Raw genomic sequence first — 60,163 nt, 5'->3', positions numbered from 1 at the left:
TGCAGCGCTTCAAGCACCAGCGCCAGAAAAACAACGGCTCTGGTTTCCACTATAGGTTTTCACAGGGCGAAACTGTTGTTCAAGAATCTCACCACGAGGAGGCGCACTAATACAACACATAGGGTGGGTACACATAGTACACACAGTAACCCACCCTTAGGCTACCACACTTTCACTCGACACCAGGTAAATAAAAACAATGTAATGTGGACGAATGTGCTTTGCGTTCCAAAACTGTAAATTATTTTTGACAGTAAAGTCAAACAAAATCATATGATGAAAAACAACTTTTCATGCTATACAGAATTAAACCGAGATTAATCAAATGTAGCTAATTAAATAGCCTATGCTGAATTGTATTTTCAATGTGAATAATAATATAATAATGCACAAAATGTATTGGATTTAAAAGAGAAGATTTTTCATAGACAACATATGGTGAATATTTTCAAAAACATTAGCTTATAGCCTCTATTATAATAGCCTTTGTAAAATGGCATACATATAAATTTGCATTTAATTATGATGGCATTTAAAAAATTGCACACAAATATATAAACATTTTGAATTCATTGAAATAAATAGATTTAAAAGATTTAATATAGTCTATTAGGCTATATGGACCTAATTTAATCTAAAAGTAGGTTTACAAAAGAGAGACCTCAAACGGGACCCCCGGGGAAGTTATCTGCCTATTTTATTGTGTTGAACAGTTTTCTGTGTGGTGTGTTTGTGTTGAATATCTTTCAAATGCATCTTCCGACCATTCCAACTATACATCCCGTAGCCATTCATATTAAAATTCCAACTCATCAATTTAAAGAGAGACGATTCTTAAATTCTGAATTTTTATGAACTGCCGAATGTTCAAAGAGACCTATCAGAAATAGGCCAGATGCTTTAGATGCCCAAAATGTTTGCTTTAAAATGAAAATGACTCTTTTCAGGCCAAATGAAGTTTCCCATCATAAGATAATGATTAATGGGCTGTGCTCTGCAGACTGTGGAGAGGCAGATCTTGGCTGTCATGAGCAAACTACCAACGCCAGAGCCCAGCTGGTGCTGAACAGCCTTTCGAAGGGGCCATGAAATGTGGCTTGTTCTTATTTAATCCCCGTGTGTATGAACCCTGCACACCCTGTCCTGCCGCCAGTGCACCACATGAACCAAGCAGGACCTAGACAGAGGGCAAGTCCTCCTAAACACACCCAGCTAGGGCAGCGGTCAGCCATTAGTATCCCTCAACCAGCCTAATCGCACCAGTGGGCATCCTGGCATCAGGCACTTCTCTGGCTATTGTTCCTGTTCAAACTAAAGGCTGAGCCAGGACTGCTGAGGAGGCTATTACCTCACAGGACTGCCCTCTACTGGTCGGATGGGGAATTCTCAGGCCGCTCAGGTGCTCTCTCTCTCTCTCTCTCTCTCTCTCTCTCTCTCTCTCTCTCTCTCTCTCTCTCTCTCTCTCTCTCTCTCTCTCTCTCTCTCTCTCTCTCTCTCTCTCTCTCTCTCTCAATTTTGGGTATGGTGATTTAGGCTAGTTGTTTTTATATATTATCATACAACACCAGTCAGTAAATTGGACACAACTGTTTCTCATAATTTAAACACCTGCTTAAATCTTAAAAGCTAAATGGTGAAGGAAAAGCAGCAAACAAGGGTTCTGCATATATTGCCTGAGAGAATGTCAAGAGAAGATAGATATATATACACACACAATAGTTTGTACAAAAATAAAAAACACACCAAAAGTGAAATGAATAAGCCTCAGGCTGGAAATGCAAACACATGCCTGTTACAGCAGAAAGCGCAAACACAAAACTTTTACAGAAGAAAGAGAAGAACGTTCAACTCTCAAGCTTGAGCAATAAAAACAAAATAAAAAATCTTTTATAAATCCATTTTTTGCTTTATGGTTAAATTGAATAATTGAAGGTCACCAGCAAAGATAGTGAAATTATAGGCATACATAAGTATATTTGTTTTATTTAACATTTAATTATTGCAGGTTTGCGTAATATTCTAAGTTTGCATTTCGCTGTTTTTATTCTTTTCGAGGAATAGTAGGCTACTGAATTGTTTTTATGCAAGTGAGATGAGTGAAAGCATGCTTACAATAATGGGCCATTTGCACTACACCCGTTTCCAACAAAAAACTCATAGGCTACAACTTATGCAATTTGGCCAATCATTTATATGGCAATGGTGTTTGGGGGCCTGAAAACGCAAACTATTGAAAATAATACCACCATTGTCTCTGTGTAAACTAAAAAAAAATTGTGAAAACGAATTTGTGACATCATGTGCACGAGTAGGCTATGTGTTCAGTCGGCACGTCATCTCCAAATGCAAAGGAAAACCTGTCCGTAAATGTTAGTATCCTTGTTGTGTGATGGGCCAGATTTACTAACGGCTTGCTCCAGCACAAACTGTTTTTTAACCTAAGGAGCCGGGACATCTGAGGGAGTTAATTGTGTCATATCTGCGTTACCCTCGGTTTCCGGTTTAATTCTGCAGAAGCGCTTTACTCTTAGCAGTGCAACAAGTGTAACAGCAGCCGTTGAGCGAATGCAGTGAATAACGCCATAACATCATTTTAAAAACACTGAAATGCATCTAATATGATAAACAGTGCTGATAAACAGCGGAAATGGCGCCGGCAACTGTGTCCCGTCATAATAAAAGTCCCGCTGCTTGCGAGCCGTGCGTTTGGCAACAATCACTCCAGCGGCCTTGCTCAGCTCCACAACACTCGGTCCGGCTCTGCTTCATACTACAGTAACGTTAATAACCACGTCCATGAACATTATTTCTGCTCGAGTCCTATCCTGATTCTTTTCCACCGGCTGTGAGGTGAAGACCACATGTCCCAAGATTCTGAGCTCAAACCAAGCCTGCAGTCTCCCTTTCATTTACTGAAGCTTTCACGCCTCGATCGCCCCCCGGTGACCGGTCCCAGTATAGCCGCCCCTCTGTGATTTCTAATGGACGCGAGGCAAACAAAATAATAAAATTACACTTCAAATATTTTTCCCCCAAAGTTAGTTTATGTCATTGAAGGCAGTTATCATCACGATGATTTCATTTCAGGTGTTCGTTTTTAAAATAAGTTTAGTTTTAGTTAGTTATCTGACGCTTTAAAAACAGGGGTGTGACGTCATGATTGACAGCTGAGATCGACGTCTTCTCTGAGTGAAGTTGTCACTGAGGCACTAACAGACTTTTTTCGGAATTTTTGGGAGCAGATTGGAGCTTTAGCTTTAATTTCTACATTTCCATAACTGTTTATTTCACACCAACATAATTAATTGTTCTGCATCTGCGAGAGTGTGGGGCGGCTTTTGATTTCGCAGCTGTCCTTCCTGCTCTACTTCCTGCGCTCTACTGCGCAACTCCGGTCCCGAAATCGCTACTGCGCAGACTCGGTCCCAAGATGTCAGCGCCGTGCACCCCCGCCTGAAAGCTTCAAATATGGCAAGCGGAAACGGATGATGTCGAGTCGTCCATATTTTTTTACGGTCTATGGCTCAAACCTGGCGTCCTCAAACTACGCCTTTGTTTTGAATAGGCACCCTCTAGCGGACGGAAAACTTACATAGTGCAGTTTTAAAGCAAATGCTTTAATAGATCTCATTGGTCATAATGGAAATTATTTGTTGCCTGTGTTCTGTCATTTGCGCGTCGTTAGTAGATCAAGCGCAGAACACTCTCATCAGCACTCTTGCCTCGTCTTGAACTAAAATAGCTTAACCATCTGCACCTTACTCTTGATCAGTGTTGGGTGTGACTATTACTAAGTAATTAGTTACTGTCATTTAATTACTTTGCCCTTGAAAAAGTAAAGTAAGGAATTACTCTTTTTAAAAAAAAAATTAATTACAGTTAGGCTGTGATTTTATTGAACTACATACTGTAGAACAATTATATACACTCACCTAAAGGATTATTAGGAACACCTGTTCAATTTCTCATTAATGCAATTATCTAATCAGCCAATCACATGGCAGTTGCTTCAATGCATTTAGGGGTGTGGTCCTGGTCAAGACAATCTCCTGAACTCTAAACTGAATGTCAGAATAGGAAAGAAAGGTGATTTAAGCAATTTTGAGCGTGGCATGGTTGTTGGTGCCAGACAGCCCGGTCTGAGTATTTCACAATCTGTTCAGTTACTGGGATTTCCACGCACAATCATTTCTAGGGTTTACAAAGAATAGTGTGTAAAGGGAAAAACATCCAGTATGCAGCAGTCCTGTTGGCAAAAATGACTTGTTGATGCTAGAGGTCAGAGGAGAATGGGCCGACTGATTCAAGCTGATAGAAGAGCAACTTTGACTGAAATAACCACTCGTTACAACCGAGGTATGCAGGAAAGCATTTGTGAAGCCACAACACACACAAACTTGAGGCGGATGGGCTACAACAGCAGAAGACCCCACCGGGTACCACTCATCTCCACTACAAATAGGAAAAAGAGGCTACAATTTGCACAAGCTCACAAAAATTGGACAGTTGAAGACTGGAAAAATGTTGCCTGGTCTGATGAGTCTCGATTTCTGTTGAGACATTCAGAGTCAGAATTTGGCGTAAACAGAATGAGATCATGGATCCATCATACCTTGTTATCACTGTCCAGGCTGGTGGTGGTGGTGTAATGGTGTGGGGGATGTTTTCTTGGCACATTTTAGGCCCCTTAGTGCCAATTGGGCAACGTTTAAAAGCCACGGTCTACCTGAGCATTGTTTCTGACCATGTCTATCCCTTTATAACCACCATGTACCCATCCTCTGATGGCTACTTCCAGCAGGATAATGCACCATGTCACAAAGCTTGAATCATTTCAAATTGGTTTCTTGAACATGACAATGAGTTTACTGTACTAAAATGTCTCTAATTGAAATGAAATGTCTCAAATGTCCACAGTCACCAGATCTCAACCCAATAGAGCATCTTTGGGATGTGGTTGAACGGGAGCTTCGTGCCCTGGATGTGCATCCCACAAATCTCCATCAACTGCAAGATGCTATCCTATCAATATGGGCCAACATATCTAAAGAATGCTTTTAGCACTTTGTTGAGTCAATGCCACGTAGAATTAAGGCATTTCTGAAGGTGAAATGGGGTCAAGCACAGTATTAGTATGGTGTTCCTAATAATACTTTAGGTGATACTACAATAGTGGAATTAACATGAAAATATAAAGTCTAACTTGAAAATGCATGCTTTTATGTGTCCTTCTAACATTTGTAATATTATGATAAGTTCATAAAAATAACTTATGTAGTTTTATTACAATATTTATTTGAACTAATTAATAGAACCATGTCATGCTTATTGTTGAGAATCAATTGACTAGTCTAATGATGTAGGATTTAGAAAGTAACAAGTAATGAAATATTTGTTAGAGAGTAATTTGTACAGTAATCTAATTGAAGATGTAATTAGTAACTAGTAATCAATTACTTTAGTAACTAGTAATCAATTACTTTTTGAGAGTAACTTACCCAACAATGCTCTTGATTTCTCACAGACAGGAGGTGTCAGCCACCACAGTTACTTGTGTTACAGGTGTCAGCCACCACAGTTACTTGTGTTACTTATTAGAAAAAGTAACTTTATTAAATATAAAAGTAATGTGTTACTAGTTACTTGAGCAAGAAATCTGATTACGTAACTTGCGTTAGTTGTGATGCGTAACCCCCAACGCTGATGAAGAGTAGAGTAGATGTGTCCCTACATTTAACTGGTAGGCCTAGTACTTCTTCATGTTTTTGAGAGCATTGTCAATGTAATAAAAAAATTATCAAGAAAGCACTGGATGTACTAAACTTTAAAAAGAGTTTTAAAAAAAGAGAGAAGCAATTCTCACACTACTATTATTAGCATAATCCCTGCTGATTACAGTCCCAATGGCCATTAACTACCTCTTAAATATTAGCTAAAGTAATATCAAAAGCTGGTCCAGTCATTCATCTTCTACACCCAATCCAAGTATATATATTAGCTATTGTTCTATGAAGCTGGTGTTACATAAGCCTGTTTATTCTGGCAGCAGAGGGGAGGAGGAGCCTGATGTGGGTGTCTGTGTGGCTGCGGGTGGGTGGAGCCGCGCACCTGTGGAGCTACACCTGTTTGCCAGAGAGAGCGAGAGGGACAGCCAAGCCGGAGACCAGGCAGATGAGAAGGGATAGACAGAAACAAATTAAAATCCAAAAGAAAAAGCTGGCTCCTATAGAGCTATGACTTCTTCAGCTGCTGGACTCAACTGGACCAAAAACTGAACCAGAGGATAGTGACCACTCTAAGGCAGATAACAGCCATCTCAACGGACACACATTCACCTGCACAGGTGAGAGAGGCTTATTACCAGAATTCACCGGAGGAGAAAAACCCGACCAGTCACAGTTAGTTTCATATTAATTCATTTACAGATAAGTTACTGTGTTACTTGCAAATGTAAAATCAAATGGAAATTACTACTGAGTTCTAGAGAAAATAACTAGCTGATCAAATGAGAATTAATATTAAGTTCTAGAGAAAAAAAGCGAATGATAGCTGTGAATTTTAATGACCTTTGGACAGACACACATTTGATTACACATTCATAGCAAACAGTGAACCTTTATCACTGACTAATCCAGCACAATGAGGAGCCTGAGATGAGTGTGTGGGGGGGGGGGGGGGGGGAGAATTATTGCAATCAAGTGAACACTTTGAAATGCAAAACATTTTCTTTCAGTTGTGTCAATAGTACAAGTTCAGTAGGCAAGATGAACGCCTCCGAACCGTTTTTGAATTTACTTCTTAATAAAAAAACCAAAAAAAAAACCATTGCATTGGCAAGGAATCCAGCCAAGAAAGTTCTGACCTGAAATCAAAACAATCCACAAATGATAAGACATCATAGACCTTATTCACAGCAGCACCATCTTTGATTTTTAACGGGAACGAAAGTGAGGCTGTGAGGGATAGACAAACATCTCTTCAGTGGACAGTAATGATATTTAATGTGCTTTTGGGTTGTTTCTGCTGACGAAACACTGCAAAAATATTTTTCCAAGAGATTTTAGTAGACAAAATAAAATAAAAAATCCTGACAATATAATCTATGGAAAATGATAAGTGATCTATGTGTTTCATACAGCTTTTTATAGCAATTTAAAACATTGTAAGTACACTGTAAAAAACGATTCTGTTCTAGTAACTGATCACATCTAAATTTTTCAGTTGGCCAAAATTAATTTCTGTGAATTAATGCAATTTATTTCACACAAATTCAATTCGGCCAACTGAAAAATCATATCAGTCACTAGAAAATGTTCAATTGGCGACCTGAATGTTTTTGACAGTGTATATCCTTTACAGCCTCGCTTTCAGACCTGAATAAGGTTTATTGCTCTCTCTGTAATTTGTGGCATAATTCAAGGATTTAATTCAAGTAAGGGGAGAAACAATTACAAGCAAATGGTATTTAGTGCCTCTTCTGCCTGCTTTATTTGTTTACCATGTAATATTTGTTCATACACAAACTCTCCCTTCTCGCCATTGGAAAGAAAAAAGAAGAACTTTCAGTTTTGTATGAAATCTTTTTCTACTGAGAAGAAGCCCCAGTGATCTCACATGTGTCTCCTCGACAGTTTTAGAAGAGACCTCAAGTTCACCTGTCTCAGTCTGTGCTCAGATTTGTCCAGCATGGAAGTCCAAATCTGCAGTCATTGTCTGAGATGTCAATATGAGCTCAGACATTCCTCATCCAATTTTATCGAAGCCAACTGATCTGCACTATATACATTTTGCTAGCTTACCTCTTACTTTAGGTCAACAAATGTTTGATTTGATTTTTTTTATTTATTTTCTTCAAACATCTGAATTGAGATTTATTCTTCTGAGCTCTGAAAGAGCTTCTAAAACATTTTTTTTTCCTCTGGGGAAACTTGGGACAATTTCCCTTTCCTCCTTATTAGCTTCTCTCTTACAAAAATTCCAAAAGGGTTTTTTTCTGAGTGATGCCATAGCGGAACTATTTGAGTTCCCCAAAGAAACTTTCAGTAAACATTTGCAAAAATAAAAAAAAATATTTCTTAGTGTATAAACATTTTAATAATATAAAGAACCTTTTTACGGCATACTGAACAATGTTAAGTTTCACTGGATGTTAAATGTTCTTAATGGAACCATCAATGCCAATAAAGAACCTTTGCGAGTGTATTTTACTCTCATGCCCTTTAAAAAAAAAAAGGTAATTATTTGTAAGGTGTGAGAGTAAAACAGCATAAAAATTAATCTGAATTACTCTATGAAATGGGTACCACTGCATATGTTGGGCCTGCAAGATTGGTCAAACACCAAACAACAAGTTCCCTGCAGTTCTTTTGTGCACCGCAGTTCCTGTCATTTGCACTATATTTTCACCAACTTAAAGTGTGACTGTTCCTGGAGCGAAGCTCTCCAAGGACCTCCAGTTAACACCTGATGTTTTTTTCCAACCACAGACAGGAATAATTAATTAATCAGGATGTCTACAGAGATTGCAATTTCTCGCGGGAGCTTCTGTTGAAACTAAATGTACTTTGTATCGTTATTATTGTGATCAAAATGCTTTTAGAGACATTAACAAGCTGTCCATAATTTGCCTAACAAGACCAATCTGAAGTTAGATTTTCCGCCATCAAAGCCATTATGATAGGTCAATCTTATCAAATCCTATAATTATCAGCACACAGAAAGTTCCTGCTGGCCATTGACATGTTACCGGAAAGCACTTGCTTTTCCTTCTGAACAATCATTTCCTTCACCCTTATCATTATTTCTAATCTTTATAAGAAAACCACATGCTAACAACATGTAACCTCGCGTGCGAGAATCTGTCCGTACCCAAATCCTGACTAAAACATAATATTTCCCACAACAAAACTGATGAGTGCATTGCACGTTTCAGAATCCATGTTTGTAATATAAATTGTGCATTAAATTTATTCAATATAATTTCAAGTGATAAATGTGCAATGAAATTCAATTCTTTATATAGTTTATGAAGTGCTGGCATCACTTTTTGAACAACCAAACCAAGGAATTTTATAATATGCATAGGTAGCTTTTCAAATAGGTAATGCAATATGGCTTTTTGTTCAAACCATCTGGATTAAATGCTTTTAAAGGTTAAAACGAAGCTGTAAGGTTGAAAGGGAGCTGGCCGGCACCACCTGATCTCTGTTTGCTCTCGTAAACATAAAAGCAGGAGCAAGAGTCAAAGCCCTGAGAGAGCGAACGGAAATTAGCATACTGTATGAAAATGACCACTTTGTTGCTAAGCAACAGAGCCAAGCCTTTCCCCTGAATGGATATTGCCACACGCTACAGCAGTTTTGTGTGAATTTGAGTGTGGGAGTTCATTTTTACATTTCACAGAAAGCTGCTTCCGTTCATAAAAACTAAAGCAATAACATTTTCCAGGATATGCAGCTCAACGCATTAGTTTATTGTTTTCTTTGTGCGAATAAGTTTGCGGTAAACCTCACAATATGATGCTGAAACTTCCATTTGGACCATGTTTCACCTTGTATGTCAAAGGTGTGCTTGCTTTTAGTAATGGTTTCCTTCAAAGAAGCCATTCAAATGAATGAATTATAAACTCTCTCTGGACTGTGAGCTCTTAACACGTGAATGGACCATGGAAGATTACGTAAAAGAATAAATTAATCACAATGAATCTATTTGCGGTGTGAGCAAAGAAACAACAGTCGGAATATTATGGAATATTAAATTGAAAACAGCTGCATGGAGAAGTGAAGTCTCATGAGGCCAGATGCTATAGTGTGTTTACTTATGGCTTGTATGGAGGCCTTTACATATTTCTGAAGAATTAGCATCTTGCATGGTTGTTTTTTTAAAAAATATTTTTACTAATGTGATCCAGCTGAAATTTCTAATCATCAAAACATCCTGAAAAAATGTATCAAGGTTTCCAAAAACATTAAGCAGCACAACTGTTTTCAACATTGATAGCAATAAAACATATTTCTTCACCACCAAATTAGCATATTACATACAAGTTGAAATCACATGGACGCTGGCACGTGGTTAATACGTGTGGGAAGTCCGGGATTTTCTTTAAGCCCTAATGTTTACGAGTAGGATGTGTGCCAGTGCGGAATACCACAATAGTTATAGGCATTTAGCAGCAGTGAAATTGTCAGGCTAGTTTATTTACAACAAAATAGGCTAACTGCCTGCACACAATATGATAGCAATATAATAGTATACTAATATGTAACAATAAAGTTCATAGTGGCTTCATCTATTAATAAAAAAACATAAAAAGGCAAAACCTGATGCACATTCCTTGTTCTTCATTTTAGAAGTAGAGTTGTAAAACCCTGCTATATTTTTGTATAGTCAGGTAACAGAAGGTACACTGCCCATGCTATTCAGTTGGTTTTACTTTTAGCTGGTTTCACAGCTTGACCAAATCCGTCTTAAATCAGCCTGGGAGACCAGCTAAGACCAGGCAACCTTTTTTAGCAGAGGCCATTTTGCTCTAACGAAAGTGACTCCATTAACCTGACATCGTAAACACGACTTCCGAACTCGTAAATACGAACTTCCCATGAGGACTTGAACACACCATAAGCACAAGCGCTCTATCATTTAGCATTAGCACGGTCTACATTAACCATTTCCATCCTCCTAGCATATAGATGCAGTGCAGAATGTGTGAAATTTGAGGCCTGTAACCAGAGCTCTACGGGTTAAAACCCTATCATACCTCTGCCATATGGTGCTTATTGAATTACACTAAAAAATTCATTAGCGGCTGTCCCTTCTAATGCAAGACACAGATCTTACATTAGCATTAGCTCATACCCTCAGGCCTCAGCTTACACATTATGACTATTCGTACTTGTTGTGGCCAAATGAAACAGCTAGTTTAATTGAACAAAAAAACAAGCTGTTTATAGTTCATTTTTCTATTCAGGCATACTGTTTAACTCTCTCACGTATATAAATCTCGCTTTCTGTCCTCCTTGCAGGGTCTGTTTTCATCTCGATGGCGACTGCAGAACCTGCACCGAGCTGGTGGAAGCTGACCTTCCTGCGTAAGAAGAAATCAGAGCCGAAAGTGTTGTATGAAATCCCTGGAGATCACGGTAGCAACGCCGGGGAGACACCCGGGACAGCGGACGCAGCTGTGGACAGCCAGTTTAACGCCCGCTTGGAGCGCATCGTGGACAAAACGGCGACAAAGGGTCGCCATGTGAAGGTCTCACATTCGGGCCGGTTTAAAGAGAAGAAGAGAATCCGCTCTACGCTAGCAGAAAACCCTGACCTGTTTCCTGAGGCAGAAACTGGCGAGAATAATACAACTGGAAAATAGAGTCACTGTGTAAACACACTAGCATGTGTGTGTGTAAAACAGCTCAAGAGGGCCCTGGTCTATGCAGCACTCTTCCATTGATGTCCCCTGCAGTTTACAATCACCTGAGACTGAGCCTGAAGAAAGAAAAGAATCGTTGAATGAATTGAGTTTTGACTGATCTATACTAATGTTTGGGAACAAAGACAGGCATAAACACAAAGATCAGGTTTCTTCACAGATGCACATGGCAGGAATGCATTGTGGTCATCTGGTCTGATAAAAGGCGGACATTTAGCAAATGTTTAGCAATGAGAAATACACTGAGATGGAATCAAATCAATCATATATCAGCACAAGATATCAGTAATGATAGAGTTTTGCTTATTCTATGGTGAAAACGACAATTGCAGCAACAGCACTTTTGATTCAAAAGGTTTAAGGAATATTATCAGGAATAATAAGCTACTACATTAAAAATCATATCAGCTAGAGACATTTATTTACAAATTTAAATTACAGTTAATTATATCAAATAGATTGTTGTTTTTATTATTATCATTACCCCCCTAAAAAAAAAAAAAAAAAAAAAAAAAAAGATAGAAGTACCTGAATGTAAATCTGTTATGGCCTCTGAACCACCAACTAGAGCAAAATATATTTTTTGAATATATGTGCCTGTTGCAACTATTTTATGTCTGTGTTGATGTGTCAAGGTTTTATGATCTTTGATCTTGGTTTATATTTATTGTACAGAGAGTTAACATTTAATTCGAACATGGTGGAGGGTTTAAATTTAGCCTAATTATTGTGCTTTTTATGTTGAAAGAAATTGTCATTTGTTTGCACAATGCCTAATTTAATTGTTTGCTTAGCTGGGATTTTGTAAAATAACATAAAAAAAACTAAAACAAACTAAGAGAAAATAAATGACGTGTTGTTTTTAATATACTTCTGACAATAAATTAATGCACAATCTGTCTTGTGTACCTTTGTTTTTCTGAAAAAAAGTTTCAAATATGACCACTAAACAAACTACACCTTTACCTTCCTGTTTACTACAACATATTTCGTCTCTTTATTTAGTTTTGCCATCAGCAAGAGCAACGGTCTTTTCTTTCCGTTGTCTTTTTTTCCATAACAATAATTCCCGTCAAAACAACCGAGGTCAAACTCGCCATGTTGTTTAGTTTTCGTCCTTCAGAGGGCGATAAATCCAAACTAGCCTACACGCAGGGAACGTAACCCTCCCTGAAATGTTTATTGTAACTTAGACTTTGTGCCTGCTTTGTGCTCACGAACCATTTGTTTGTCAGTCAATCGACTTCGACTCACAGAAATATAGGCTAATGCTGATAACCATTCGGATTCTAATTACTCTTTACAATGCGGTGTCTTAGCCTAATTCCATATTTCCCCCCATTTGACATAAACAAAATGACTAAGTGATCTCAAACTAATTCTAAACTAATAAACTGACCTATTATAGTTGTTTTCAGTACTATTTTCCTACTGATACAAATGGACCACTAAAAGTTATGGCCCTATATGTTGTCTGCGCCCAGTAACAAAAAGATCTGGCGGATGGCTATGTCTGAGCGGCACTGCGGCTCTATATAGACATGAACTCGACGTCATCACTCGCTTATTTCGTTCTTCTCTCACAGCTGATTTTTTTTGTTGATACCCGAGCGATTCTGCTCTCCGCCGAAATGGCCGTGTGAACCGCAGTCTGTAGACAGCGCGCAAACTCCTCAGTGCATCAACATAGTGCACTGGCTCCGTACATTTATATCAAAATGGCGTAAGTATACTTTTAATTGTTTTTGTCTTAACATGTCACCTCACCCACCCGGGTGTATACCATTAAATAGCTCAGCCTTATGACCATTCATGTTTTCATGTTATTTCTTTTGTGAATTAAATATATATTGTGTATTTATTCACTTAAATAGATGGGAATTGAGGCGAATAATGCCTTGACCAGCGTTTCGAGCTTAACGCGCCATATGTCTAACGTTACCGACGTCGGTCGATGAATTTGTAGTCATTTTTGTTTTAAAATGTACTATAATGTTTTTATTTTGTATAATGAATTCATATTCAACATGCCAGAATATGTAACTAAAAATAAACACGAGTGAGACCTTTTAATTTACGTTTCTTTGTCTCCGCGTGCTCTTTATAAAATGGCGTATGTTACATTCCTGAAAAGGGAGCGGCAAGTCCCTGAAATGGCGGAGTCTTTATCCACCTTGATAAAACAATAGATCATCGGCGTACATTTTACGTCAGACAACAGTTTAGACACATTTTTAGAATTAAAAACAAAATCAATGAAATGTTGCCTCTAGTAAATTGGTTAGAGATTTTAAAAATGGAATCCAGTCTGGTGACTGTAAGATAAAGAACGTCACGTGGTGGATGTCCATATATGGCTAGGGTGTAGGCAGATGATGTCATCGTGAATAACTAATGAGGCTCTTTTTCTTGCCAAGTAGCTTTTGTGTTTGTTTACATTTTATGAAATTGTTATACAAGTGATTAACTACTTTTAATATCTGTTTACAGGTCCTTTGTGGCAAGTCTGATCTTTGCTGTAACTGACAGCACGAAATTATTCGAATTCTCAGTAGAAGACTCGTTGATTCCACTTGAAATAGACAGCCATGTCTTTGATGAGCTCACGGTTTGGCCAGGACGATATGGAGGTCCTTCTTTGGGACCCATCATCACCGATGGCTGACCCTCTGGGGTCCTTCCTAGATAAAGATGAGGAGGTTCTTCCTCTCGGAGGCGCTGAATCGCCCCTCTCATCTTTCTCTTCTTCTCCACTTCCCTCTCTCTCCCCACCCTGCACTCCTCCCTCTACTCAGAGGGGGGAGAAGGCTGGGCTCGATCAGCTGTCCCTGTCCTGGTTCCCCTCAGATGAACTATGCCTAAATACTCATGGCAAAGGTAAGGTGTAGCAATTTATTTCAGACACACCTACTAATACACTAGTTTCAGCATGCTAATATTTTAAGCATGCAATCATCATATTTAACTTGTATTTTCCACCTCATTTCAGATCATTCGTTCAGTGAAATGGATTGGATGACAGAGCGAATTGATCTGAGCGAGTTTGATCTGGAGTCTTTGATTTGCTCCTGTGATTCTGAGGATCCACCCAGTTCTCCGGAGGAGCTCATCGCTTCTCTAGAGTCACAGATCGACCTGGCGTCCCAGCCTGTAGCTTCTGACAAAACACCTTCACCCCCTCCAGCAGCGTCTGTCCCTGAAATCAATCAACTCTCCAGCCTTTCATTCTCTTTGAATACTCCAGTTGCTACACCGTTCATTCCCTCATCCCCCTGTGAAATACCAGATTCTGCCTCTGTGGTCCCTGAGCCCCAGGCTGAGTTTGAGATAAAGTCTGAACCGGCCTCCCCGGTCCCATCACCTTCCATCCTTCCACCAGACTCCCCTACTGATACTCTTGAGCTTGGTTGCGAGGTAGACATAGCTGAAGTTCTGAGTCCATCCCCCATTGAGATGAGGGTGCCCAAAATAGTCCTGTCCCTCACCCCAACCCGCATCGTTCTTGTACTTTCTCCCAAAGAGGAGGTTAATGCGATGGTTGCCCATCCAGATGAGGTGTTTGTGGAAAATTCCCCAAGTCCAGCTTCCCCTGACCCACAAACCCCAACCTCTCCCCTTTCTCCCTCTTCTAGGGTGAAGCCCTACTCCACACCCGATTCTAAGCCCTCCCAAAATCAGCAGTCAGAGTCACCTTCCCTCGTAGGAAGAGTAAAATCAGCCAGTGGGTCAAAAGTTGTGGTTGAAAAGAAAAAGCTAAAGAAAATGGAACAGAACAAAACTGCAGCGACCCGCTACCGACAGAAAAAGCGTGCGGAGCAAGATGCCCTCCAGTCAGAGTGTACAATCCTAGAGGAGAGGAATCAAGAGCTGGTGGAAAAAGCAGAGTCCATTGCTAAAGAGATCCAGTACCTGAAAGAGCTAATGGAAGAAGTCAAGAGGGCAAGAGAGGGCAGAAGTGTAAAGTCATAGAAAGAAATGGACACAGAGGCTTGAAGCTGATGGAATTGGACAGTTTCAGTATAGCCTGAAGTGCAGACCACTAGGGATGTTAGTCCTAATAGAAAGTATTATGAAGGGTTAAATAAATGACGGTTTTGATTCTTCCCCAGTGTCTAAGTAGAAAAGCTTAATTTTAGCACGTCAAAAAATCCTGATATTCTTTTATTAGTGTATTTTTTTAAAATCCTGTTTATTGTATGCACAGTATTTTATATATATGCATACATGTGTTGTCTATTGATGGTCTTTGTCTTGAATTTTCCCAATTGAAGTTCTATACAAATGCTTAATATTTAAAATTTCCTAATGTCTTTATGGTATGGTGTGCATTTATTAAATTGTGTATGTAACATTATTTTGTGCTTGTATGGGCCTTTCACTGCATATCAGTTAGCTTCAATGTTATTTATTTAATAAACATTTAAAACAATTTTTTTTGTTCCGTTCAATTGTTTCATCTTGGAACTGAGGTAAAAATGAGGCTTAGTATTTTATAAAAATAGTTTTATGACAACAATTCACTACCTCTATAGGTAAGGAGATATAGATGGAATTATTTTAAGGATATTGAATTAGCTTAAAATGAGTACAATATATTGACTTATTTAATGATCAAGGACAACATTTATGGCTGACAGAAAAATAAGGGGTTCTTTTCCTGTAAGATTTCATAAATCAAGAAAATTCAAACTTGAAGCTGAATTTGACAACAAAAACTATGAAAAATGATTCTTTATTAATATGAAAATATGAAGTGAAAAGCGTACAAAAGCTAAACTTAAGTCATCTCAGTGTCTTCAGTCAAACCAGCTGAAAAGTCACATATTGCCCATGCACTTTGGATTCCGTAGCATATTCTCATATTGCGGCAAATATTTCTGGACAAGATAAATATTACAATTCAATAGTAACAGCCAAGCCCTGAATGCTCAACACATATTGGTAAATGTGTTTAGGTAGAATGTACTGTCATCACAGTCCTTGGTATGTCTTTCGTGGTTGCTAATCAAATTCATAACCAAAAACCCTGAATGTGTTCAATTGCACATTTAGTTCAGTCTGTAGAACAATTGTATATTTGAGAACCCAGATGCACATGATCCCAAACTATACTTAGACTTAATGATAATATAGTGAGTATATTCAACCTACATGTAAGAAATATTCCAACTTTGTGAAGTGCAGTTTTACTAAGTATATGACACTTAATATCCATGAAAAGCAACGAGGATGTGTAAATACTGAACAATACCGGGTATGAAAATCCTGCTATACACTGTGGAAATGAATAGTCATTTGGTTTGTTTGTTTCCATTCCAGCTTTTTACATAAAATGTGAAAATTATCAGATGGTCTAAAAACTAATGGTCTCTAGTTTTTAGGATTGGGGGAAAAAGGTTTATGTAAAGATTATCATTAGAAAGTGCTACGCGCTTCTAGCAAAGGTGAATGTTCTTGATTTTAAACTTTATGAAAATCTTGTGACTAAACCTTAACAGTGCTTGGAAAGCCAGAAATGTAGCCTGCAAGTGTATGATACTGAATTTCAACATAAGTATTACATACTGTCCATGAAGTTTAAAAGCAGTAGAATATCCAGTTCAAATGCAGTTAGCATTCTATCAAGATGACATACAATGTCAATGGCCTTATGGGTAACAGTTACATTAAAACTGCTTGTTTTGGGATCCAAAAGGTCAGTAGCTTTTACAGTCCTCCAGCACTTTATGCCTTATACTTCACTGTAGAATGCATCTTCCACTCGTTTCCTCCTCGTCTAGTTCTTGATTTACTGTAGAACAAGGATGCAATGATCAGGTTTTACACACACATACATACACACACACACACACACACACACACACACACACACACACACACACACACACACACACACACACACACACACACACACACACACACACACACACACACACACACACACACACACACACACACGTCATATGAACAAATTAAGAAATAACCTGATGTGAAAAGCAATTATAATAGTATAAGATGCAATAAACTTACATTTGACAGGTAAGAAAGGTTTCTGTCCATTCTCTGCTACCATCTCTTCTATTTTCTGCAAGAGTTCAGTCACTTGTGTCCTGTCCTTGTTTGCTTTGGTACAGTCCAGCACATGATAACAGTTCCAACAATGCTGCATCAGTTTCAACAGCTCACCTCCATCCCTCTGGATGTGATCTTCGATGGATGTGCCATACAGCCAGTCACCACATGAAAACAGCACTAGTGTGTGAAGACACGCCTCCTCGCCAAACATTTCCAAATGGCTCTTGAGGGCCTGCCTTTTTTTGGGTGTGAGGGTCGAGACCACAGGGATGACCAGTAATAGTGCATGTGGGCCAGGATGGAGAAGCCCTGCCCCTTGTTTGATTTCTTTTCGAATGTTGCTGGGTGTGCGCTGGGCGGAGAACCAATCCCAACCTGGCGTGTCAACAATTGTGAGGCGCCGACCAGCAACCAGTGCTTGACGACGGACAGACACCTCAGTGGGGCGTCCTGATTCAAACACACGACATCCCAGTAGAAGATTTCCTACAGAGCTCTTACCTGCTCCACGCCAGCCTACTAGCAAAACCCGTAACTCTGTAAAAAAAAAGAAAGTGGGAGATTGCAAAATAGGGAAATGCACTTTGCATGTTCTAATGAGACATTATGCAAAGGTTCCAGCAAAACAAAGGTACAAGATAATGATTTCCATGCATACTCACCTCTTGGTGGAGATCTAAACATTGCTGTCCTCTCCACTTCTGGGACTCCATCCTCTTCTCTTTCCTTTTCTGTGTCTTCATCATCAAATCTAAGGCTTGGCCTCACCATTTCAAAGAACCAGCCTTGATTCTCCTGAACCATTTCATCTACTTTTTGTAAAAGCTCTGTAACTTGAGCACTTTTGTCTGAGCAGGTGTTATCCAAGGCATGGTACCTGGAGCCACACCTCTCCACCAACCTCTGCAGAGCTGCCCCACCATCCACAATGAATTCCTCAACACCCTTGTCCTGTGGCAACTGGTCTGCACAGGTGAAAAGAATCATGGTGTGCCTCCATATTCCTGCACCCAGTGCTTTAACTCTGGCCCAAAGACTTTGCCAGTGGTGTTCAGTGAATGGAACTCCGATGGGAACCACCAGCAGCAGGGCATGGGGACCAGGAGAACATTGATCAATGATGGACCGATGGTTCTCTGAGTCCGTATCACCAGTTGTGTCTCCGGTTTCCGGATTCCATCCAGGGGTGTCAATGATCAACAGTCGCCAGGTGAGTATGTCTACCCAATGTTGTTGGTCTATATGGGAATTGTCAGATGGGTTTTTCTCCTGGCTCAAGATGGTATTCAATGTTGAGGTCTTACCAGAGCCGTGGAACCCCAGCAGTAGCAGGCGCCGCATGGGTGGAGAGGATCCCTCTGCTTTTGAGAGATAGAGATGAAAGTGAAAATTATATTGCAGGTGGTCAAAAGTACTTGCAGTTCAGTCCATGTAGACTACCTATTTGCTACACCATCATTCCAACCCGATTTCACAGCAATTTGTATGTATTTATGAGGTGGTGAGTAAGGTTATACAAATTCGTATGATTTTTGAGTACACCTAACCCCACCCTTAAGGGGGGGGGGGGGGGGGGGGGGTGAAATGCTGTTTCATGCATACTGAGCTTTTTACACTGTTAAAGACTTGGATTCCCATCCTAAACATAGACTAAGTTTCAAAAACTAATGTTGGACGTTTGATGGAGTATTTCTTTGTCAAAAATACTCCTTCCGGTTTCTCACAAGTTTCGGAGCGTTTTTTTCCGAGTATGGCTCGGTTTGACGTTAATAGAACGGAAGGTCCTTGTATGGGCCGTATGGGCTCTTCTCCCGGTAAGGTGCGCCCGCGTGTGACTAAAGCGAGAGAGGAAATGCACGCCCATAAACACTGCTCAGCTGCAGATCCAGTCGTCCGTGAACACTTATGCCAGTTATAGTCCGCGCCGCGCTCCACTTCATTCCTCCACTTTGACATCAAGCGACTTCAACGCTTCAGCACAGCATTCCGGGAAGGCAGCGCTGCATTTGAACCGATTTGAACGCAGAAATGACGGGAAGCTTCACAACATCGCTTCAGTCGCATCGCAAAGTGGATCTCAACACTCCAAGAAGTGTGTTTTTGACGGAGCGGTCCCAGCGATAAAGGTTCGGTCCTGCTTTGGAAGCAGCCGGTGAGTAAAACTGCTTCAAATGTCTGTGCTGTTGCTTATCGTCGCGTGAGTTAACATCAGTAAACGACACGATCGCGTGCTTCGTCATTCAAATGCGCTAACGGACTACATTTTTTTTCTATATATAACGTTACACTAGTCTAACGTGCAAAACCGTTTTGCTTGCTACTGCTAAGGTTTATTCGCATACAATAGTCCATAAACCGAATCATGTTCTCATAAACTGTGAGTAAAGACACACAAATGTTGACAGGCCACTAAATACAGTACATACCACAGAGACGGATGTCCTGCTGTTGCTGTTTCTCCTGTTCAATTTATTTCAGCCTCCGAATCTGATTCTGGATCATGTATTAGCTGAGATCGATAGCAAGGGTTTCTCCATGCTTGAGGACGTCAACGCTTTGCGCGCTCGTCATTCTTTAGCTCACGATACTCCAGGCGCTCTGTTTTTTCCGGAAAGACTCGGTACAGCCCATATTTTTTTAATAAATATAATAAAACTAAAGACTTTTCAGAGATATGAAGGATGCAATACTACTCTATAGGTACTCAAGATTGACTGAAACTGAGTGCTTCACCCCCCCTTTAACCTACCTATCAATGTGGTTTAGACAAATTGCACAAATTTATGAGTGAGGAAGTACGAATTCGCATGAATTAGCCACCTCGTACAAATACATATGAATTGGTCGTGAGATAGTGTTGGACTTTCTGAGCATTGACTGCCGTAGTATATAAATTGCAAACTGGTGCATGTAGTCCATCACTAAGTTACCTTCTTGCGATTGTAAAATAAGAATGTAAAACACACATTTGACAGGAAAGAAAGGTTTCTGTCAATTCTCTGCTAATATTTCTTCTATTTTCCACAAGAGTTCAGTCACTTGTGTCCTGTCCTTGTTTGCTTTGGTACAGTCCAGCACATGATAACAGTTCCAACAAATTGTGCCATCAGTTTCAACCGCTCACCTCAATCCCTCAACTAAATAACCCTAACCAATAGCCTTATGATTTTATTCTAATGCTGAACCAGGACCCGATTCAATAACATTTATGTGGGCACCTGCTTTTTTATAATGGCAATCTACTCTAGATACAGCTGAAAATGTCCTGTCTGCATTAGACAGCCCCTGAGACACAGGAAGCGCATGCAGAGGGGAAGTGAGTCAGCTGCCTGTGTAGGTGGGATTTGAAAGTGGAAGACTGTCTGGCATACGAATGAAGTTAAAGTTTAATGCCACTTACCTGCATTCAAATCAGAAGAGAGCGTAGCCATCTTGTGTCTAGCTGGTCCGTTGTCTCCTGTTTTTGCCCTCTCTCCCTCTCCCTCCTGTGCTCAAAACATGTCTTTCTCCCCTCTTATCTCCCTCCTACTCTGTTTCCCTCCCTCTTGCAGTGATCATCTGATTATACAACTCTCCCAACCTTTCTCTCTACTTCTCTTTCACTTTCTTCCCTTCATAAAATGATACAAGCAGGAGCTGGGAGAAAGAAGCAAGTAGAGAGCAGAGATGTAAGTGAAAAAAAAGTGGGGAAAAAAAGTGACTTGTGAGTTAGTGGGCAGAGTTTGACAAATATGGTAAGAAGCCTCCCACAATTCTTTGGTACTAATAAATAATAAATTGTGGAGTGGTTTCCTATTCTTTCATTTGGTAGCGTCGAGTTTGGAGGTGGGGCATAGGCTGTCATTGGACCAAGGAAAAGATGGAAGAATCCAGTTTAGCCCCACCCACCTGATTCTGCAGTATAACCCAGCAGCATTTAAATAGAGTAAAGCAAACACTGGAAAGTTTTTCCCTTCTAAGCTATAAGTACATCAAATCAGAGAATGCACTATTATACAGCAGTCTAGTGAGTATGACCAGTAATATTTATATGATAAAATAAATGTTAAAAAAACAACAACAACTCCCTGAACAAATAAACAAAAAAATGTAAATAATTACTTACGCTCATTTGAAAAGAATTGCAAGTTTCATTGTCTATAAAAGGTCCTGTGTTTCATCTTTAAATATGTTTTACAAAAATAGTACACAAACTTTGTGTAATATAATATTTATTTAATTACACCTTCTGCAGTTTTTCTCAATTGCTAAAACCCATTGGCTGAACAAAGCTCCAAGTTTTCCCAAAGTCGTTTAGCTAATTGTGCTTTTATGTTATATCAATAGGCCTACCTTAAACCATTTCACATGGTAAAAAACAATGAACTCTAATGTACATGTCATCCATACTGGTGGCAGCAATCAAATACAAATGGAGAACAACCTACCTACCCAATGGGGTGACAATGCAAATTACATGCACCTGCCTTATAAATCGCACAATACAATAGTGTACAATTCATATTATATATACGCATTTCATGAGACCGAGACCTATAGATATAGCTAGGCCTACAAGCAGGAGGAAGTACAAAAAATTGCAAGTAGGCTAGTAATTTATGATCAGTTTTAAACTAGGCCTACTATGATAGAACATGATTTCATTCATCAAAAGAATGACAGAAAAATATGAAATTTGTTTTGAGATTAAAAATGTACTTCTCCCTGATAATTGTTTTGAGCAATGTGTTCTCTATTTTTTTTGTGTGTGTATTGTTTACTGACTGCTTTATAGTGTATATAATTTTGATCACTTTGTTTATGATATGGGAGCAGTGTTGGATTTTGAACACAGGTAAAACTGGTAAAACACAGGTTTTGTGGCAAAAGTGTAGTGCTTGAAGATTGTGTTCCCTTTCGAGAGAGGTTCCTCGTATTACGTATGGGAAAAACTCCTTTTCTCGAGAATGTGAAGCAAAACTTTTAATAAAGGTATCTATGTAAAGCGCAGTGAGCTGCACGGCCATAGCCCAGCGCGAGGAGCGCTCTGATTGGCCGGGCTGCGGCAACTGCAGGAACCTATGGTGAGGCGGCTGAGAGGAACGAACCAATGGGGGGCGTTCCAGAAGCCCGCCGAAAAAGGTGCTTATATTTGCATACAGGAGGCTATATAAGACCCTAATTCGCCATAGGTGTCAGATTTTATCTCCTTCAGCGATACCTTCGCTGGTCTCCGGAAGAAGCACCGCCGTTGAAAAGGCACCAGCGGAACCTGCAGCTGAGGACGACGGACTCCCTCTCCGCCTTCTCTGCCGTTCCAGCTACGCCATCCGGCGTTATATATCCTTTAAACTGTGTCTATGTTGAGTGTTATATGTGTTTGTGTTGCCGCTGCAACGCCACTTCTAGAGCTTACAGGCTTGTTCTACTCGAGGACTCTCTCGTTCCGCCGCGTCGTTAAGCGCCGCGGAAAGACGGAGCTCTTCTCACTCTCCCTCTGCTCTCGTCCCGTCGCGCTGAATAGCGCCGCGGAAAGAGAGAATGTTAGAGGACATGAGCACACTCAAGCCGAAGCTCTCTTCACTCTGCCGCCGCCGCGGCTCTTCTTCCGCCGCTGCCACAGAGTTGTTCCCACTCTTCTCTCATTCCGTCGCGCTACAGCCGCGGACAGAGAATACTAGAGTGAATAGGCGAACTCGAGCCGAAGCTCTCGTCACTATACCGTCGCGCTGAGGAGGCGCCGCGGACAGACGGAGTTTTTCCTCGGACAGAGTTTTACCTCACGCTTCCAATTCTCTCGTCCTGTCGCTCTATCGCCGCGGACAGAGAATACTAGAGTGAATAAACAAACTCGAGCCGAAGCTCTCGCCGTGCTAGAAGCGCCGCGGACAGAGTTTTACCTCACGCTTCCAATTCTCTCGTCCTGTCGCTCTATCGCCGCGGACAGAGAATACTAGAGTGAATAAACAAACTCGAGCCGAAGCTCTCGCCGTGCTAGAAGCGCCGCGAACAGAGTTTTACCTCACGCTTCCAATTCTCTCGTCCTGTCGCTCTATCGCCGCGGACAGAGAATAATAGAGTGAATAAACAAACTCGAGCCGAAGCTCTCGCCGTCCTAGAAGCGCCGCGGACAGAGTTTTACCTCACGCTTCCAATTCTCTCGTCCTGTCGCTCTATCGCCGCGGACAGAGAATAATAGAGTGAATAAACAAACTCGAGCCGAAGCTCTCGCCGTGCTAGAAGCGCCGCGGACAGAGTTTTACCTCACGCTTCCAATTCTCTCGTCCTGTCGCTCTATCGCCGCGGACAGAGAATACTAGAGTGAATAAACAAACTCGAGCCGAAGCTCTCGCCGTGCTAGAAGCGCCGCGGACAGAGTTTTACCTCACGCTTCCAATTCTCTCGTCCTGTCGCTCTATCGCCGCGGACAGAGAATAATAGAGTGAATAAACAAACTCGAGCCGAAGCTCTCGCCGTGCTAGAAGCGCCGCGGACAGAGTTTTACCTCACGCTTCCAATTCTCTCGTCCTGTCGCGCTATCGCCGCGGACAGAGAATACTAGAGTGAATAAACAAACTCGAGCCGAAGCTCTCGCCGTGCTAGAAGCGCCGCGGACAGAGTTTTACCTCACGCTTCCAATTCTCTCGTCCTGTCGCTCTATCGCCGCGGACAGAGAATACTAGAGTGAATAAACAAACTCGAGCCGAAGCTCTCGCCGTGCTAGAAGCGCCGCGGACAGAGTTTTACCTCACGCTTCCAATTCTCTCGTCCTGTCGCTCTATCGCCGCGGACAGAGAATACTAGAGTGAATAAACTAACTCGAGCCGAAGCTCTCGCCGTGCTCATTCTACCGCCGCCGTGCTGAAGCGCTGCGGACAGAGAATACTAGAGTAAGTTAGACGAGCGAGCTCGGGCTGTTGGGTATGTCAAGAACAATGTCGCTGCAGCGCGCGCTTACTGCCAAGGAAGTTGTAATGGCTGCCTTGTCATGATAGCGCGCGCCCCTTCCACAGCGCGTTGCTGACTAGAGCGCGGCTTACGTCATAGCACGCGCTCACTGTCAGAGCATAAGGGCGTCGGAAAATGGCTGCCAAGCTAAGCCCTTTTTTCACTCTATCACTTCCAGTCCCCTTTATTCAGGCGGCTGGAAAGGTTTTTACACTGTAGACAAAGTGTCCACTACACAGTGTGCACCCCTACATAAGCACTGTTAATTCAGCCTCACAAAATCACAAATAAATCCCGCCGCGGCCGGATTACACCATATAAAGTCAACTAGCCTTATTGCAGTCAACTAGCCTGTGGTCAAACACGCTTGTCTGCATGCGCGCTTTCAGTCTAGACTAGAGCATAACGGCATTGTGGAATGGCTCACATACCACCCGCACTTCCTTACATTCTCCCAGTTCCCTTAAGTTAGTGACTGGAGATGAAATATTGCAGTCAACTAGCCTGTGTTAAACACGCTCGTCTGCACACTAATGCTGTGTGCGTTTACCCCTGTGGATTTGCTCACTGGTTTGCACCGTGGGTATTCTACGTAGGTTGTGCGCCACTGCACATTGTTTACACTACACACAAAAGAGCTTTCTATGTAGGAAATGTGCCCACTTTACAGTCTGCACTCCTGCACCCAAGCACTTTTCACAAAGTTCACTCTCGCACACACAATATAAATGTGAGGCGTGCGCCCACTGCAAAGCCTGCACCGCCAAAACTAACACTATCCCCACAGTGTTAAAAGCAGTGTTACAGCACAAGCAACCCGGCTAACAGGCCCCTATTACTAAGCGGCCAGCCCCCGAATCTAATTCAACCCCTGGCTTTACGAGCCCAGGCCTGGCAGGCCATTCCTGGTATATAATATTGGGTGTTGAACATATAAAACGAGGTTCTCGCTACAGTTTTGCTCGCAGACCCCGCGATTCAAGCCGTGGTCGAGCCCTCTGTAAGAAGCAGTGTCAGTCACGTGCTTCTCGCTGAGGCATTGAGACTGTTAAAGGAGAGAGCGGCGAAAACAGTACACCCGACGCTAGCGAGTCAGGTTTTTACTGTCGCTAATTCCTCATGCCGAAAATGGGTGGCGGTCTCAGGCCCATTTTCCAGGCATCTGAACAAAGCACTTATGACACGCTCGTTTCAAGGTGCTGACGGTGAAACAAATCCTCGCGCACATTCGCCCCGGGGATTGGGTTTTCTCAATAGATCTGAAAAACGCATACTTCACGTTACGATAACCCCCCACCCCCACTACAGGCCATTCTTGAGATTCGCCTTCGAGGGGCAGGCTTATCAGTACAGTCATTGTCATAGACTCAAGACTTACGGCATAAGAACCACCACGTCTTGATAATGTACATAAAATCGCTAGGGCAGCCGAGATCAGACTCTGTTCACTGCATGGCTAAGCATCTCCTTTTATGGGCAGAGCACAATCTGAGCTCCCTAAGGGCGGCTTACGTGCCAGGTATTCTGAATCAGGGTCCGGACATGTTATCCAGAGGACCCATGTCCCCAGGGGGATGGTCCCTTTACCCGCAAACAATTCAGCTTGCACAGCACACGCTGCCCAATATTTTTTCTGCAAACGCAGGGATGCCCTGGCCCATGTTGGCCCAGACTCCCTCTATATGTTCCCTCCGATCGCGATCCAGCTGCAGCCTGTGCTTTTTAATAGCCCCACTTTGGAAGAACCGCACATGGTTCTCCATACTGTTTCAGCTGTCAGACACAGCCCCATGCCTATTCTGCCAATGAAAGGGAAGGTCTGGCATCCCAATCCCGAGCTGTGGGCCCTCCACGTATGGCCCATCAACGGTATCCGGGAACCTCTCTGACAAGTTATGAACACTATTTCGGAAGCTAGAGCCCCTGCTATCTGGCAGCTCTGCTTGAAGTGGTCAGTGGTTTTCTAACCAATGTGCTACGCGAAACATCGACGCACACTCATGCGAACTGGCGGAACCGCTCGCTTTCTCCAAGAGCTAATGGATGCGGGTCGTCCCCCCTCCATACTCGGGGTGTGTGTCTCCGCCATAGCAGCTAGCCACGCTCCTATCGCGGCACATTCACTAGGGAAAAGTGATCTTATTGTGTGTTTTCTTAAAGGGGCCAGGAGATTCAGCCCGCCTTGCCCCTACCTCGGTCCCTATTTGGGACCTCGCCATGGTTTTGGAGGCCGTGAAGGGTTCCCCCTCCTAACCACTTCAGAACACGAGCTTGAAGCACATATCACTCAAAACCGTTTTTCTGCTGGCTGTGGCCTCGGTTAACCGAGTGGGTGGCTTACCTGCACTCTCCGTGAGCCCTTCCTGTCTTGAGTTTGGGTCCAGCAACTTCAAGGTTGTGCTCAAACCGAGGCATGGTTTTATGCTGAAAGTGCTATCAACCCCTTCAGTATGCAGCTCTTTGCACTGCTTAACCCGCGTCTCAGAGAGAATAAGACGCAAACATATTCTGCTCAGTCAGAGCATTGAGATTGTATCTAGAGCGCTCCGCCCCCTTCAGGCAGTCGGATCAGCTCTTCATTGCTTCGGTGGCCGCACTAAAGTTTGTGCTGTCATGAAACAGTCTCTCACACTGGATAGTGGATGCAGTCCCACTAGCATATAGGTCCAGGACCTAACCTGTCCTACAGGCATTTAAGCCCACTCCTCTAGAGGCATGGCCTCATCTTGGGCTTGGTCGTGTGACATTTCTTTGGAAGATATCTGTGCGGCGGCAGGCTGGGCCTCTCCGTCCACTTTTATCAGATTCTACAAGTTGGAGGTTCCAGCTCTACAAGCAGGGCTTCTCTCCATCTAGGCTCTATCTTGACCCTGGCAAACAGATTGCCTTACATTTTGGCCTGTACACATTAATCCTTAAGCACTATTCATTCATCATAAGATCCGACTATGTCCGATCAGCTGTTCAAACGAACCGACTCTTCCGGTTCTTCATTCCCCTTATAAGCCGCCTCTGTCGGTGTCTCGGGGGTTTATAACATGTGCTTTGGGTATACTGGGTCAGTCAGCACACACGGCGCTTTACATTGTGTTCCCATACGTAATACGAGGAACCTCTCTCGAAAGGGAACGTACTCGGTTACTTTCGTAACCTCGGTTCCCTGAGAGAGAGGAACGAGTATTACGTTCCGTGCCGTGTTTATGCTTCTCAGGTATCGCTTCAGTCGATCTTAAAACCTGACACCTATGGCGAATTAGGGTCTTATATAGCCTCCTGTATGCAAATATAAGCACCTTTTTCGGCGGGCTTCTGGAACGCCCCCCATTGGTTCGTTCCTCTCAGCCGCCTCACCATAGGTTCCTGCAGTTGCCGCAGCCCGGCCAATCAGAGCGCTCCTCGCGCTGGGCTATGGCCGTGCAGCTCACTGCGCTTTACATAGATACCTTTATTAAAAGTTTTGCTTCACATTCTCGAGAAAAGGAGTTTTTCCCATACGTAATACTCGTTCCTCTCTCTCAGGGAACCGAGGTTACGAAAGTAACCGAGTACGTTTTATGTTTTCAGAAAATGGAGAAAGCTTCAGAAATAGTTAGCAATTGAGAAAAACTGTGAATTGAAACATTTCAGTCTTTAAAATATATATTGTTACATTTTCAAAGGAATCAAAAATCTTACTATATAAGCACTAGATGGCGTCAAAACCCCACTGTGCCTAGAAGTCGTGATGCTCTGTGCCGTCGATCTATTAGAACTGTCGTAAATCCTGGAAGTCTCTACTTGCATCAGGAGTTTATCCGCGTGCAGTCTTGTGTTCGCGGCTCTTGACGCTTCACTGATCCACTACTAGCATGGAGGCATCCGGGGACGAGTTCATGAAATACCGCTCACCGCTGGTGTCCCGGTACGCCAGCAAAGAGATGGCCTATAACTTCAGCGACAGGAAAAAATTCACCACATGGAGAAAATTGTGGATTTATCTCGCCAAATCAGAGAAGGTCTGTCTATTTATCCTGCGTTTATTTCTATAGTCTGTATAAAAATGAGTTTGTTGTTATTGTGATCTCGAATGCCAAGTATGATTCTGTCTTAAGTTTTTGACCTTGAGAGAGTGGAGATCTCAAGTTGCTAACTCTCTTAATCTAAAAATAGTTTGAAAGGTTGGACATGAGCTGTGCTGTTATATTTACGTTAATGCTTTATAAGTGAACCAGCCTGACAACCTTGCCCATACAAAAAGTACTGTGGTGATACAATGGTACACTGATGGTATTAAATAGTAATATCGTAGTACAGCGGTTGCCAAACTTTTTTACCCTTCTATGTCCCGAATGGTTTGGCGGACCCCCATACCCACTTCAAGAAAAAACAAAAACCCAACAAAGCTTTGTTTTATCGCCGTTTGTGTAACGGTACCCTGCTATGGCGTTTAAATAAAGTCAAAAGTCGCGCGCACGAAAACCACGAGCACGCGAATAAACCCAAGCGCGCAAAACAGACCCACGAGAGGAAAATAGCAACGCGAGAGCGCATCTGTGCAGCCGCGAGCGCATCTGTGCAGCCGCGAGCGCGCATTTGTACACCGCGAGCGCGCGAAACAGTATTTAGGGGCGGAAATGAATACTAGCGCAAGGCCCTGCTGCCTAGCGCGCACAACTGCAAATGAGTGCAATATATTCAATATATGAAATTGTATTGTACAATTTCAAAGGTATTTTGTTTACAATCATCTTGAACACCAAAAAAGATAAGCTAATTTAAGATAAAGCTGACTAACCCATAAATCTAGGATGTTAAAGGTTAGTTTTGACCTACATTGACAATATACAGTAAATAAATCATCGCTGAGTAGCATTTCTAACTACTTAACAAAACTAGTATGCTAATGTACTAAACAAAGCAGCGTAAATGCAATCTTTGTGATTTATTCCAACCACAGCACCGACCCCTATTGCCCTATTGCTATTATCGTAATGCCGTTTATAAAATGATTAGAACACATTACAAACGGCATTAGTGAAACTTAAGGGTTACATCACTGAAAGCGGTTTTCTGCTGATGGTCTATGTGACCCTGTAAAAAGTGTAAAACAAACAAAAGTGACGTTTTGATGTTTTCTGTCATCCTATATGCAAACAATTAAGAAAATAATTTTGATATATTTACTACTAAGACCATGTTTGAAATAGGGAAATTAGTAAGTAAAATCAAACTTTGATGCTCATTATCTATTTTTTTTAATACTTTCCTGGACTCAAAGGATGAGTAGAGATAATGTAACCCTTTCAACTTTTGAAGTGTGTTTATCACAACAGTGACATGGTATCTTAACATCTCATTAATTATTCTTTGTTCTGTCAATAGCTAAGACACCACTTTTTGGCAAATCTTTTACACAAGTTGCAACAGGCCTTCAGCACAACACCACTGGATTTAGATTATCTGGAGTTTCTGTGTCGTCAGGAGCTGTATATTCTGGAGGCCCTGTCCAGTCACATACAAGTACCCCCTGCTATCATTTACATTTACATTTAATCATTTAGCAGACGCTTTTATCCAAAGCGACTTACAAAAAAGGGGAGAGTAATAGAAGCAACGAAACAGACAAGGCCAACAACCTGTAAGAGCTGTAAGAAATCTCAATTAATTAGCACAGTACAAATATATATATATATATTTTTTAATAGACATGTACAACAAAAACTCACGTACGCAAAATACAAAACACTGGATTTTGATAGCTATGATAACAACCCATTAGGACTAAGGCTGTTGCCCCAGCTGTTGTCGTTAATGCAGATTCAGTGGCCCAATGGGTGGTATCACCCAGGCTTTGCAAGAGCTCTTTGACCTTATACGGGCACAAGCGGAACATCCAGCACCATGTGTCAGATAAATAAATCACAAAGATTGCATTTACGCTGCTTTGTTTATACATTAGCATACTAGCTTTGTTAAGTAGTTAGAAATGCTACTCAGCGATGATTTATTTACTGTATATTGTCAATGTAGGTCAAAACTAACCTTTAACATCCTACATTTATGGGTTAGTCAGCTTTATCTTAAATTAGCTTATCTTTTTTGGTGTTAAGGTCCTATACAAACTATTCAAGATGATTGTAAACAAAATACCTTTGAAATTGTACAATACAATTTCATATATTGAATATATTGCAATCGAAACACAAAGACTTAAAAATTAAATTACCTACTCAGGGTCCGACATAATGGTTCCTTAAAACGTGCCTTGTCCTAGTCCTGCTACATGTTTAAACAAGAGTGAAACTGATTAAACAAATGACCAATCACAGGTGGGAAGACAAAAGTCATTGCCCCGCCCTCAAAGTGTCAAAAGTCAACTCGAGGAGCGAGCGAGTGTTGAGTAGTCACGCGAGCGCTCATTTGCAGTTGTGCGCGCTAGGCAGCAGGGCCTTGCGCTAGTATTCATTTCCACCCCTAAATACTGTTTCGCGCGCTCGCGGTGTACAAATGCGCGCTCGCGGTGTACAAATGCGCTCGCGGCTGCACAGATGCGCTCTCGCGGGTGCACAGATGCGCTCTCGCGTTGCTATTTTCCTCTCGTGGGTCTGTTTTGCGCGCTTGGGTTTATTCGCGTGCTCGTGGTTTTCGTGCGCGCGACTTTTGACTTCATTTAAACGCCATACCCTGCTAGGCATTGATTTCTAGGAATACCAACATGAACAGGAAAAAAAAACTAAATTCAAAAACGCTAACTATTGTAGTGCCTTGATAATGAGTTTTTTTTGTATACAGAATATAAAACTAACATCTCTCTTTTTTTTTTTTTGTTTTTTTTTTTTCAATTGTACAAATGTACAAAGGTCCATATCATTGTATAACAAGACACATTTCACATGCCTCAACATAAAAAAAAAAACAAACAAAAAAAACAAAAAAAAAAAAACAAGAGAGGGTCATAATCATTAGTTTACATATATATATATATATATATATATATATATATATATATATATATATATATATATATATTATACATATCATTGCATTTGTATTATAATTCAATGATAAGATTGAGAATATATTCTACATGTAAGCACCACTAAATACTTTCCCTTTCTGTGAAAATGTTCAAGGAGGAGCATATATTAATTGTTTTAACTGCTTTACTATTTTTAGATTTTGACATCACATCTATATACATTTTAATTTCTTTTTCAAAGACTATGAAAAGAGGTTTACCTTTTGTAAACTTGCATCCATGAATGTGAAATTTACATAAAAATAAAATAAAATTTATAATAAAGTTTACATCCTTTAAAGAGTGTTCTTTAATATAATTAAAGAACATCTGTGTGTGTGTGTGTGTGTGTGTGAGTGTGAGATTCGCCTCATATGTCTTTTTTGCAGAAAGCCAGATTGGCATTCATCAATTAAGTTATTCAAAACACATTTTAGTCTTTTTGATAAAATCAGAGCAATTATTTTATAATCGTTATTTAACAATGTAATTGGCCCGCAACTATCAATTAATAAGGTGTCTTTATTTGGTTTTGAGATTTAAGTTATAAGTCCTTGACACAAAGTCGGAGGAAGTGAGGCTCTTTCTATGCTCTCTGTAAATACTTCAAATAAGAAAGGAGCTAAACTCTTGCTAAATGCTTTATAAAATTCAGCAGTTAAAGCCCCACTTGGCTACTTTTGCTCTCGGGGTCCCCCTACAGTTTGGAAAAAATAATGTCCTCAACTACTGTCGTAAGCTCTGTCATCCTACACAGGGGATGCCATCGCGCGTGCATTTGTTGACATGACAACCCTGATAGCCCTGAACTAGTGATGCGTGGGTCGTCTCATAACCCACGGACCCCGTATGTCTATTTAATGGTCGTGGGTGCGCGGCGTGTTGTAAAAATATATACAGTGGTGCGGTGCGGGCCAAATAACTTCATAAAAGCGTCCCGCGGGTCGGTGCAGCACTAACAGTTCCCCTGAACACTGCAAGAGGAGTTCAGAGTTCTTCTGGCGTCGCGTGTGAAATGTCTTCCTCCCAGGTAACGTTACAGTCAGTGGCTTATGTTTCAGCATGTCATATGAATATAATTTCATGGGTTTTATTTTTTTCAAACGCCAAATAATCACGATGCTCACGTTTACAAGCCAGCGTCATTATAGTAGTCTATTGGTTAGCGTTTTACAGAATCTATATGATACTTCAGTTCAATGTTTGAGTGGTAGCTCACCGTAACAAGCATGACAGCATCGGTCGGGCACGCCTCCTTCAGCTCACGCCGACGAGCAAACGCTTGTCCAATGTTGATCCTCGTCCTGCCTTTAATCCCATCATTTTTTCATTTCCTCTTATTGCTTTCCTCCAACAAAACCTTTTCTTTCTTATTTGTCTCTGCTGCTTCGGACATGACTATATTATCCGACGAACAAAGTTGGGCTCGCACGTCCGAATTTAAGGAAGTGTGGGTGTTGGTGGAAGTGACGTATATGCCGTAAAGCAGTCGAATTTTGTAGTTCTTTTCTTTTTCTCGGGTTACTACCCGAAACCCAAAGTTTAAAAGTACGATTAAAAACGATACAGACCCCATCAGGCTATGGCAGACGTGTCATTCAACCTATTGTAAGTCGATTTATCATCACAAGAGTCTTAAAAAATATATTATGAAGGATGAAAAGTTACCTAGTGCTGCTTTAAGCCGTCTGTTCCAGGGGATTTATTATTTTTCAAAGAATTAATGGCCTCAGTAACTTCTTGTAAACTAATTGGGGCTTCACATGAGTTGAATTCTTCAATACTAATCGTCTTCATATTATGTAGGGACTCAAAAAACTCAGATGTAGATTGTTGACAAAAATTAGATGCATATAAATTACTATAAAACTCAGAGCAAAAATCTGCAATAATTTTAGGGTCCTCCACAATATTACCATTAATCCTCAATTTTTCAATATAATTATTTTTTGCTTGTTGCCTCTCAAGTCTAAAAAAGTAAGCAGAGCTCTTTTCCCCGTCTTCAAGCCATTTCCTTCGAGATCTTATGAAAGCTCCTTCTGCCTTTTGTTTGTAAATTTCCTCTAGTTTAAGTTTCTGCACAGTAAACTCTGCTTTATCGAGTTCTGCTAAATCTTCTACTCGTTTGGATAACAAATTAGATATTTTGAACAGAGTTTTATCCTCTTCTATTTTCCTCTTTTTTGCCAACTCACTACAATATTTCCTAAAGAAAATCCCTATTTCAAATTTACAAAGTTTCCAATTGCTACAATATTTTTTTTTCAACTTTAGCTTTATTCCAGTAATTAGGGCCCAAGCCCTGAAAGGGCGCAGAGCCCTATTGTTCTTCTAAGGATTATTTGTTATTATTAGGGCCCAAGCCCTGAAAGGGCGCAGAGCCCTATTGTTCTTCTAAGGACAATTTAGCTTTTTCGACTATTCAGGCACTTTCGGGGCCCTTATCATGCTCGAAAACTCTTGAAACTTTGCACACACATCGGAATCTGCGGCCATCAGGGCCGGGCTGAGGCTGGTACCTGGGCGTGGCAGGGGGGCTCGACAGCGCCCCCTAAAGTGGGGTCTGAAAACATGGTCTATAAATCAACCACACTTGCATGCACATGTATGAAACTCGGTACACATATAGAGCTCATCGGGTGAACAACTTTCGTGCTCTAAGTTATGTGTCAGCCCAACAGGAAGTGAGCTATTATGGGTTGTTCGGAAAACGCATGCTCTGGAATTTGCGATACTCCTCCTAGACGATTCACCCGATCAGCACCAAACTCGGTCAGCATGAAGTCAAGACACTGAGGATGCTAAATTGCGAGCAACTTTTTGATATCTCAAACGGTTAGGCTGTGGCGAGGAGACGAATTTATGGCGAGAAAAGGGAAACAGGAAGTGTGTTATAACTTCTGCATTCATTAATTCATTTTGATGAAACTTCAGCTGTGTGTTCGTTGTAAGAGGCTGATCACATGGATATGACTTTTGTGAGTCAAAGTTATAGTGCCACCAACTGGCAGCAGGAAGTGTGTCACTTTCAAAATGCTTTGAAATCACCATCTTATTTTTACCCGATTTACTTCAAACTTCATCAGTATAATGTCAAACCAGAGCAGATATAAAGCTGGTAAGCACTTCCTGATATTGTATATACTGTTGCCACGGCAACACATCAAACTATAACATTCTTTTTCGCTCCTTTTGAGATTCTTAAAATGCTTCAAATTACATGAAACTCAACACACACATCAGACATGCTGTCCAGTAGATATGGGCAAAGACTTAAAAACGGGCATGGTGGAGGAGCTCAGTAGCGCCATCTTTTAACAAAAGTAATGCAATCTTTTGTCAAAAGTGGGGGGGTTAGTTTTATCTTCAGTCACCAAACTCTGTATATATATTGTTCTCTTTGAGCCGAACAAATTTCTAATTTACAGTCATTAGCTCCGAAGAACAGGAACTCAGATATTTAAGGCTTAAGGTGTGAGGACCTTATTGTAATTGCTAAAACCATCATTTTTCTTTTCCCAAATGAATTACATTTTTGAGGGCCTAAACACGCATGAAAACTCATGAAACTTTGCACACGCATCAGAAGTGGTGAAAACATACATCTGATATGGGTTTCAGAATTAGGTGTGGCAAAATGGTTCGATAGCGCCACCTACAAAATTTAAATTAAGCGTCATTCACGCTACGTTTCATGTATGAGTATGAAAATTCAGTAGACGCATTCAACAGCCCAATACCTACAAAAAAGACCCAAGGCGCCAAATCTGAAAAACCAACAGGAAGTGAGATATTTTGAATTTTCTTTGGTAAATTGGTGCAGTTTTTGCCATTGCCAGACGTTGTATTTTAACAAACTCCTCCTAGAGATTTAATCAAATCAACATCGTATTTGCACAGTCTAATCTAAAGGCCTTTGTGGTGTTAAATTGGGAAGATCTTGAGTTTTCCCTGAAGGGTGTGTCCGTGGCGGCCTCACAAATGTTGATGTTTCGCCATGACACAGGAATTGGTTGTACCTCAGGCATACAATGTCCGATCTGCCTCAAACTTCACATGTTTGACAAGAGTCCTGGCCTGAAGACATCTACATTCCAATATTCAGTCAAAGTTATAGCGCCACCAACTGGCAGCAGGATGTGTCACTTTTTGAAAAAAAATTAAATCACTGTCTTACTTTCACCCGATTTACTTCAAACTTCATCAGTATAATGTGAAAACATGACAGATATAGACATACGAATGGATTCCTGATATTTTTTAAACTGTTGCTATGGCAAAGTGTCATTTTAATTATTTTTTTGGGTGTTTTTGAGACTTAGCATGCTTGAAATTGTGTGTGTGTGTGTGTGTGTGTGTGTGTGTGTGTGTGTGTGTGTGTGTGTGTGTGTGTGTGTGTGTGTGTGTGTGTGTGTGTGTGTGTGTGTGTGTGTGTGTGTGCTCGCGCGCGCGCGCGTGTTTTCTATACATGGGCTTTACAGAAGGTCATTCTGTTTTTGAAAAGACACATGTCTTAAAATTAATTATTTACTGATAAAAATCAAATTGATTTAAAAAGTAAATTTCACATGATTTTCTAGTTTATAAGTTGTCTGGGTATCACCAGACCAAGCTCAATTTAAGATTTGATCAATGAGCATTATTTGAATGACTCTGTATGCAATTGGATAGTCAACTAAACAGACTACTAAACTCGCCAATAGCGTGCCAGGTGAATAAGTTAGTCTGTGATTTGTTCCCGCAAAAGTGTAACAGAAGCAGTAGAAATGAATGTACAGGTTTTCAGACTGTGTTGCAGGGCGAAGTCAAATCGCTGGCAGATCAGGCTGGGTTTACCCAGTCAGTCTAAGTAAATTTTATAATAAAGTTTATAATAAACTTCCATAAAATTTAGACGCGCATCTTACTCTTACCTGACACTAATATTAAAATCATTGCTGCAGTTTCTGTGATTTGGCTCCAATTGGTAATTTTGTAATTAACATTTTTTATTGGATGCTACAAATATTGAAATGAAAGCATGCTTAATTGCATAAGATTGTAAAAAGCTAAGGTAGGTCAAAAACACATGTAGAGAAGTGTTAGGATAATACAATATCACCATTCGGATGGTATTCTGCGCTCATTTAAAATTGATGTGACATCATCTGACATGAAACTGATTCATTAAATTGAATTGATCTCATAGATGTGACTGTTGTGGTTCGTAGTCATAGTAGCACCAACTGCTGCAGTTAATGTGGTGAATCCAACTTCATTTGTAGGGCACTAACAATATAGTTTTATATAATTCGTTTAACAATTGTGTTAATAAAATAAAAAGACCATGAATTAAATACTGGCCTTCTGGACTTACAAAATTTTGAGCTGCAAAAGATAACTTTGCACATATTTGAAAATTACCTATTATATCATATTACATTAGAATTCATCTATATTTAAATTCCATCATGGGTGTGGCTTGTGGTCATAGCGGCACCAGCTGCTGCGGTAAATGTGGCATATTTGAGCGATTTTAAAATACTCTCCTGTTAAAATGCATATTGCCTGTCTTGCACAATTTGCCTGAAGCCACCGGGGTGGTGGTGCCACCGGCTTGGGCCCGTCATCGCTGCTCGCAGCTTTAATTATTATTATTATTATTATTTTTTTTTTACGCGACTATTTGGGCATTTTTGGGGCCCTTCCCATGCTCGAAAACTCTTGAAACTTTGCACACACATCAGAATGCGCGGCCATCAGGGCCGGGCTGAGGCTGGGACCCGGGCGTGGCAGGGGGGCTCGACAGCGCCCCCTAAAGTGGGGTCTGAAAACGGGGTCTATAAATCAAACACACTTCCACGTACATATATGAAACTCGGTACACATATAGAGCTCATCGGGCCAAACAACTTTCGTGCTCTAAGTTATGTGTCAGCCCAACAGGAAGTGAGCTATTATGGGTTGTTCGGAAAACGCATGCTCTGAAATTTGCAATACTCCTCCTAGACGATTCACCCGATCAGCACCAAACTCGGTCAGCCTGAAGACAAGACACTGAGGATGCTAAATTGCGAGCAACTTTCTGATTTCTCAAACGGTTTGGCCTTGGCGAAGAGACGAATTTATGGCGAGAAAAAGGAAACAGGAAGTGTGTTATAACTTTTGCATACATTAATTCATTTTGATGAAACTTCAGCTGTGTGTTCGTTGTAAGAGGCCGATCACATGGATATGACTTTTGTGAGTCAAAGTTATAGCGCCACCAACTGGCAGCAGGAATTGTGTCACTTTCAAAATTGCTTTAAATCCCCATCTTATTTTCACCCGATTTACTTCAAACTTCATCAGTATAATGTCAAAACATGGCAGATATAGATATATGAATGGATTCCTGATTCTAGAAAAACTGTTGTCATGGCAACGTGTCAAAGTCTAATAATCTTTTTTGGTGTTTTTGAGACTCTTCAAATGCTTGAAATTGCATGAAACTCAACACACACATCAGACATGCTGTCCAGAAGATGCAAGCAAAGATTCAGAAACGGGCGTGGTAGAGGGGCTCAGTAGCGCCATCTTTTGTCCAAAGCGGGGGGTTAGTTTTATCTACATTCACCAAACTCGGTATATATATTGTACATTTTGAGCCGGACAACTTTCTAATTTACAGTCATTAGCTCTGACCAACAGGAAGTCAGATAATTTGGTTGGAAGATAACAAGAAGTCGAAAGCGAGCTCTGAGTTTTTACCTTCTCCTCAAAAGCGATTCATTCAATCTCCTCCAAACTCGGACAACATGAAGTAAATATACAGAAGATGCTAAAATGCGAACGGTTATTGGATATCTCAAACGGTGTTCCCTTAGCAAAAGCCTAAAAAACACAAAATAGGGACACACGTGCCTGGTTCATAAATAAGGCTATACTCCCACCTGCTGGTTATTCTATATATCACACTGTTGGTTTTTTTTGTTTTTTTTCAACACTTATGCTCTCCCTTAAATGACCAGTAGAGGGCAATATTGTATAAGCTTTCAAGCAAAAAACCTTGCCTCTGTGTGTGTGTGTGAGAATGGTTTTCTAGGCTGGTGGGGACTTAAACCTGAATGCACACAGACTCATTGGGGACTTCCCAATGGGTACAAAAGCTTATAAATCAGACAGAATGAGTTCTTTTGAAGAAAGTTTTGTGTGATGGGTAGGTTTTGGGGCAGGGGCAGTGTAGGATGACAGAATATGGTTTGAACATGCATAAAAACCATTACGTCTATGAGTCCCCAGAAAGATAGTGAACCAGACATGAGTGTGTGTGTATGTGTGTGTTTGTGGGTGGGTGTGTGTGTTGTGGATGGGGGATGGTGAATGGGCTTAACTGATAAGAGTTGCCTGCAGCATACTTCAGCATTACTACTGTGTGTGTGTGTGTGTGTGTGTGTGTGTGTGTGCGTGTGTGTGTGTGTTCTTTTTTCTAGCCTGGTGGGGACTTCAACCTGAATGCACACAGACTCATGGGGACACGTGTCACTGATTTCTACAGTGTGTGTGTGTGTGTGTGTGTGTGTGTGTGTGTGTGTGTGTGTGTGTGTGTGTGTGTGTGTGTGTGTGTGTGTGTGTGTGTGTGTGAGCCACTCTTCTGTCTAAAAAGATTACCTCTCAATGCTGTGCTTTGGCCCGCATTAAAGCATAAAACATTTTATTCTGGGTTTGAATAAAAAAAAAAAATGTATAAAACCAGTTTATTTGTAGGGCATTGACAATATTGTTTTATATAATTAGTTAAATAATTGTGTTAATACAAATAATTATTAATAAAAAAATATAAATATAAAAAAACACTACTAACAAAAGAAAAAAAACACATTTAATTGTCTTTAAAAAAAAAGAAAAAAAGTAGTGTGTGTAACTTAAAAAATGAGAAGATTAATGCCTTTTGTTTAAATATAAATATAGAATAACTAAATATAGAATAACCAGAAGGTGCAGTGTAGCCTTATTTAGTAACCAGGTTGGATATGTCCTAGAGAACACTGTTTTGAAGATAAAACTATATTGTTGATATATTAAAACAGTGTTTTCAGACAGTGAAAAAAAAACAATGTTCTCTCACTGTTTAGATTTTGTGTCTGTCATTCCCCCTCCCCCTCCCTCTCCCTCTCTCAGGATCACTCTATGTGTGTGTGTGTGTGTGTGTGTGTGTGGAGGGGGTCTCTCTCACTCTGTGTGTGTGTGTGTGTGTGTGTGTGTGTGTGTGTGTGTGTGTGTGTGTGTGTGTGTGTGTGTGTGTGTGTGTGCGTGTGTGTGTGTGTGTGTGGAGGGGGTCTCTCTCACTCTGTGTGTCGCCTAGTCTCTTGTTTTTTTTCATAATTTAACCCTTTCATATCATAATTGCTATCAGCAATATCTATCACTTTATTGTGAAGAATAAGTAAAAAAATTGTTATTATATATATATAAAATACTGGTCTTCTGAACTTACAATATTTTGAGCTGCAAAAAATACATTTGCACATAATTGAAAGTGATATCCTAATACTTTTAATTGTTTTCTATAACATAGGCTTTAAAGAAGGTCATGTGCTGTGTTTGCAAAGATCACGTATGACACCTCTTTAAATTAATTATTTATTGATAGAATTCAAATGGATAAAAAAATTAAATTTCACATGAATTTATAAAAGTGGCTGTTTATAATAAACTTCCTTAAATTATATGCACGCATATTACTCTTACCTGACACTGATATTAAAATCATTGTTGCGGTCTCTGTGATTTGGCTTAATTAATTAATTTATTTATTTATATTTAAAAAAAAATATTGAATGCCACACATATTGAAATAAAAACAAGCATGCTTTTTGTAGCATAAGACTGGTGAACAATCACAATTTACGGTAGGTCAAAAACACATAAAGAGAAGTGTAAGGATAATACAACTTCAGCATTTGGACAGTATTCTGCACTCATTTTGAAATTGACAATTGACATCATCAGAGATAAAATTAAAGAGTAAAATGTAATTGATCTCATAGATGTGACTGTTGTGGTTCCTGGTCATAGCAGCACCAGTTGCTGCAGTTAATGAGGTGAATTCAAATGACTTTGACATAGTCCCTTTATTTATTTTTTCCCATATTAAATGCCTATTGGCCTGCTGTGCACAGTTAAGCTGATGCCACCGGGGTGGCGGTGCCCCCGGCTTGGGCCCGTCATCGCTGCTCGCAGCTTTAATTAGGATTATTTTTTCCACATCAGTGATTATTCCATTATGTTGAAGTACTGAATTATTTAATTTCCAGTATCCAGACTTTTTAATACGATTTGCGGAAGGTCTAAAAGGAATACTAATTGAAATAGCCTTGTGGTCCGAGAATGGGGATGGTATTATATCAGTAACAATATTATCCAAATCCTTAGATGTAAGCCAAAAATCAATCCTGGACTGACTAGATAAAGAATTATTGCTCCATGTAAAGCATTGTTGTGATGGGTGAGATTTTCTCCATGAATCAATTAAAGAGTTTTTTACATAAGATTATTACATAATCAGGACTTGAATTTCCATCCTGAGGAGGCCATCTATCTAACCTACTGTCCAGGACGACATTCAAATCACCTCCAAAGATCAGAGAAGAGTTAGGATATATGGCTAACATGCGAGTTACACGATCACCTAAATTGTCAAAGAAGGTCTTATTTTCTCTTTGTAAATTGAAACCATAAACGTTAATAATAATACAGGTTGCGTTTAAAATTTCAAGGGCAAGTAAAATGTAGTGTCCAGAAGTATCACAGTCAGATTTTAGTATTTTTCCTTTAAATCGATTTTTCAATATGCAAACTCCAGCAGAATGAGTGGTGCCATGGGATAACCATAAATCAACCCCCCATTGCGACCTCCAAAAATTTACATCTTGAATATCAGAATGGCATTCTTGTAAGAAACAAAAGTCTGTATTAAGGTGCTTCAAATACAAAAAAATTGCTTTCCTCTTAACAATGTTACGTAACCCTCTACAATTAAGAGAAACTATTAGACAAAGACATAAACAAAAAAACCTACAGAAAACACAAATCTAAAAACACAATCTAACCCAGAAGATTCCTATAAAAAGTTATAGCAAATCTTAAACTGTTGCAACAAGTGTGTACCAGGATGAGAAAAGCAATCCCTTTAAATGCAAAGATTAGTTTTTTGTTTTCCCTTTAAAAAAAAAAAAAAAAAAAAATAATAATATATATATATATATATATATATATATATATATATATATATATATATATATATATATATATATATATATATATATATATATCTATCACTTCCTCCTTTAAACATTTACCAATAAAATCAAATATCTTCTTCAAACCCTAAAAAAGAGGGGGAAAAGAAAAAAAAGGAAATGAGAATACCTTTCTTTTTACTGCAAATAATTTGTTGTTGTTGTTTGTAATGTCACCTCTTTTATAAATTCAGAAAAAAACAAACATTTGGGCTGGAGTCACAGACTCAGTTAAGCCTTTAAACAAAATAATGAATAACGTACAATTGTACTAAGAGAGGCTGTAAACATATCGTCTTTCAGTTCCAATAACGGTCGGGCATACCTCGCAGTTCAAGTGGGTGGAGAAATCTCCACACCTTCTACAAAAGCACGGCCTCCAACGAAGAAAGCTCTCTTGTTTTCCTTACGTGCTTTTTCTACAGCGGGCCATAATTTCATCCTTCTTTCTCTATCGGCAGGGGACAAGTCCTCTGTGATCCTCAGGTGGTTGTTCTTCAGAAAATCTGCGTCTTTCGCAGCACGCCACACGGCATCCCTGAAGAATCGTGATGTGAACTGAAAAATAATTCCTCTGGGAATGCTGCCACCAGGTTTTTTACGACCAAGACGGTGTGCAACGTCCACAACGTCAGGAACTTTATCTTTATGATGCGGCAGGAGGCACTGGCATATTTTGATGATTTTACGACGGACATCCTCTTCATTTTTCTCTGGAAGCCCTTGCATGCTTAAACTCCATCTGCGGGAATAGCCCTCCAGCAACGTTAGACGTCTCTCTTGCTCCTCGGCACGCTTCTCGGCTTGTTTCAGTCGAGTTTTCATAGAATTGACGTCGGTGCAGATAAACTCAATCGTTTCCTTTAACTCGGTGATTTGTTTTGTGTTGACACCTACTTCTTCTTTCATTTCATTCATAACTCTTGAATTTCTTTCCACCAACTTCTCTAGTGCGTCCGATCTGTCCTGTACCAGCCGAGAAAGGTCCGAGATCTGTGAGAGGATGATCGTTGTATCTTTATCAACAACCCTGCCCTGTTTGGGGACTGGCGATTTACAAGGAGTTTCAGGGAGAGATGGAAATTCCTCCTCTGCCAGCATAAATTCTTCTGGCTCTTTGTCCTGTATGAGATAATCGTGAAAACTGCTTGTAAACAAGCCGCTCGAAGAGGCTTTAACAGACGAGTCAGTCTCCTGCGATCCGCTGCTAGTTTTACTGGCCATATTGGCATGTACCGACTTTCCGAGTTTTTCAGCCTTCTTTCCAGTACTTTTCCTTTTTCCTGAGCCTCCCATTGAGGTTTTGGCGAATCAGTGTAAAATTAAGATTAGTTTACTTTCAAGATTAACTTTGCAAATTTAGGAAAGTTAGTTTAAGTGGTTAGGATTGCGGAGCTCAACAAAACGCGTGTAGTCAAGGAGCCATCTTGAAAACCCCCTCACATCTCTCTCTTTTACAACTGTCATGTCTAGCTCTCTATGTGTGAGGTTAAAGGTCATTTGAATCTCTCAATAAGCTCACAGTAACTCAGGAGTTTAGATGATAGTAGGAACTCTAATTCTGATAAGAAATCAAATTAATAACTGTAGACCGGTGGAATTTGCTGGCTTTGCTAACATGGGAAGACTTTTATATTGATTGTTTGTTTGAATTGCGGATAAAAAAAAAGAACTTAAGATTTTGTGATCACCCAGTAACCCTTAAAGCTCCATTATCACAGGGCAATGTTAATTGAACACAGTTGTCTGGTCACATGGTGGTCATTTTCTGACCTGTGAGACAGACAGGTTTCTGTTAGCTGCTCTGCAAGTAAAGTCACGCTACAGAACTTAAACTAATTTAGTCCTTGGGAGTGGGACACACTCAACAAACAGTACCAGACAAAGCCCTTAGAAAAAGTGCACTAGTGTGTGTTTCCAAAATAACGAATGTAAATGTCAGGGTAACAGGAGAGTGACTCTTGACCTTTGCACTATCTCTGTGCATCGCTAAAGATGAAAGGAATAAGTTAATAAAAATGTGTTGCAGAAAAATTATATTAGGATGCAACAATATTGCAATTTTGGCCAGTAATTACCAAGTGATAACTTTGAAATGTATATACTAATTTTATAATAAAACATTATACATTAAATAAATAGAATATTTAAAACAGAAGTGTACTATTAGTCTATTTTATTTATTAAATAGAATAAATATATTTTTTATAAATTGCATAAAACATTAAAATATAAAATGTTATTTAAAATTAATTTAGACATCACAACATTAAATTGTACTGTACGGAAAATTTATACGGTAGGCCTATTCATTTTAAGATTGGCTAAAAGGACAAAGATAATTTGATAATTGAATCGGAAGATAATAGAAATTAGTGCATTATTAATTAAGCATAGCATACTGATAATGTAACCAAATCTCTGAAATTGGCTCAATATATAATTCCCAACATAAGTTCTAATGGGATTTGTGACTTTTATGAGACTTTATCTACAACGTAAAAGTAGTCATACCTCAAATGTGGCAAAAACATAAGCATCTAATAAGCTTTTACACATTGCTACTTGATGCTTCAATTACAATGGGAATGTTAACTGAAAGAAAGTTCAATCTATGTTTTAATGTTATAGATATTGTGAACATTTCGTCCATGCATATATTTATGCAGTTTTTTTTTCAGTAATCCGTTAAACTAGTATGTACATCACATTATGGAAGAAAATAAGAAATTAACTGTTGCTACTTCTGCTTCATCGTGACTTCGGTACATCTCTCTTTATCGCTTCAATATCCTGTCTCCAGGCGTTGGGTCTCCCCATAACCGATGCCCAGGTGAGTGAGATGGAGTCTCACGCGGAGGACATTGATTTCGACATGGCTGCTGAGGAAGAGAGAAAGTTGAGGCATGACGTCATGGCTCATGTGCACACGTTTGCTCATTGCTGTCCCACCGCTGCTCCCATCATCCACTTGGGTGCCACTTCCTGTTATGTTGGAGACAACACGGTGAGGCATAAATATTGTCAATATTATATCGCTGCTGGAATTGAGTGATTATAGAGAGTATATGCCAACAGAACAGGAAGTAAACTATTTTTAATCTTGCAATTAAAAACTGGATTTATTATAAGGCACCATGGAAAATCCTTATAATAAAAAGCATGTTGTCAGTATATTATTATTATTTTTGGCTCAAATGGTCTTCTTAAAATGTGTGTGTGCTTTATCTATAGGATCTGATAATGCTGCGTGATGGATTTGATATTCTGCTACCCAAGGTTTGACTTTCTGATATTTTCCAGCTTATGAAGATGCTTAGAAATGCCATCAAAATATCAAATTAATTTCTTATTATCAATGTATTACTTCAAAAATGTTATTTTATTTTTTTCAAATAAATAATGTGTAAATGGTGTAATTAATTTAAAAATTATGCAAAATGTAACATTAAATAATGAATTGATAAATCACTTGTCAAATTGTTTAAATTATTGTTTATTTACTTAATGCTTAAAATATTAATTAAATTCAGAAATAAAAAAAGTATTTGGCCACAAATTTGGTACACACTATAATTGCCATCCACTGCAGTATGTTTTATTTTCAAACATTCTCTCTTCCGTAGTTGGCTTGTGTCATAGACAGGCTGGCTAACTTTGCAGAGAAATACGCCGACCAGCCAACCTTAGGCTTCACCCACTATCAGTGAGTAAATTCAGGGTACAGCGCATGTACTAAACCTAATAAGTATTTAGATATTAGAGATATTAGAGCATGTTTAGAGTGCATGTAAAATGAAAATGTCTTCTGTTTTCTTTTCTTCCTGCCTTCTATTCATTTATGACCTGCCTATCTTATCTCTGACACATCTTACTCACTCTTCTTCAACAATCACTCATTTTCTAACCCATGCAACATTATTAATTTCCATCAAATCTCTCTTTTTTTCCCTTTTTTTAACATATTCCTTTTTTCTTCTTCATTTAATACTACAATACTAGACTGGTTTTGGGTTTATTTTCCCTCTCCTTGTCCACATCTTTTTCTCAGACCAGCTCAGCTGACTACTGTCGGGAAGCGTGCGTGTCTGTGGCTGCAGGATCTGGTCATGGACATGCGCAATCTTCAGCGTGCAAGAGAGGACCTGCGCTTCCGGGGTGTCAAAGGAACGACAGGCACTCAGGCCAGCTTCCTGCAGCTCTTCCAGGGGGATCATGAGAAGGTGAATGCAGCTGCATGAAAATCAACAGCTGATTTTCAGCTGGAACTCACACTACCTTTCAGAAGTTTGTGCTCAGTACTATTGTTTTTAATAATAAAAAATATATAATTAGAAGTGACACAAAGACTTGTTACAAAGAGCATTGGTACAAAGAAATGTCCAAAGTTTGAGGGAAAAAATAATAAATGTAATCAATTTTGGAATAAGGCTCTAACATGAAAAAATTGGGAAAAAGTTAAGCGCTGTGAATACTTTCCAGATATTTATACTCATAGTCCTCACATATATATATACTCAATAAATCTTGCTGAACTCAGTCTTTTGAATGGTGGTGTAATAGAGTATATACTTCTGTATACAGGGAGAAAGATGCGAACATTCATATATTCACATTGGGGGGCAACCGGGGCTTGTAGCCTGGATGCCAGCCGAACTCAGCCCCGCCCACAACATTTGAGCTTGGGCAGTTTGGTCTGGACTTGATCCAAAGAGGAGTAATTATGCCCAAACAGAAACTGTTCGGACCAATGAAATTGTCAGGGTGGGCTTAAGAAGATGATGGACAGATGATAAACAGTAACATAATCATCCACGTCATCAAAGGCGCTTGGGTTGAATTTGTAAAATGTGTGTTATTTTGGCAAGGTTGCCTGCAAAAATTTGCATTCCTGGGTCTATATATCACATAATTGAGGTCACTTCACTTCAACCTGCGGGAAAACCGCAGACTTGGCAACACACTGCAGTTGAGCTCTGTTGACGTTTGACAACTAACCTTATGCGTCGCTCCGTTGCTCTGATTGGTTGTAGGTCTATCCAATTGAGGTCTTTCCTGGTTCGGTTGAAACGCCCCATAATCACAGCCCAATGGAGCAGTTTCAGACTCATATTCTGACTAGAATTGAGTATAACCACGGCAGACTAGGGGGCATGAGAAGTTATAATAAACTTGAATTTTTTCTTTCTTTGTTGTAATGAATACATTTAGAGTATGTTTACATGACAACAATGTACTAAAAACAGAAGCATTTTTGTCTTTTTTTGAAAAGTTTCACGTATAGATAACATTTTCAAAACGATCCCTGTTCACAAATAAATTTTAAAATGTATCACTCAACTAAAAACGCTGTGGTTCATTATTCATGCCAGGACAGTAGTTGGTGATGTCACTTTGTAAAGAAACACTACATGCCTATAGACTGAACATGTAATACGCATGTGCATGACATCACAATTTTCACAAATCCATATTTTTGCGGTTTACACAGAGACAATAACAGTATTGTTTTCAAGAACTTGCACTTTTTTTGCTGAAAACCATGTCTGTGTTATTTTATAAGTTAAGTTTCTGGGTCAACTCATATTGACATTGAGCATTGACTGTATTTGGGTTTTATTGTATCTTTGCATCTAGAAAAATACCAATAATGCCTATATTTTAGTCCTTTCTTATAGACTAGACAGAGGAGATTTACCTCTTTTATTTTGGGTGTTAAGTGTTGTATGCCATAACTTACTAGTGGACACGATTAAGTGAAAAATGTTGGACATCGAAACATCTACAGATATACGAACTGCACCACCATGTATAAGTGTATCAACTTTTCAAACTAAAATCACAATACATAGCAATATTGAATTGCAATAAAAATATCACACTACGTATTGTACCTGCAGCCAAGTATCATGATAGAAGGGATAATAGGGATTTTCTATGGCTGAACCTTTTGACTGTCTTCTTTCTTAGGTGGAGGAGTTGGATAGGATGGTCACTGAGATGGCCGGATTTAAAAAGTATGTTCAGGCTGCTTAATTTCTCTTTTTTGTGTTTAATAAATGCTTCAAATGCCTTCTAAATGTTGTTGGCTAGAGACTTCCAATGTACATGTATTTATGTGCACATGATCATTCAGTTCTTCCTCTATTTTTCTAGATCATACTTGGTGACGGGTCAGACGTACAGTCGGAAGGTGGATGTCGACTCGCTCTGTGTGCTGGCCAGCCTTGGAGCCTCAGTACACAAGGTCAGCCACAAATAATGCACTGTGATCAGCTTTATGCACTTAGCTGCTATAACAATCCACAGTGGTCACAAAAAAAGCAACATACATTCATTTCTAACCTGTTTTTGCTGTAGATTTGCACTGATATTCGTCTTTTGGCCAATCTGAAAGAGATCGAGGAGCCGTTTGAGAAAGAGCAGATTGGTGAGTTTGTATGTGAGAGAATTTTGATCATATTTTAAATCAACCTCTGATCTGTCATGTTTTCCTCTGTTTTTAGGTTCCAGTGCCATGCCGTACAAGAGAAACCCCATGCGTGCCGAGCGCTGCTGTAGTCTGGCTCGCCACCTGATGGCGCTGGTGTCAGACCCTCTGCAGACTGCATCAGTGCAGTGGCTGGAAAGGACTCTGGACGACAGCGCTAACAGGCACTGTTTTGACATCTGTTGTCTGACCATATGATGTGCCACTGCACCATTTTGACTCTTTGACTCTTTCTTTCAACAACATCATGTTTCAATATTTTATGTGCTTGTTTAGGAGGATCTCATTGCCTGAATCCTTCCTCACAGCTGACATCTTCCTTAGCACTCTGCAGAACATCACTGAAGGGCTGGTTGTGTATCCTAAGGTGTGTTTGTGAGCGCGCAACTCTCAGTACATTTTAGCTTCTGGGTCATCTCTTTTCAACAAATATTTAAAAAAAGTTTTCATCAGGGCTAGCAATTATCTGTATAATTTTATACATTTTTTTAAAAAATCAAATAAACTACATGAGATGCTGATTACTTAGTACAAATAATTGCATATACTCTACACTACACTAAGATTTTTTTAAGATTTTTGTTTTTGAAAGTAGTCATTTATGCTCACTAAACCTGCATTAGATCAAAATACATTTCACTAGTTCACACTTACATCAAATTAAATAGAGTAAAGATTATGCGTATTTGGCGTGCTGTCTGGGGGAGGAATTTGGCCCGAACCCAGAGCACAGTTTAGGTTTAATCATTTGAGCGTGCTCCACTTGTGTTTAATTAGGTTTAATTATCTGCATGTGCTCCTTCCGAAATTTTGTCAATAAAAACTTCACTAAAAACAGTAGCATTGTGAAATATTATTACAGTTTAAAATAACTTTTTAATATTTTAAAATGTAATTTATTCCTGTGAAATAAATCTGGATTTACATGTCACATGATACTTCAGAAATCATTCTAATATGAGTTACTGCTCATTTTCTATTATCAATGAATTTATTAATGATATTACCATATAATGATATTCTCAGAGTAAAGCCTCAAATGAAGATGATTTAAAACTTTACGTTAGACGTAATTTATTATAGTTAATAAAGAAAATTATACATCATTGCCTTTTTATTTGCCACATGACTGTATGTGATACACACAAATGCTTCAACTATGTAACGAAATAAACACCTTTCTATAGTACCTTTAAACACTAATATAATGTAATAACTACCTCACAAATACATGTGTAGTAAATATGAATAAGGATGATTAATTGGCACGGTCACAGACTGGATTATCCGTGGGATTTTGAGGTGTAGGTTTCTTGTTTTCTGATTCAGAATCAGACTCTAACATGTATGGCTGAATTTTACCGGTTGCCATGTTTCAACATCTGTTTACAAAGCTGTTGCACGCTGTAAGGGAGGGGATGTTATATTCATAAAATATTTGAATATGTAAAACTGTTTCTCAATCATAGCAGTGGGCATTTACTTCCAAGTCTTAAATGCGGCGATCCTATTAAAACAGTATTTTAAGGAGAGGGTCAAAAACAGGATAACATTATAAGTGGACCTCAGAGAACATGATAAAAAAATGCAGTTTATGACCCTTTGAGTCATTCTCTCTTTCTCTTTTTATAGGTGATCGAGAGGCATATCCGTCATGAGCTGCCCTTCATGGCTACTGAAAACATCATCATGGCCATGGTGAAGGCCGGAGGAAACAGACAGGTCAGTGAATAATGAAGAAAAATCTTGTCTTGTAATAAAAAGTTGCTTTGGCAATTCAGCCCCAAGATGTTTGAATAAATGATTAGCTGTAAATCTTCTTTCTGTGAGCAGCAGATGTTTATAGTGCATTTTACCATCGACTTACATTTTTGTCTGTACGGAAAACGCATTCAGGACTGCCATGAGAAGATCCGTGTGCTGTCCCAGCAAGCTGCGGCCGTGGTCAAACAGGAAGGGGGAGATAATGACCTACTCGCTCGGGTTCAGGCTGATCCATATTTCAACCCCATCCTCGGACAGCTGGACAGCGTTCTGGATCCCAAAACCTTCATCGGCCGCGCCCCACAACAGGTACACGCATCGCATGCAGCCTAGTATTAATATTTATCACATGATTCACATTTTAATAATGAGGGAGGCTGTCATACCCATCCAATCACTTCCTCTCTTTCTCAGGTTACAAGGTTTTTGTCCGAGGAGGTCAGGCCTGTTCTAGAGCCATACAAAAGTAAAATGGACCTGAAGATTGAACTAGAGATTTGAGACCCACACACACACATGCGACTCTGTGACTGACACATCAGAACTCTGTTTGACAATGAATAAATGTCTGGCTGTTTAACCTTTTGTGTGCTCTTTTATAGCAATATTGATGTGTAAACCTTCTGACAAACAAAATGACAAACACTGTATTGTAAACAATGCCGTTTCTAGGCATAGGCAAACTAGGCGGTCGCCTAGGGCGCCAACAGCTGGGGGGGCGCCAGTGACAAGATTTTTTAGTTATTTCATATATATTGTATTATTAATATTTCGTACTTTTGCTATTTCGAGGCATTATGATTAGTTGCGATTATTGGAGTGAAGTCGACATGGTGATAGTGGTGCTGCTGTAATGAAATGAGATCATGTAGAGGGCGGCAGGGAACGTCGTCATCCGTGCTTTAGTTTCATCATCATGAAAAGGTCAAAGCCATCAGGGGCTCAGTATCGTAATAAGAGGAAATATAAAAAAGAAAGCGAAATATACATGTATGTTAGCCTACTTACTTGTTCTCTACTAAGCTGGTCTCTCTATCATAACGTTGAGCAAAACATTACAATGAATATTAGTACTGGACGGACCACACTCCATGCTCATTTATTTCAGGTGCAGAACATTATAGCATAGTTAATTTGAATAAAAAAAACATCTTTACATCAGAGATAGCTGTTTAGTGTAAATTGATCAAGTAATACTTTCATAACCATGCGCGTCACTAGGCCCTTTTTTATGAACTTATGCCTCAGCCCCCCCCTAAAAAATATGTGATTAACCTTTAAAACATATGAAACTGGCGCAAGGCTTCGGCTACGGCTTCGTCCCGTCTTTTAGTCTTTGTGTCACTGTGTTCTTCAATCCGAAGCGGCGCCGAGTGACATGGTTTTCAAGCTATTCTTATCTAATTTTTTGGCCTTCAGAACATCTTAAAATACACATATGTAGATCATAGAAATCAAAATATGAATCTTGCCTAGGGTGCCAGAAAGGCTAGAAACGGCCCTGATTGTAAATGACAAACACTTGTATTGTGACAAGTGAAATGTCAGGGGATACATTTTCTTCAATAGTTTAATTGAGTTGCGAGGAGAACATTGAGGTTTTGTGATCAGAATAAAAGCTTTAATGGTATTACAATACAATACAATGGGCATTACCATGTATGACACTTTTTGTACTGGTGTATATATTAAATTGACAATTTCAGTCAGGAGATACAGTACAGTATCTTACAAAAAAAAATTAAAAGAAAATCCCAAAATTATTGAGTCCTGAAGGTTTAAGGTATTTTTATGTTCTTGTCGTTGAGCATTAATCATATACCTGGTGTTAAGTAATAATGACGCTATTTAGATGTTTTCCTTAACCATGGCAATTCATAGAATAACTGGCTGTATAATAAAACTAATAAAAAAGGACCAACAGATTATCCAATTAACTGTAAGTGATTCGGTGTCACTTGCAATTGATCATGACTGGTGGGTGTATAAATGTGCAATGGTACAAGACAGCCAAGAGTGTTTGTACTGTATAACCACACACCTCTAAGTGACTCAGTAGTTGTACCATTATAAATCAATTATTCTGGTGCAAAGTCCATAGTGACAGTCACAAAGGTTTGAAACCTGTTGCACGTTTACTATAACTTCAGCTTGAACCAGTCTGGCGATTCTCCTCTTATAGAATAACAGTGATTAGTTTGCCAGCGGATACTAAAATCACCCCATGGTAAGATTTACTTCTTGTATCATATTTTGTTCACATTTGGACATTTGGTCTTTAGTACACTTGGCCATATGTATACAGCAAGTTGGTGTCACTTGATTGGCTGATCAGCTGATTACTTACTGAATAAAAGTGTGTGTGTATGTATACACACACACACACACACACACACACACACACACACACACACACACACACACACACACACACACACACACATATATAATATAGTTGTTATAAGTTGATGATAATTTTAATTATAAGACTGCTGCTTTTAAATCCAAATTGTTCCATTATAATAAAAACTGTCTATATTCTGAACTGGTAGGAAAGGCACTTTCTAAGTAAGTTTAATGGCCAATTCCACCTAAGAAACACATTTTAAAATTTGTTGCAAGATTTAGCCAGCTTTCGATTTTCTTCATAAGCGATTTAAATTAGCTTGTTGTGATTTTTTTGATGAATCACTATAACATTTATTTTTTACCCGTTCCATTTCAAGCCGGTTCTGGAGTCATGTCAGAGACTGGCTAACCTTAAAAATGTCAAACATCCCTGTATTTAGTATTTACCATCCATTCTGTTACATTGATGGTTTAACTTTAAACAATCTAACATCAGACACTGTCAATATTGTTTTCCTACTTGCTAAATACCATATTCATTGTTGTTAGTGGAGAAATTGTCACCCATGCTTTGAACATTTTATGAATGAATTTAAACTATTTTACTCCTCACTGAAATTACTGAAGAACTGCTGTGCTCTGATAATACTTTGGACATGTCCATCAGTTTTATTGTGGATTCCCTGAAAATTTTACAATTTTCAACATCCTTTGCTGACTTCTCTTTAAAGACTTCTCACCAATTTTATTTTAAATGTAAAGTAAATTTTTTGGCTATAAAAATTAACAATTTTAGCCTATGGCTAAAATTACATAAGTGGCGGTTGTGTTGTCTTTTTTTCCTGTCAAAAATAGTTGAATGGATCTCTTGACATCTATCATAGACCGTAAAACAATAGGTTTGACAACTCAATGGATGCTGCTGTTATCAGAAATCCTTTTTCTGTCTAATGCTTTGCATTTAGCATAATATTATTTTCTAATAATTGTCATGAAAAAAAAACCGTTTACCAGGATTTTAAATATTTGTAGTCATAGTAACCATAGTAACCCACAGATTCGTTGCCTGTTACGTATAATTGGGGCGGAGCTATCAAAATAGGGGCGTGTTTGTTTTGGTGATTTGAAATATCAACAACGGTTGCCAGAAAGCACAGATTATTGCAATGCTTGTTATGTGTTTAAATGTATATATGCTAATAAATGTAATCTCTTAGGATGTAAAGAGACACATGTTCTTTCTACAGGTGATCTGATTGGTCCATCATGTGGGCGTGGGCATTACTTCCTGTCACTCTGGCAGTGTTTGGAACAATTGGTCTTTGGGTTGTGTGAGTGTTTCTTTCAGATTTCTTGACAAAATCTTTGTTTTGTTTTTTGTTTTATTTGACTCTTTCTGCACTTGTTTGTTAGGTATGCCATAGCGGTGTTCAATAACACTGTTAATATAACTGAAGAATTCCCTTACATCAGGTATGTAGTCCTACTTAAAGTGGAGTTATATATAATTATATATAATATGAAGAAGGAAATAATGCACTTGGACACAAAAATATGCATGTCATGTCATTGACCCATTGTAATCATTCTTGACTTAAATATTTCATCATTTTGTTCGATTTACTGATCTTACAATCCAATCTAATTATCCTCCCGGCCTAGTCTTTATAGTTATTGACATCCATTTCAGTAAACTGTTTGGATGTGATTATGGTCATTCGTTTTAGTGAAGATGTGTCTCATTAGTCTCGGACATTGGTGTTATGGTGTAAAAACACAATTTTCTCAGTGATATTGTAGTATTGTTGAATCTCGTGGCTCTTTCTGAATTTACAAAAGTCATTCCTGATTTTCATCAATATGCTGTTTACCCAAAGATTCACACACCTTCATACTACCCTTCCCAACAAAGTACAGCATGAAAGTTGAGACTAGCCAAGCCTGATTTAAAAAAGAAAATTAAATATGAATATTGTTATTCCTTTAGCACGTGTGGCTCATACAACCCCCAGAGCTGTCTGTTTTCTCAGATCTGCAACATTTGCTGTGTGTTGGGTGAGTCCTGTCATCTCATTTTAAAAACAGGCTTTCTGTACTGTATCCTCTGCGTGACCTCTTTTTCTTTCTTTAGCGCTGTGGATTGTCACAATTAGATTTCAACAGATCCGGGATTTGGGTTGTGCGTCTCATTTAAATACAGCCGGACTGGTGGTTGGTTTCATCTCTAGCATTGGCATTTCCATTCTAGGAAACTTCCAGGTACAGTTTATGTGTGTGTATATATGTGTGTGTGTGAATAATAAATGGAAGTTACTGATTGTGCGAAACCTTATTTGTGGTTATAGTTTTGTGGCATACTTTGTGTGTTTTTATCTGTTCAAGCGCGAACAGATTTAAGTTCTTATTTTTGTGTCTTAGTGTGCTTGAATGGTGTAATATAATTTGAATGAACGATAGTGTGAGCATCTACTGTAGCGTAGCCAAAGTACAACAAAAAACAGATGTTAAATATCTGAATACTTTAAACTTAAAAAAATACTGCATGCCTAATTTTGATAGGCTTAAAATAAGTGGCGATTTGCAGAGCTTGTGCAAATATATCCACATCGCTATGATCAGATGCTTTCTTAACTGCTGTTTTCTCACCGCTGTCAATTTTGTTTATCTCGTTGTTGAGAGCACATACTCCTCTAAATTGAGTGCTACTGGTATGATGCCACTTTTTAGGCCAACTGGCAGTTAGCATCACACAGGTTTTGGATTATTACAAAAAACATGCTCTGTGATCAACACAAGTTTATGATAGTTACACGTTTTGTCCATCAAGATAATTATTACAGATGAACACAACTTTTGAAGCGTAAATGCAGTCTGCAGAAGTAAAAGGCTAAAGGTCGGCTTACTAGGCTTAAAAGGAACTACCGCTCCACTTCACTAACACCAAGCTTCCGACAACTCTTTTAGTTTTTATCAAAACATTTTTTCTCTCTTTTAGTATTACCTTAAAACCCATTCGGACAAAATGTTCGGTGTGACGACTTTTAATCACCCTGACAGCCTCTGTCTGTAGTCCCATTTAGATTTACTTGTTAGCAACCGCCTATTTCAAGACATTTAAGGCTGGAAACACACTGCAAACGTGGCGTGAGTGTGGCGTTTTTGTTGCGTGTCATCTGTGTGGCAGCTGCCTGGCGTTTTCTCTGTCTTTGCACACCAGAAGCGTGTCTGACGCAGCGCTGCTGCTATTAATGTACAGGGAAGCCTTATACTTCATGTTAAATATAAATATATTGCCTATTGATATAGCAAAGACAATTGCAAAGATATATCTACATTTGTGTTAATGTCTTAAGTGTCTTAAGCTTGTTTTCACCACAGACCTTATTTCAGCCATTTAACCAAAATGCCATAAAAAACCCATTTACTTTAGGATGATGGAACCGGAAGTGCTAAAATGCTAACTCACTTCTGCACTTTGGCAAGTTAAGTCATACCTGCTCCACTCCATACCGCACTCAGCAGAGTGGGTGATTTCGGGATTTTCCCTTAAGTTGGGCAACTTTTTGAGCAATGTTGTCGAGTGATGTTGTTTGAAAAAAAAAAATGCCCTGTGTATCATCTTCTTAAAGGTGGCCTAGAATGATTTTATTAACCTTGTCCTTGCCATAGTGAAATAATAAGAGTTCAGTACCTGGACATCACATACTGTGAGTCTCAAACACCATTGCCTCCTCCTTCTTATGTAAAGCTTGTGCATGAAAAACAACACAGAAAAATAGGTGAATCTCAATATAGCACCAACTGTGACGCAATTGCTGGGATCATTAATATATTCGCCCCCATGATTTGCATATAACAGCACATGTTCATTGTCAGGTGGAACTGCGCAGCCGAATTATAGGCAGATCTGCTTTCATACTCTTCCCACAGATACAAAATGTCAACAGTCATGGTTGATGTTTATTATAATTGGATAGCGCAACAGTTTAATTCAAAATCGTTTGTTTGCTTTCCCCATTTCACCGCGGACAGTTTTTTTTAAATCCTGGGACAATATCAAGCAAGCTTCGCTCAGCGTTTAAAACTGAAGAAAGGGGCAATTCCAACTATATTCCTGCAAGCAGTAAGTAGTGTTTTTTTTCCCACTTATTGACTGTCTAAAAAATTTCTAATTAAATTGAAAGTTTCTAAGAGAGACAGCATTGTCTAGATAATGCAAGGTGCAATACAAAACTAAATAGTGTGTCTAATGCGTAGGTTAATATTATTTTGTTTTACAAAATACAACATTAGATACGTGTCATACTACATTAGTTTAGTTGCTTATAGATCACTCACTCAGTCCTTCTAGATAACGTCATCTTCTCCACCATATAAGTTAAAATGATAGTCATTTGACACGGCTTCAATTCATTTAGTAAAAAAATTAAATAATAATATTTTTGAGAACTGAATTATGATGTTTTTGCATGCTTGTATTTCAGAGTACATCACAGTCACTGCGTAGCCTACTAATGTAACCTACTAGTGACTAACGTTATATAAACATGCAATATTGTTGACAAAAAAAGAGTCTAAAATGTAGTTTAAAAAATAAAAACTTGAACAAAAAGCACTGGTTTTGGTTTTGTCGGGGGAAAAAGAGGAGCATTCGAGTGTACGTGTTTGCAGTTGCCAGATTTCAGTAATTTAAATCCCTCAATCAGAACTTTTCTCTGAAAAGAACACGTATACTATCCGGTGTTTTACCTAAATATAAGCAATCTGGCAACCATGCAAGTGAGCTCTCTCTCTCTTTCACGCACGGATGATCTGAAAACACCAATAAAAAAGTAAGCTGCATTTTATCAATCTCCATTTGAGATGTTCTGCTGAAAGTGTTATTCAGTCGATCTGTGTTCTGTCAGGACGGTCAGGACTCACCAGCTGCTTCGCCAAACAACTGCAGTTGTGTGAGCTTCTGAAATAAGCCGATCAGAGCAGAGCTCAACATTAATATTCATGACCCTTCCAAATAAGGCAAAAACAGACCATTACATCCTAGGGACAATTTCTATGGTTGTAAATGGACCTGTAAAACTGTATCTGGACAATTTTTGCCCTTAAATAAGCCACATACCCTCTATGTAGATATCAGAGAACAATTTAACATATTGTTTCAACTCATTCTAGGGCACCTTTAAAAGAACTAGTCCATTGTCTCACCTGGTTGCCCGCAACATTGTTCCAAAAATTGCCCTGTGTATCATCACCTCAGCGGTTTATCTGTGAAAAGGTGTTTTGAACTTTTTTGGAGTCCTAGACGAAGAAAAATAAAAAAGAAGTTTGCTTTGAATGTAAAGTTTGCTTTATTTGCTTTACATGCATGATTTTTGTCCATATGTGTGTGTCGATTCAGCCATCTGTACTGCTGTCGGTTCATTTGCTTGGGGCGTTCCTGGCCTTCTTCCTGGGTTTGGCTTACTTCTGGGTCCAGGCGTGGCTCACGTACTTCAGCCTGCCGTCACATGACCGTAGGTGGGCGGTGCCTGTGCGTGTCATCCTCTGCAGCATGTGTACATGTCTGCTCATCTGCAGTATCCTTCAGCTCTTTTAGACATCACAATTTCATACCTGAAATGAGTGCATTGTCACTAGACGTTATCATGTGTTCATTTTGTTGTCCTTAACCCTCTATGTTCTCAGTGCTTGTTCTCCATATCACAGGGTTTCGCTCTGAAGCTGCCATGTGTGAGTGGGCTATGGTCATGTGTTTTTTTGCGCTGTTTGGGATTTTTGCAGCAGAGTTCAGACACATTGACTTTCACAAGCTCACCGTACAGAAAACCGCCAGGGCTAATGGTGTGTGGACATTACAGGAGATTCACTGAGGAAGAGCTGGCAAGTGGAAATAAGATACAAGACACAACTGCAACAAGCTCAACATTAAATATGGACACAACATTGGACTACAACCTGCACAACTTTGCTAAATGCACAAATACACACATAATATAAAACACTCCCATTTTATACCACACTTGGAGTTAGACTGTTCAAAACCACATTTCTACAATAGTAATTATGTTGCAGAAATGCTATGCTGAATTTACGAGCATATTGTTTACATATTTTATAAACTTAAGGTGATTATAGTGTAATATGAGAGGATGGGTATCAGTGTAGTATTCCACTTGTTATTGCAGTACAACAAACAATAATACCTCAATGCCTTAATGACTTTGTTGTTAAATGTATTCCGTTATAAATAGTTTAATTGTATCTGACTATAACCAAGGAAAGCTGTTATTGAATATAAATTGACAATATTAACAATTGCTGAGTTACAGTCTATAAAGTGAACATTTAAAGCAAACAAGGTTAATGGTACTAGTTAACTGTTAACCCTACTTGAAGTCAGCATGAAACAGGAGTTGTGATAGTCTTTTCTTCTGAAGTGAAGTAAAATGGCTCCCCGAACAAGAAAGAATGTAGCGCGGAACTTGATTTTGTCCATTTTGAAGTGATAGTTCTCGATAGTTCTGGTATAGTTCTTATAGAGTTTAACAGCTGGGTTCTGAATGTAAAAACTATTCATTTTCTCCATAGGGGAATTGATTCTTAGCCCTACTGTGAGATATGAGGTTGTTAATCGATGGTATTTGCTTCTGATGAAGACGGCAGCGCACATTATTGCAACTTATTTTTTAAATGGTTGTGTTTAACATTGGAATTTGTGGTGAAAAACTGCATTACCCATGACACTGAACAGAGTCGAAACAAGCAGCAAATCATTTTTTAGCTCCGCCCACTCCCATGAATCACTGCAAATTTCTACACTCTGAAAATTAATGTATTTGCATATTTGCAAATACATGTGCATATACAAAATATATTTCCATATTTTACAAAAAAAACTTAAAATATAGGCTGTGTGTATGTATGTTTTTACCCAGTCTTGAACTTTTGTGTTTTTGTTTGATTTTCAAATACTTTTTTCTTCACATCAAAGTTTGTAATGTTGTGATTCAACTCATAGCTGGTTGATTTGGTACATAGCCTATAATGCTTCGACAAACACTGGATTAAATGAAAGTCCATTTATGCAAAGTCGACAGCAGAGAGCGCTCTAGGCCTGAGGTTGGTTGTCTCAGATTTGTGTCCATGTGTTCATCTCAAGGACATAATATGTATTGTTTTTAGAAAGCCACCTCAAAATAGTGTTATATTATTATAAATATTTTAACTTTATGTGTTTCATGTGAAAATGAGAAATACATTGTCATCACACTCTGGGATTAATTGAAGGGCACAATCTGGGTTTTTGTCATGTGTATGCCAAAAAAATAAGCACGTGAATTTGGACACAACAGAGTTGGACACGATTTTCGGATGGGAAACAGCAGTTTAGAGCAGTCTGCGCGTCTCATGATGACATTCTTTCACATACACATTGCTCTCAATGGGTGGGGAAAAAAACACAAGCGAACAAAAAAGGAGCGAGGGACACAAAGGGGCAAATGAAGGGGACTTAGGCATGTTGAAAAGTCCTGGGAATCAGTTATTTCTTTCTCTTTTCTATTTTAATATCCTTTCATGATCAGTGTTTTTCTAAAATCGGAGCAAACTCCTTTGAATATCTGCTTGTTTTGTTTTATGTATTTTTGGCGAATAGGGTCAACTGAATAAAGTTGTCATCTAAACACTGATGTGCTCGCGGGAAAAAGCTTTAATGCGAGATACAGTTGGGATGTAATTCAAAACCGGTAATGGATGTGGGGTAGAGCAAACTTTGAATTCACTGTTTGCTTGTTAAGTTAAAATCAATTACATTTGAAATAGAAAAAAAAGGAGGAGAGAGAAATAGTGGTTAAATATACTAGGCCATAAGAAGT

At 39.4% G+C, this 60,163-nt stretch overlaps 5 protein-coding genes across 6 annotated transcripts; 4 read left to right on the top strand and 1 right to left on the bottom strand.

The window, feature by feature from the left end:
• Positions 1-6,109: 6,109 nt before the first annotated feature.
• Positions 6,110-12,315, top strand: prr15la (proline rich 15 like a). 2 transcript variants are annotated; one of them, XM_067428837.1, is made up of 2 exons: positions 6,110-6,398; positions 11,025-12,315. In XM_067428837.1, the coding sequence occupies exon 2, from the start codon at positions 11,042-11,044 to the stop codon at positions 11,366-11,368; it is 327 nt and encodes a 108-aa protein (XP_067284938.1). In that variant the 5' UTR covers positions 6,110-6,398; positions 11,025-11,041; the 3' UTR covers positions 11,369-12,315. The 2 variants fall into 2 exon arrangements, with proteins under 2 accessions (XP_067284938.1, XP_067284937.1); XM_067428836.1 differs by having other exon boundaries at positions 6,112-6,343.
• A 673-nt stretch (positions 12,316-12,988) lies between these two features.
• atf4b (activating transcription factor 4b) lies at positions 12,989-15,857 on the top strand. The gene is made up of 3 exons (XM_067460176.1): positions 12,989-13,151; positions 13,919-14,305; positions 14,418-15,857. The coding sequence occupies exons 2-3, from the start codon at positions 14,017-14,019 to the stop codon at positions 15,395-15,397; spliced, it is 1,269 nt and encodes a 422-aa protein (XP_067316277.1). The 5' UTR covers positions 12,989-13,151; positions 13,919-14,016; the 3' UTR covers positions 15,398-15,857.
• Positions 15,858-16,168: 311 nt separating this feature from the next.
• On the bottom strand, positions 16,169-21,186 carry si:dkey-110g7.8 (GTPase IMAP family member 8). The gene is made up of 4 exons (XM_067459864.1): positions 20,904-21,186; positions 18,166-18,864; positions 17,459-18,040; positions 16,169-17,219 (listed from the first exon to the last, which is right to left on the bottom strand). The coding sequence occupies exons 1-4, from the start codon at positions 20,932-20,934 to the stop codon at positions 17,167-17,169; spliced, it is 1,365 nt and encodes a 454-aa protein (XP_067315965.1). The 5' UTR covers positions 20,935-21,186; the 3' UTR covers positions 16,169-17,166.
• Positions 21,187-28,175: 6,989 nt separating this feature from the next.
• adsl (adenylosuccinate lyase) lies at positions 28,176-50,520 on the top strand. The gene is made up of 13 exons (XM_067459850.1): positions 28,176-28,425; positions 44,490-44,693; positions 44,921-44,965; positions 45,313-45,392; positions 45,738-45,909; positions 47,657-47,703; positions 47,843-47,933; positions 48,047-48,116; positions 48,193-48,340; positions 48,453-48,543; positions 49,809-49,898; positions 50,073-50,249; positions 50,355-50,520. Exons 1-13 carry the CDS (start codon positions 28,279-28,281, stop codon positions 50,439-50,441), a joined length of 1,449 nt encoding a protein of 482 aa, XP_067315951.1. The 5' UTR covers positions 28,176-28,278; the 3' UTR covers positions 50,442-50,520.
• A 1,495-nt stretch (positions 50,521-52,015) lies between these two features.
• Positions 52,016-58,604, top strand: tmem150b (transmembrane protein 150B). Its single transcript, XM_067460094.1, has 7 exons — positions 52,016-52,167; positions 53,537-53,620; positions 53,703-53,762; positions 54,277-54,344; positions 54,421-54,548; positions 57,688-57,865; positions 57,975-58,604. The coding sequence occupies exons 2-7, from the start codon at positions 53,556-53,558 to the stop codon at positions 58,157-58,159; spliced, it is 684 nt and encodes a 227-aa protein (XP_067316195.1). The 5' UTR covers positions 52,016-52,167; positions 53,537-53,555; the 3' UTR covers positions 58,160-58,604.
• Positions 58,605-60,163: the final 1,559 nt, after the last annotated feature.

This window comes from Pseudorasbora parva, chromosome 2 (assembly GCF_024679245.1).
Source record: "Pseudorasbora parva isolate DD20220531a chromosome 2, ASM2467924v1, whole genome shotgun sequence".
NCBI classification, from domain to species: domain Eukaryota; kingdom Metazoa; phylum Chordata; class Actinopteri; order Cypriniformes; family Gobionidae; genus Pseudorasbora; species Pseudorasbora parva.
The sequence above is the reverse complement of the archived record's forward strand: the minus strand, read 5'-3'. Positions and strand labels throughout refer to the sequence as shown.

What these genes read in the sequence shown, in the direction of transcription:
- si:dkey-110g7.8 (XM_067459864.1), bottom strand. Translation starts at nt 20,934, where the DNA reads ATGGCTACGCTCTCTTCTGATTTGAATGCAG. An exon ending in CTCTTCTGATTTGAATGCAG is followed by an intron (nt 18,865 to 20,903) that starts GTAAGTGGCATT and finishes ATCTCTCAAAAG; the next exon opens with CAGAGGGATCCTCTCCACCC. An exon ending in ACCTTTCTTACCTGTCAAAT is followed by an intron (nt 17,220 to 17,458) that starts GTAAGTTTATTG and finishes CTTGTTCTACAG; the next exon opens with TAAATCAAGAACTAGACGAG.
- prr15la (XM_067428837.1), top strand. Translation starts at nt 11,042, where the DNA reads ATGGCGACTGCAGAACCTGCACCGAGCTGGTGGAAGCTGACCTTCCTG.
- atf4b (XM_067460176.1), top strand. Translation starts at nt 14,017, where the DNA reads ATGTCTTTGATGAGCTCACGGTTTGGCCAGGACGATATGGAGGTCCTT. An exon ending in CCTAAATACTCATGGCAAAG is followed by an intron (nt 14,306 to 14,417) that starts GTAAGGTGTAGC and finishes ACCTCATTTCAG; the next exon opens with ATCATTCGTTCAGTGAAATG.
- tmem150b (XM_067460094.1), top strand. Translation starts at nt 53,556, where the DNA reads ATGTGGGCGTGGGCATTACTTCCTGTCACTCTGGCAGTGTTTGGAACA. An exon ending in CCATTCTAGGAAACTTCCAG is followed by an intron (nt 54,549 to 57,687) that starts GTACAGTTTATG and finishes GTGTCGATTCAG; the next exon opens with CCATCTGTACTGCTGTCGGT. An exon ending in TACATGTCTGCTCATCTGCA is followed by an intron (nt 57,866 to 57,974) that starts GTATCCTTCAGC and finishes CTATGTTCTCAG; the next exon opens with TGCTTGTTCTCCATATCACA.
- adsl (XM_067459850.1), top strand. Translation starts at nt 28,279, where the DNA reads ATGGAGGCATCCGGGGACGAGTTCATGAAATACCGCTCACCGCTGGTG. An exon ending in ATCTCGCCAAATCAGAGAAG is followed by an intron (nt 28,426 to 44,489) that starts GTCTGTCTATTT and finishes TCCTGTCTCCAG; the next exon opens with GCGTTGGGTCTCCCCATAAC. An exon ending in TTGATATTCTGCTACCCAAG is followed by an intron (nt 44,966 to 45,312) that starts GTTTGACTTTCT and finishes TCTCTTCCGTAG; the next exon opens with TTGGCTTGTGTCATAGACAG.